Source organism: Erinaceus europaeus, chromosome 2, assembly GCF_950295315.1.
Source record: "Erinaceus europaeus chromosome 2, mEriEur2.1, whole genome shotgun sequence".
In the NCBI taxonomy this organism is placed as follows: domain Eukaryota; kingdom Metazoa; phylum Chordata; class Mammalia; order Eulipotyphla; family Erinaceidae; genus Erinaceus; species Erinaceus europaeus.
The window spans coordinates 183,136,992-183,204,447 of record NC_080163.1 but is presented as its reverse complement, the minus strand read 5'-3'; the positions used below and the strand labels follow the sequence as shown (position 1 = coordinate 183,204,447).

Here is a 67,456-nt window from a genome sequence, read left to right as displayed (position 1 = left end):
TCAGCAACAGAATAAAAGGTTTTTTTTGTTTGTTGTTTTTTTTTAAATTCTGCTCACACTATTATGATAATAAATGACCATTTTTATTTCTTTCCTTTTTTTAATATTTATTTTATTTATTTATTCCCTTTTGTTGCCCTTGTTGTTTTATTGTTGTAGTTATTATTGTTGTTGTCGTTGTTGGATAGGACAGAGAGAAATGGAGAGAGGAGGGGAAGACAGAGAGGAGGAGAGAAAGATAGACACCTGCAGACCTGCTTCACCGCTTGTGAAGCGACTCCCCTGCAGGTGGGGATCCTTATGCTGGTCCTTGTGCTTTGCGCCACCTGCGCTTAACCTGCTGCGCTACAGCCCGACTCCCAGAATAACAGTTTTTAATCTCCCAGAGAGATCAGATAACCAGAAAGAATGGAGGGCGCAAGGCCTGTTGGTGGAGCATCTGGTAGAGCTCACATGTTACCATGCTCAAGGACCCAAGTTCAAGTCCCCAGCTCCCACCTGCAGAGGGGGAGCTTCATGAGTGGTGAAGCAATGCTGCAAGTATCTCTCTTCTATTTTCCCCATCCCTCTCAATTTTTCTTTCTTCCTTTTTTTTTTTTTGCCTCCAGGGTTATTTGCCAGGACTCGGTGCCTGCACCATGAATCCACTGCTCCTAGAGGCCATTTTTTCCCTTTTGTTACCCTGGTTGTTTTTACCATTGTTTTGGTTATTATTATCATTGTTATTGATGTAGTTGTTGGATAGGACAGAGAGAAATGGAGAGAAGAGGGGAAGACAGAGACGGGGAGAAAAAGACAGACACCTGCTGACCTGCTTCACTGCCTGTGAAGCGACTCCCCTGCAGGTAGGGAGCCGGGGACTCGAACCGGGATCCGGGATCCTTACACCGGTCCTTGCACTTTGTGCCACGTGCGCTTAACCCACTGCGCTACCGCCCAACCCCCAATATTTCTCTATTCTATCAAATAAAAAGGAAAGAAAAAAAGAGTGGAGGATGCACAGCCAAATCTGGACATGTCAACACTGAAGAGGAGGATCTGAACAAGGGAGATTTGAGAGAAAACTGAAGAGGACAAAAACAGACAGTTCCTTGGGAACGTTGAAGGCCAAAGAGGGAGTGGTGAGCATGTTGAAAGTTGCTGAAGGGTTGGGCCAAGGACAATTGACAAGTGTCTCCCTCTGTCACTCAAGGGCCACTGGTGACCTCTGGAGTGACTTTAATTAATAGGTAGTGGAAGAGAAGTGCTGGAGACACCCAGTAAGCAAGAAGCCAGGCTTCTCTAGCCCTTCTCTTAGCACTTTACCATAAAGGTGCCCTTTCACAGGCTAATTTTCTCAATTGAGTAAGTCAGGCAATTATCAGCTCTGTAAACAGCTGGCGGGAAGGTGAAGGGCAAAAAAGCCTTGAGATGGGCTGGCAGGGCCAGTGGGACAGCGGGTGAGGCCAAGTGGACCCTATCTTCCTTTTCACATACACACACACACACACACACACACACACACACACTGACCCTTATTTCACACTGTCTCACTGACCCAGAGCTGAATTCCTGTCTTGAAGCTCTGGCATTTGCTGCCTCGAAAACCCTGAGGCTCCATCTGCCCATAATAGAACTACATCTTGTGACCCAAGGGTCCCCTGACTGAGCCCTGCTACTCACCTCCACAAGCCAAAGAGAAAGGACAAGGGAGACCAGGGACCCAGGTTCCCAGCCCAGGTCTGCTGTGGGGACAACAGCACTGCCCACAGTCCCCAGGCTCAGCTGTGAGTCCCCCTACAGTCTGACCTGCTGCTCAACTCCAGATCCATATCCGCCTTTCACTAAAGTCTGTGTTTAGCAGACCCAGGGGGACAGTGAGACCCAGATGCAGGTGCCCTGGTCACACTAGAGGGAAAGGTAGCCCTTCCACAGTCCCTGCCCCTCCATCCTGCTCATGCCTGTAGGTCACTGGCCCCACAGCAACCCCCTAATCCTACCAGTTTCTCACTTCTCTCCCTCCTGCTCCCCCAGGCTCTAAAGCCTGGCACTCCTTTTGGCTTTTCTCCTACCTCTGGGTTTTCAGCTTCTCTGTGGGGTTGCTTTGCCTCTACACATAAAGACTGAATGTTGAGAGTCGGCGGTAGCACAGCAGGTTAAGAGCACATGGTGCAAAGCGCAAGGGCCGGCATAAGGATCCCGGTTCGAGCCCCCGGCTTCCCAACCTGCGGGGGGGGGGGGGGGTCACTTCACAAGCAGTGAAGCAGGTCTGCAGGTATCTATCTTTCTATCCTCTCTGTCTTCCCCTCCTCTCTCCATTTCTCTCTGTCCTACCCAACAACAACAACAGCTATGACAAAAATAACAACTACAACAAGCACAACAAGGGCAACAAAATGGGAAAAATAGCCTCCAGGAGCAGTGGATTCATAGTGCAGGCATCGAGCCCCAGCAATAACCCTGGAGGCAAAAAAAAAAAAAAAAGACTGAATGTCGGTGTGGTCCAGGAGGTGGCGCAATGGATAAAGCACTGGACTCTCAAGCATGGGGTCCTAAGTTCAACCCTTGGCAGCACATTGTACCAGAGTGATGGCTGGTTCTTTCTTTCTCTCTCTTCTCCTCCTTCCACATTAACAAAATAAATATTAAAAAATATATATTTATATATATGTGTGTGTGTATATATATATATATAATGTCAGGGCTCTTAGCCCTTAGCTCCTTCTCTTTGAGACTTTGTTTCCATCCCTATCTATATGACGCCTGTTTCCAGCCACCACAGGTCACAAGGATGGGATTTCCCACCCTCTGGAATTTCCCACCCTCCCTCCACAATCAAAGACTGGAAAGAACAGAGGATACAGTGCCTCTCAAATCTAGATTAGAAGCAATCTGGTTGGCAGGCTGGTGATTTCTGCCAGAGAAAGACAGGAGGAGGTCAGAACTGTGACAGCCTTCGAGCTACTGCCTTCAGTACTTTCTCCAGCTGCCCTGAGAGCCTCTAGAATGGAAAATCCAGGGGACAGAGGAGCCAGAGAAGAGGGAGTTCTGAGTACCAATGGCTCCCAGATTCCAATACCAGTGGCCGGAGTTTGAACTCCATCCAGCTGTCACCAGGATGTCTCCACTCAGGAGACATGTCCCCTCTTCCTCTCACCCTCTCTTCCTGGGCTCCAAATAGACACCTCTCAACTCCCAAATTCCTACACCCCAATCCAGTTCCATTTTATCTTATTTTAATTTTTATCCTTTTTATCTTATTTTGACCAGCTCTGGCTTATGGTGGCACTGGAGACTGAACCCAGATCTTGGAGCCTCAGTCATGAAAAGAATCCCTGGCGTCACCACTGTGTTGTCTCCTCGACTCTTTTTCCTTTTTGCCTACCATTCAGTCCCTGACTTCAGTATCACAACCTTGATCTGTCAGCATCTTCAGGAACCCCAGCCCCGATTCCTTCTCCCTCAAATCCACTCATTCTCTGCATAGCAGTGAGAGCCCTTTCTCAGACCCAAAGGCTACACTGTCCACCCTTTCATCCCTTTTGTGGTCATTCTTCCTATTAGAGCAAGTCCACACATAGCTCATGTGACTTTTAACATAGCTCATGTTAGCCCAGCACGTCCTAACCTGGCAACACAAAATAACACTCACCTTTGCCCCTAAACACAGCTACTTCCACTGCCTGAAAAGGCCCTTACCACTGCCCCCCCATAACTCTCACACAACTTTCAAAGTTTACATTTTAAAGATATTAGTGACCCAGAAGGGGGTACAGCAGATAAAGCATTAGATTCAAGAGCATGAGGTTGGAGTTCAATCCCCAACACTGCATGTGCCAGAGTGATGCTCCCGTTCTCCCTCTCAAGTAAGTAAATGAATTCATCGGATATTTTAAAAATAAATAAATAAATAAATAAATATGTATTTATTTTAAATGTGGGAGAGATCAGAACATCACTTCAGTTATATGTGGTGCCAAGGACTAAACCTCATGCTTATAAATCCTGCACTCTTCCTACTGGGTGAATAATTTCAAAGTTTAACTTGTGGGAGTCGGACGGTAGTGCAGTGCGTTAAGCGCTCCTGGCATGAAGCGCAAGGGCCAGTATAAGGATCCTGGTTCAAGCCCCCGGCTCCCCACCTGCAGGGGAGTCGCTTTACAGGCGGTGAAGCAGGTCTGCAGGTGTCTGTCTTTCTCTCCCCCTCTCTGTCTTTCCCTCCTCTCTCCATTTCTCTCTGTCCTATCCAACAATGATGACATCAATAACAATAACAACTACAACAACAATGAAAACCAAGGGTAACAAAAGGGAAAATAAATCAATAAATGTAAAGAAAATTAAAAGTTTAACTTGTGTGTTACCTCCTCCAGAAAGCCTTCCTCCCTTTCCCAGGGTTTCCTATGTGCTGTGACAAACCCCCCCGACAGCCACAATCACCCTGTGTAGACACTGCTTCAGCACTGTCTCTAGCCTGAGAGAAGGGGCTCCCCTTGTCCTCTGTGCCTCCCCAGTGCCCCATGCAATGCAAATGCCCAGTAAATACCAGCTGAATGAAAAACAGGGACTGAGAGAAGAGAGGTCTCAGTGTAGAAAGATAGGGAGAATGGGGTAGGACAGAACACCTGTGGCTCCCCAGAACATCTCCACAGAAGCCCAGTGTGGGGTTGAGGCTCACCTCACAGTGATAACACTCCACATGGTAGTCTCTGTCCATGGACACCACACGGATGGTTGTCTCACAGCCCTAGAGGAAGATGGGGCGCAGACACAGTGAGTGCTTTGAGGCCCAGGGTGAGTGGGGGTAGGGCATGTGGGGGGGGAGGTGTGTGGCAGGTGCATCCAAAGGGCCACAATAGGCATTAGCCGGTACATCCACAGGGTGCCCTGGGCACTGCCCATCATGCAGTTAGCACATGCACACAAGATGAGGGTCTTGACAGGAAGGACCCTGCCCGGTGCTGCCTCCCCATGTGGCAGAGAGCCAGCCTGAGGGCTGGGGAGATAGCACAATGTTTATGCAGAGACTCTCATGCCTGAGGCTCCCAAGTCTCAGGTTAATCCCCAGCACCACCAGAAACCAAAGCCGAGCAGTGTTTTGGTAAAAATAAAAAGTAACCTGAAAACTGCCATGGGAGGTCTCCCCCCATTCCGCCCCCGTGACCCACATCCTTCTATGTCCTCTCTCTGAACCCCCACTTCACCCACAGAGCAAAGAAACCCAAGGAACACTCCTCAAATCCAGAGCTGAAGACAGCAGGGCCACAATTCCACTGACTCATGCAGGGACAGCTGCACACAGGGGAGAGCATGTGTTCCACCCTCCCATGGGGGCCCAAGACCTGGGGCAAGGCCAGCAGGCACCTAGTCCTCCCCAGAGAGCATGCCTACCTGCGCAGGGAGGATGGGGCGGGCACAGGAGGCACATTTTGGTGCAAAGACCCTGGAGGGATAAAGGAAACAAGTGACCAGTTGAGCAACCAGAGGTCAAGAACACAAGGGCAGACCCACCCACAGTGACCCCAGGACAGGTACTGAGTGGCAGGTCCCCTGCTCCTTGATGCTGGGGGGCAGTGTAGCCTCTGCTATGCTGTCTGGGCCCTGGTCTCTTATCTGACTGCCCAATTCACTTCCATCCCCTTCACCTCCTTCAGGATAACTTCTGGCTCTGCCTTGCACCCGCCCCTCCTGTGCTGCCTGTGAGTGCTCTACCCTCAAGTTGTCCAGTAGTGGTTGGGCAGCCTTGGCTGAGGCACCTGCGGAACCTGACTGTTCACCGGGGACCAGGGAGCCATGCCTGGCACCAAGCCCGTGCAAACCAGCAGAGCTCCAAGGGCTGAGCCTGGACTCATGGTGAAGGTGAATGCAGTAGCTGCCCGTGCAAGTGCCTGGCGGGCAGGAATTCTGCACAGCTCCCAGCCCCTGTGCCAGGCAGAAGAGAGCCCTGGCCTGGCACTACAAGCTGAAGGACAGAAGGCAGGAAGGGCATCCAGGAGAGTCCCTATCACCAGGAGTGGTGAGCCTATGGGAAAAGGAGAGGGGTTTGGTGGTGGCACACCTGACTGAACACACATATTACAATGCACTAGGACCCAGGTTCAAGCCTCTGGTTCCCACCTGGAAGGGGAAAGCTTTGCAAGTGGTGAAGAGGGGCTACAGGTATCTCTCTGTCTCTCTTATTATCTGTCTCCCCCTTTCTCTTGATTCTTGACTGTTTCTATCCAATAAATAAATAAAGATGGGGGGGCTGGGCAGTAGCGCACCAGGTTAAGCGCACAGGGCAAACCGCAAGGACCTGAGTAAGGATCCCGGTTTGAGCCCCTGGCTCCCCACCTCTCTGTCTTCCCCTCTTTTCTCAATTTCTCTCTGTCCTATCCAACAACAGCAATAGCAACAGCAGCAGCAGCAACAACAACAGCAACAACAATGGGGAAAAAATGGCCTCCAGGAGCAACAGATTCGTAGTGCAGGCACCAAGCCCCAGCAACAACCTTGGAAGCAAAAAAAAAAACAACTTAAAAACAGGGGGGGCAGGTGGTGGCATAACTAGTTAAGCACACACATTACAGTGTGCAAGGATCCAGGTTCAAGCCCCTGGTCAACACCTGCAGGGGCAAAGCTTCACAAGTGGTGAAGTAGGGCTGCAGGTGTGTTTCTGTCTCTCTCCCTCTCTACCTCCCTCTCTCCTTTCTGTCTCTATCCAATAATAAGTAAGTAAATAAAACAAAAAAAATTTTTAAAAAGGAAAAGGAGAGAGAAGAAAGAGGTAAGGTGATGGTGATTGGTGGGGAGAGAAAGCAGTGCCTTGCCCCACCCTGAGTGCACCTTGGAGGCAGGAAGTGAGATGGGCAAGATACAGTGGCAGCCACTCACGTGTGGTAGTCCCGGACGCAGTAGATGTTATTCTCCACATCCACGGTGAAGGGCACCCCGTCCAGGCACTCATTGCACACAGAGCAGCGGAAGCATCCGGGGTGGTAGGACTTGCCAAGCGCCTGCAGGATCTGGTGGAGGGGGAGGCCTTGAGGGGTCAGTGCAGGTGGGAGGTACGGCATAGCACAGACCCTCGGCAGGCAGAAGATTCTCGGGCTTGGGACTCCAGGGGCCTGGGGAGGGGCTCACCATCTCCATGATGAGGTGTCCACACACGCTGCATTTGTCGGCCGTCTGCTGGAACCCAGAGTACTGCAAGGGGACATGGGAGGCAGGATGTGAGGTGACAACGGGGTGCACTCTGCCCAGCCAGCACCGACCTCCCGGCTTCAGGTCTCTTATGAATCAGGAGGGAGGGTCCCCGGCCCAGCTCTAATCACAACTTTCACTCACCAAGAAGTCCTCCTGGCAATACACCTTCTCGCCGACATTGTAGAAGGCCTTCCCACGCAGCCGTCTCCCTGCAAAGACAAAGGTCATGAGGTGGGTCCTGGGCCGCGGCTCCTGGAGTGGGGACTGCTTCCATTGCATTCAGAACCCTCTTCCAGCAGGGAAACCGCATGTCATGCACAACTTTCCAATTTCCCCTCTTTTGTTTTGCCACCTGCATTACTGTTGAGGCTCGGTGTCTGCACAATTCCACTCTTCTTGGTGCACTTTATTTTTCTCCATTCTCTATTTTTTTCTTGTTAGAGGCAGAAAGAAACAGAAAAAGAGATGGAAAAAAAGATACTTGTGTCCCTGCTTCATAAAACGTCCCTCTTGCAGGTGGGGGCTAGGGGTTTGAACCCAGGTCCTTACATATGGTAACATGAGCTCTACTGGGTGCACAGCCACCTTTAATTTTCCTTTTACTGGAATATTGTTATATTAGTTTTTTCAAAAACTTAAAGCTTACCCAGGAGAGTGCATGTTATAATGCCCAAGGCATCCCTGGAATCATGCGAGAGCATCATACACAGTATGTGCTGTGGGTTCTGGCCTTTTCTGTCTTTCTTTAAAAAAAGGGGGAGGGTCAGGCGGTTGCACAGTAGGTTAAGTGCACATGGTGCAAAGTGCAAGGACCGGCCTAAGAATCCCAGCTCCCCACCTGCAGGGGAGTCACTTCACAGGCGGTGAAGCAGGTCTGCAGATGTCTATCTTTCTCTCCCCCCTTTTTTTTGCCTCCAGGGTTATCGATGGGGCTCAGTATCTGCACTACGAATCCACTGCTCCTGGAAGGCCATATTTTCCTTTTTGTTGTTGTTGCCCTTGTTGTTATTATTGCTGTTGTTGTTGTTGGACAGAACAGAGGGAAATCGAGAGAGGACAGGAAGACAGAGAGGAGAGAAAGATAGACATCTGCAGACCTGCTTGTGAAGCAAGTTGGGGCTCGAACAGGGATCCTTACACTGATCCTTGCGCTTTGCACCATGAGTGCTTAACCCGCAGCGCTACTGCCGGGCACCCATTAAGTGAAAAAATATAAATAACCTCACATCAAAAAAATGGGCATAACGTGGTCAGGAGGTGGCACAGTGGATAAAGCACTGGACTCTCAAGCATGAGGTCCCAAGTTCAATCCCCGGCAGCACTTAAACCAGAGATGTCTGGTTCTTTCTCTCCTCCCATGTTTCTCATGAATAAATAAATAAAATCTTTTTAAAAATGGGCAAAAGACTTAAATAGACTTTTTTAAGAAAAAAGTCATATATAAATATAAGGCCAAGAGACAGATAAAAAAGATACTCAACCATATTAGTCATCAGGAAAATATAAATTAAAACCAGGCTATGTACTGCATTACAATCCACTAGAATAGCTAAACTAAAAAAAAAAAAAAAAAAAAAAAAAGACTAAAATACCAATTATTGACAAATAATGTGGAATAAGCTTCCTTGTTTTTCTAGCAGGAGTATGAAATGGCACAACCCCTTTGGAAGCAAAAAACAATTTGGCAGCCTCTTATAAAGTTAAAATATACTTTGGCCTTTGACCCTGAAATTCCACTCCTCGGAATTTACCCAGGAGAAATGAGCACGTCTGTCCACAAATGACCTGCGTAAGAATTTTCACAGCACAGGCTGGGAGAGAGCATAATAGTTATGCAACAAGATTTTCATGTGTGAGACTCTGAGGCCACAGGGTTCAATCCCCAGCACCACCATAAGCCAAAGCTAAGCAGTATTCTGGTAAAAAAAAGAAAAAAAAGAATAAATCAAAGAATCAATGAGTCAATGAATGAATACTGAGAGAAAAGAATTTTCCCAGCACAATCTGACTTCTATCAATAGTGAAATAGAGAGCCTAGGAGGTAGCACAGTATCTAGACTGTTGGACCCTCAAACATGAGGCCCTGAGTTCAATCCTCAGAAATGGTATGTATCAAGAGTGATGCTCTGACTCTCCCGCTTTCTAATAAACAAATAAACAAACTATTTTTAAATAAATGAACAGATAAACAGTTGTGATAGTGGCATAGAGATAGCTGCACCATCATGTGAGACCAAGGTTCACACACAGACACCACATTGCAGATGCTCAGTGCAATTTCAGTGCTGTAGGACTCTCCCTCCTTCTGTCTTTTATCTGTATGAAGAAGTGGCCTTGAGCAATGAAGCCCCAGCTCTGCAAAAAATAAATAAAAATAGCATCTGAGGTTGGTAGAAAGCCCACTTACTAGAGTGCATGCCTTGTCATGCATGAGGCCCTAAGTTTAATTCACAGCATGTGGGGAAAGGAACAGTGCTGTGGTGTCTCTCCTCTCCATCTCCTTCTTCTTCTCTCCTCTCTCTCTCTCTCTCTCTCTCTCTCTCCCTATAAGCAAAAACGAATTGGGCAGAGCAGTGGCGAACCAAGTAGAGCACATATATTACCATGTGCAAGGACCTGGGCTGAAGCCTCTGTTCCCCAGCTATAGTGGGGAAGCTTCATAACCATTGAAGCAGTGCTGTAGGTATCTCTCTTTCATTCTTTCTCGTTACTCCCCCCTCCCTTCTTAATTTCTCTCTGTTCTATCAAATAAAAAGGAAAAAATGGTCACCAAGAGTGGTGTATTCATAATGTAGTCACTGAACTTCAGCAGTGACCCTGGTGGTAATAAAAATAAAAAGGGAGTTGGACAGTAGCACAGCGGGTTAAGCGCACCTGGCGCAAAGGATATAAGGTATAAGGATCCCGGTTCGAGCCCCCAGCTCCCCACCTGCAGGGGAAGTCGCTTCACAGGCCGTGAAGCAGGTCTGCAGGTGTCTATCTTTCTCTCCCCCTTTCTGTCTTCCCCTCCTCTCTCCATTTCTCTCTGTCCTATCTAACAACGACAACATCAATAACAACAGCAATAATAACTATAATAATAATAATAAACAAGGGAACAAAAAGGGAAAATAAATAAATATACTTAAAAAATTAAAATTAAAATTAAATAAAAAATAAAAGGGGGAGAGAAGAGCCAAGTCAAGCCATAGTGCACTGGCTTTGCATTGATAAAAGGCCTGAAGTTATCAGGTTCAGGGAATCAAGAAACAGTAGCACCTACTTAAGAGAGCTTGCTTGTGAGTACTCAATGACGATCTCTGGAATCGCAGCAAGAGTGGAAAGATGACTTTTTTTTTTTGCTATTGCAATAAACATAAACAGTTTCCCAAGACTGTTTGACTATATGTGTGTTATATTTTTATAAAATGGGGGGGGGGATCAAGAGTGCTCAGTGTAAATAAACAGAAGCTGCCTGCTTCAGGGAAAAGTCTGAGAGAAAATTAAGGAAATCAAGAATGCAGACTTATCAGGCTGTTTGGATTACAGCGATAGTTCCTTTTTATAAATTACAGCATTTATTATTCATTTTGTCTATAATATTGAAACCAAAATAATCATAGAACCACACAGACACACCTTACAGTGTCCTAGGTACAAGCCACCAGCAAAGAGGATGTCTCACAGTAAAGCAATGAATGCTACAGGTGTCTTTCTTTCTCTCCCCCACTGTTTTGTCTTATTTATGTATTTACTATAGATAGAAACAGAGAGAAATTGAGAGAGATGGGGAAGGTGGGAGGGAGGTAAAGAGGGAGGAAAAGAGATAAAGAGACACCAGGGCCACGTGTTGGCACACCTGGTTAAGCATTCACAGTAAAGTGTGCAATAGTGGGGCGGCGAGTTGAGCGCAATGGCGTTCACACAAGGACCGGCGTTAAGGATCCTAGTTTGAGCCCCCAGCTCCCCACCTGCAGTGCAGTGGCTTCACAAGCAGTGAAGCAGGTCTGCAGGTGTCTTTCTCTTCCCCTCTCTGCCTTCCCCTTCTCTCTCTATTTCTCTCTGTCCTATCCAATAACAACAACAACAATGAGATAAATGGCCACCAGTAGCAATGGATTTGCATTGCTGGCACCGAGCCCCAGCAATAACCCTGGAGGCAAAAAAAAAAAAAAAAAATTGCACAATGACCCATGTTCAAGCCCCTGGTCTTAACTGCAGGATAAAAAGCTTCATGAGTGGGGAAGCAGGGTTGCAGGTCTGTCTGTCTGTCTCTCTCTCTCTCTCTTCCTCTCTATATTCCCCTCCATTCACAATTTCTTGGGGAGGCCAGGCGGTGGTGCACCTGGTTGAGTGCACATGTCACAATTTCTGTCTGTCTTTATCCAATAATAAATAAATATTGGGGGTCGGGGGTAGGTTAAGTGCACATGGCACGAAGAGCAAGGTCCAGCGTAAGGATCCCGGTTTGAGCCCCGGCTCCCTACCTACATGGGGGTTGCTTCACAAGCGTGAAGCAGGTCTACAGGTGTCTATCTTCCTCTCCCCCTCTGTCTTCCCCTCCTCTCTCCATTTCTCTCTGTCCTATCCAATGACATAGCAATAACAACAACAACAACAAACAACAAGGGCAACAAAATGGGAAAAATAGCCTCCAGGAGCAATGGATTCGTAGTGCTGGCAGTGAGCCCCAGCAATAACCCTGGAGGCAAAAAAAAATTAAAATTAATTTTTAAAAATTAAAAATAATAATAATTTTTTTTTTTTTTAAAGAGAGGCCTACAGTACTGCTTTACCACTCCTGAAGTTTCCTCCCTGCAGGAGGGGGCTGGGGACTTGAACCAGGATCCTTGTGTATAGTAACATGCACATTCTACTAGATGTACTACTTCCCAGGCCTTTCTTTCTCTCTCCCTCTCCTCTCAACTTCTCTCTGTCCTATCAAATAAAAAATAAGAGGAGAGGGAGTCGGGCGGTAGCGCAGCAGGTTAAGCGCAGGTGGCGCAAAGCACAAGGACCAGCATAAGGATCCCGGTTTGAGCCCCCGGCTGCCCATCTGCAGAGGAGTTGCTTCACAGGCGGTGAAGCAGGTCTGCAGGTGTCTATCTTTCTCTCCCTCTCTCTGTCTTCCCCTCCTCTCTCCATTTCTCTCTGTCCTATCTAACAACGACAGCATCAATAACAACAATAACTACAACAACAATGAAAAACAACAAGGGCAACAAAAGGGATAATATATATAAATAAATAAGAGGAGAAAAAATAATAAAATAAAACCACTGGTAGTGGTAGATTCATTGTGCAAGGCCCAGTAATTAACAACTCTGGTGGAAAAATAACTAAGTAAATAATATATCATAAGGAGATGAAATATTAGCCTCAAGTCCAGGTATGCAGAAACCCATCACTGGCAGCATATGTGGCCTCGCCCCCCACACACACACACAGGGACACCCTACACAGATGGAGGCTCTTCCTAGAGCAACAAGAAGCTCCTCACTGCCCTTCCACCACCCTCCCTAAGACCTAGCAGACCTGCCCAGGGTTCTAGGCCCAGAAGGGAAGAGTCACACTGTGCATAGCTCCTCCCATGCTGTACCCTGCAGCCGGGAGAGCTCAGTGCCAGAGGCAGAGGGAAGGCCTTACCACAGGAGTCACAGATGAAGCAGTCGGTGTGATAGAGGCTCCCCATTGCCTGGCATGCCTGCTTTGCTCCGTAGATGCCAAGCCCGCACTTGATGCAAATGCCTGTGGGAAGAGAAGAAGGAGAGAGCAATGGTCAGCTCTGGGGATCATGGAGCTAGCTGGACAGGCATCAGCTCCCAGTGCTAATGGCACCCAGCTAAGACTTTCCGGGCTGAAGGCCCATTCTCTCTGCTGCCTGTGAACCACAGGAACCAGGGACCACAAGGCAGTATAGCCACTGACATTCCCCAGCCACACTCTTCTCTGCACCAACAGTTCCCTTCATTGTCCGGTTCAGTCAGCAAACACAGATGGCCTGCCTTGCTCCCCCAGTTTCAGGGCAGTGAGCCTGCAATCTGCAATCAAGTCTCCCCACCTATATGAGACAGTATCCCAGTGGAGGGAGACAAGACTCTTGCACGTAAGTAGTATCTCCGGTTAGTAAGTAGTAGAGAAGCACCTTTCTATCAGTAAGAAAACTTGACCTTGGGAGTCCAGCGGCAGCACAGCGGGGTTAAGCGCACGTGGTGCAAAGCGCAAGGAGCAGCATAAGGATCCCGTTTGAGCCCCCGGTTCCCCACCTGCAGGGGAGTCGCTTCACAAGTGGTGAAGCAGGACTGCAGGTGTCTTTCTCTCCCCATCTCAGTCTTCCCCTGTTCTCTCCATTTCTCTGTCCTATCCAACAACGACGACAATAACTAGCAATAATAACTATAACAATAAAACAACAAGGGCAACAAAAAGGATATTTTAATATTTTTAAATATTAAAAAAAAAAAAAACTTGACCTTATGGGTGGGGGTAGGTAGCATAATGGTTATGCAAAGAGATTCTCATGCCTGAGGCTCCAAAGTCCCAGGTTCACAGGTTCAATCTCCCACACCACCATAAGCCAGAACGGAGCAGTGCTCTGATTAAAAAAAAAAAAAAAAAAAAAAAAAAGAAGAAGGGGGAGTAGTCGGGCAGTGGCGCAGCGGGTTAAGCACACATGGTGCAAAGCGCAAGGACTGGCGAAAGGATCCTGGTTCCAGCACCCCCCCACCTCCCCACCCCCGCTCCCTACATGCAGGTCCCTACTACAGGCAGTGAAGCAGGTCTGCACGTGTCTATCTTTCTCTCCCCCTCTGTCTTCCCCTCCTCTCTCCATCCTATCCAACAATGATGACAACAACAATAATAACTACAACAATAAAACAACAAGGGCAACAAAAGGGAAAGTAATTAAATATAAATTTTTTTTTTAAAAAAAAGGAAGTCGGGTGGTAGTGCAGTGGGTTAAGCGCAGGCCGCGCAAAGCGCAAGGATCAGTGTAAGGATCCCGGTTGGAGCCTCCCGCTCTCCACCTGCAGGGGAGTCGTTTCACAGGCGGTGAAGCAGGTCTGCAGGTGTCTGTCTTTCTCTCCCCCTCTCTGTCTTCCCCTCCTCTCTCCATTTCTCTCTGTCCTATCCAACAACAACAATAATAACTACAACAATGATAAACAACAAGGGCAACAAAAGGGGGGGGAGAAAAGAAAAAGAAAACTTGACCTTGGAGCCAGGTGCTGGCACACCCATTTGAGCACACATGTTAGCATGCACACATTACCGTAAGCAGTTTCAAGGCTCTGGTCCTCACCTACAAGGGGGGAGGCTTCACAAGTGGAAAAGCAGTGCTGCAGGTATGTCTCTGTCTCTCCTCTATTTCTCTCTGTCCTACAGTAAAAAAATTAAAAAGCCACTGGGAGCAAATCTGCAATGCAGGCACCAAGGATAGAAAGAAGGAAGGAAGGGAATTTGACCAGGGGCCAGGTGGTGGAACACCTGGTTGAGTACACACATTACAGTACTCAAGGACCCAGGTTCAAGACCCTGGTCTCCACCTGCAGTGGGAAACCTTCAGGAGTGGAGACGCAGGGATGCAGGGGTCTCTCTGCTTCTCTACCTTTCCCTCTCAATTTCTCTGTCTCCATCCAATAATAAATTTAAAAAAATTTTTTTTAATTTAAAAAGAAAGGAAGGAAGGAAGGAAGGAAGGAAGGAAGGAAGGAAGAAAGAAAGAAAACCTGACCATGCCAATGCTCTGATTAGCTCACAGGACACACAGTGCAGAGAACACAAACCACTTGCTGTGGGGAACAGGCCAGGGACAAGAGGGGAGGCTGTCGCTCTGTGTCAGGTTTAGGTTTTATTTGGGTTTTTTCCCTAAATATGTGCTTGCACACACCCTTAATAAATAGACACTGCAGAATGTGGGACAGGAGTACAGAGCACTTCAGAAACGTGGGAGTAGAAAATATTTTTTATGGGGGCCAGGAGGTAGCACGGCAGATTAAGCACACATGGCACAAAGCGCAAGGACTGGAGTAAGGATCCCAGTTCAAGCCTCCAACTCCCCACCTACAGGGAGGGTCACTTCACAAGCGGTGAAGCAGGTTTACAGGTGTCTATCTTTCTCTCCCCCTCTCTGTCTTCCCCTCCTCTCTCCATTTCTCTCTGTCCTATCCAGCAACAACAACATCTATAACTTCAATAACAACAACCACAACAAGGGCAACAAACTGGGAAAAATGGACTCCAGGGGCAGTGGATTCGTAGTGCAGGCACTGAGCTCCAACAATAACCCTGGAGGCAAAAAAAGAAAGAAAGGGAACATTTTTTGTTAATTTATTATTGGATAGAGACAAGAGAAATTGAGAAGAAAGGGGGTGACAGAGCAGGAGAGAGACAGAGATACCTGCAGCCCTGCTTCACCACTCGTGGGGAGTAGAAAATTTTTTTAAATATTTATTTATTTATTGTGGTCTGGGAGGTGGCGGAGTGATAAAGCTTTGGACTCTCAAGCATGAGGTCTCAAGTTCAATCCCCAGCAGCACATGTGCCAGAATGATGTCTGGTTCTTTCTCTCTCCTCCTGTCTTTCTCATAAATAAATAAAATCTTTTTAAAAATATATTTATTTATTCCCACTTGTTGCCCTTGTTGTTTTTTGTTATAGTTATTATTGTTGTTGTTACTGATGTCGTCGTTGTTGAATAGGACAGAGAGAAATGGAGAGAGGAGGAGGGGATCGAACCGGAATCCTTAGGCTGGTCCTTGTGCTTCGCACCATTGGCTCCCCACCTGCAGGGGAGTCCCTTCACAGGCGGTGAAGCAGGTCTGAGGTGTCTGTCTTTGTCTCCCCCTCTCTGTCTTCCCCTCCTCTCTCCATTTCTCTCTGTCCTATCTAACAATAACGACATCAGTGATAATAACTACAACAACAATAAAAAAAGGGAAAATAAATAAATATTTTAAAAGATTTTTTTAAATGAACTACAATAAATCGTGGTCCAGAAGGTGGCGCAGTGGATAAAGCATTGGAGTCTCAACCATGAGGTCCTGAGTTTGATCCCCAGCAGCATATGTACCAGAGTGATGTCTGATTCTTTCTCTCCGCCTGTCTTTCTCATAAATAAATAAATAAATTCTTAAAATAAAAAAAAGAGAGAGAACTACAATAAATCAATGCCAACAGGACACTGGAGTGAGAAGACACTGGAGTGGAAGGGGTGGGGTAGTGAGTGTGGTGGCACACCAGGTTGAGTGCACATATGACTATGCACAAGGACCCAGGTTCAAGCACCTGGTTCCCACCTGAGTTGTTCTGCAGGCTGTCTCATAAAATAAATATTTTTAAAGGGGGGGGGGGTGCTGGGGAAATAGCATGATGGTTCTGGAAGATTTTGATGACTGAGAATCTTAGGTCTCAGGTTCAATCCCCAGCACCACCATAAGCCAGAGCTTAGCAGCGCTCTGGTAAGGGGAGGGGAGAGAGAGATTGTGTGTCTTTAAAATAAAATAAATTTTAAAACACAATAAGTGAAGCTAAATAAAGAAAAGAAAAAAAAGTTCAAGGGGCCATATGGTGGGGCACCTGGTTGACTGCATGTTACAATGCACAAGGACTCGGGTTTGAGCCCCTGGTCCTCACCTGCAGGGGGAAAGCATTACAAATGGTGAAGCAAGGCTGCAGGTGTCTTTCTTCCTCTCTATCTCCCTCACCCCTCTCAATTTCTCTCTACCTCTACCCAGTAATAACTAATTAAAATTTTAAAAAATTTCAGGCAACCCAGGAGGCAGTGCAGTGGGTGAAGCGTTGGACTCTCAAGCAGTATGTCTATGTACATCCTTGGTCACATGGCCCCGCCTAGGCCAGCCCCCTCTGGGGATGCTGCCTGACCATCTGCATCCTTACAGGGTTCCTTTAGCTACTTGGGCCCTCTGCCTGCAATGTTTGCCATCTGGCCTGTAGCAAATAGCTTCGTTTTTCTTTCAAATCCAGTTCAGTACAGTCCAAAGATGCTAACGGAAAAGAAGCCTCCAGGACCGCCCTGGGTCCCTGGCATGACAGCTATTCCCACCTCCAAAGCCAGAAGTCTTCCTGATTATTAATAAAGGAGGGAACCCCCTCTTCACAGGCCTCCTCTTAGAATCCTCAACACCGAGTCCTAAGAGTTGTCCAAACCTGCAGCCCAGAAGGTTAGAGCCTTACACTTACCAACATGGTTAGATCTCTGGCACTGAATGTACTGGAATGAATGCACTGGTTCTCACTATCATAAATTAATTAATTTTAAAAAAGAGAGGGGCTGGGTGGTGGCATACCCGGTTAAGTTCATATAGTACTAAGCACAAGGACACACACAAAGATCTGGATTTGAGCCCCCAGCTGCCCATCTGCAACTGGGAAGCTTCAGGAGCGGCAAGACAGGTCTACAGGTGTCTCTCTCCCTATCTCCCCTTCCTCTCTCAGTTTCTCTCTGTCCTAGCCAATAAAATGGAAAAAAAAATGGCTGCCAGGAGCAAAGGATTCGCAGTGCTTACACTGAGCACCAGTGATAACCCTGGAGGCAAAAAATAGAAAGGAAGAAAGAATGAATGATTGGTCCTGGAGGTGGTGCAGTGAATAAAGCATCAGACTCTCTCTCTCTTTTTAATTATTTTTAATCTTTATATATAAGGAAAGAGACAGAGACATCTGCAGCCCTGTTTCACCAGTCACAAAGCTTTCCCCCTACAGGTGAGAACCGGGGTCTCAAACCCCAGTCCTTACACTCTGTAACACATGAGCTCAAACAGGAGCACCACCACCTGTCCCCAAGCATTGGACTCTCATGCATGAGGTCCAGAGTCCAATCCCCGGATATCTGATTGTGTCTCTGTCTCTGTCTCTCTCTCTCTCCTATCTTTCTCATTAATAAATAAAATTCTGTGGTCCAGGAGGTGGCGCAATGGATAAAGCATTAGACTTTCAAGCATGAAGTCCTGAGTTCAATCCCTGGCAGCACATGTACTAGAGTGATGTCTGGTTCTCTCCCTCACCCCATCTTTCTCATTAATAAATAAACAAAATTTTTTAAAATAAATAAAATATTTAAAAATAAAAGAGAGGGAGTCAGGTGGTAGTGCAGCGGGTTAAGTGCACATGGTGCAAAGCGCAAGGACGAGCTAAGGATCCCAGTTCGAACCCCCAGCTCCCCACCTGCAGTGAGAGGTCGATTCACAGGCAGTGAAGCAGGTCTGCAGGTGTCTATCTTTCTCTCCCCCTCTCTGTCTTCCCCTCCTCTCTCCATTTCTCTCTGTCCTATCCAACAATGACGACATCAATAACAACAATAATAACTACAACAATAAAACAAGGGCAAAAAAAGGGAATAAATAAATATATTTTTAAAAATTAAATAAATAAATGAATGAGAGAGATGGCAGCCACAGAGATGGCACAGTGGATACAGCACTGTACTTTCAAACATGAGAGCCAAGTTCAATCCCTGGCACCACATGTACCAGAATAATACTCTAGTTCTTGTGCACATTCCCCTCTCCCCTTTCATTAATAGCAAAAATGTTAAAAAAAGAGAGAGCGAGCTGACCAAACCACTAATGATACTGGGGCTGGGATCACACTGGAAAGGGAGCTTGCCAGAGACAGGTGGGCTTCCCAACCACCTGAAGGCACAATTCCTTTTAGAAAACTATCCAACAGGGCTGGGTGGTGAAGCACCTGGTGAGTACACACATTACCATATGTAAGGACCCAGATTAAAGACCCCAGTTCGCACCTGCAGGGAGAAACTTCACAAGTGGAGAAACAGTGCTGCAGGTGTCTCTTTTTCCCCTTCCATCTCAGTTTCTCTGTCTCTAACCAATAAATGAATAAGTAAATATATGTGTAAAAGAGTGGAGGGGGGGAGATGAAAATGAAAAGCACCCCACATGCACAGCCAAGAGCCAGGGCAGCCCAGTATGACCTACATGGTGTCCCCACTAGTCACTATCATCATGAAGCCTCTAGTCTCCAGATGGAAAGATCTCTCAGTTGGATGGTGCGCTGCTTTGCCTTGTGTGCAACCCAGGTTCGGGTCTGACTCCCACTACACTGAAAAAAGTTTTGCAGCTATGGTTTCTTTCACTCGCTCCCTCTATCTTCTATGTGAAAAAAAAGTCCAAGAAATGCCCCCCCCCAAAAAAAAAAAAAACCACCTAAACCCTCTTGTCTGGAAGCCTGATGGTACCTGGGGTGCTCCTGTCCACCGCCTATATCTGCACCCAGGGACCACTAACCATCGAGAGGGGGATTTCCCCATCAATTTCTGCAGTCCGACGGCATCAGACCTGATGAGCAGAGGTCAGAGACCCAAAGGACAGACAGGATCATCAGAAAAGGATTTCTTCTGCCCAGAAAATGTGGCCCCCTCCCCGCTCAAGTGAACTGCACTGCATCAGCTCTGTGCCAGAACTTTCCTGGGCCAGGAGAACTAGCCTCAAAGCCTAGGTGCTGAACAAACTCCCGGGTGGAGCCGGGGGAGCACACACTAGCGAGAAGATAGTCGAGCGCACCCCGACCCCCCCCAAGACCCCCGCCGAGCTCACCCCGAACCCCCGAAGCTGCCCTACAAAGCGCACCTCGAGCTCCCTCCCCCGAGACTCCCGGCCGAGTGCACCCCGACTCCCCGGAGGCCCCTGGCAGAGTGCACTCCGACCCCCACCCCGGTGCCGCCCAGCCGAGCGCATCCGACTCACCGGAGCCCCCTGACAGAATGCACCCCGACCCCCCGCCTCGGTGCCGCCTAGCCGAGTGCACCCCGACCTCCCGAAGCTCCCCGGCCGAGCGCACCCTGACCCTCCGCGCGCCCCACCGCGGCCAAGCGCACACGGACCCCCGGGCGCCCCCCGCCCGGGCTCACCAAAGTAGTCCCGCGCCGAGCGCGCCTCCAGCGCCCGCTCCAGCTCGCGGGTCAGCGCCTCCAGCCGCCGCTCCGCCGCGCTCGGGCCGCCCTCGCGGGCCGGGGGCAAAGGCAGCGCGGGCAGCGAGAAGGGGGCGGGCGCGCCGGGCTCGGGGGAGCGCGCGGGCAGCTGCAGCAGGTCGGCGTAGGCGCCGGCAGAGCCGCGGGAGCCCAGGCTGGACACGCTGGAGCGGGCGCTGCCCACCGATGGCGGCCCGGGGCCGGGGCGCGGGTCCGAGCGGCCGGAGCGCGGGCTGCCGTGGCGCTGGTCGTAGCCCAGGCTGATGCCGCTGGAGCGGGCGCTGCCGCCGCCTCCGTCCGAGCCCGCCAGGCTGGCCCGCGGGCTGCCCGCAGGCGGCGCGCTGAGCTCAGGGGCGGCCGTGCGCCTCGGGCCTCGGTCCCCGCGAGTCGGAGCGTCAGGCCCGGGCTCGGGGCCGCCGCCGCCGCCGCCGCCCTTGCCTCTGCGGCCCAGCACCAGCGCCGCCTCGTCCCCAGGCCCGGGCCGCGGGCCCCGCCGACCCCGGCCCGCAGAGTCGCCGCCCGCCTCTGGCTCCGGCTCCGGCTCCCGCAGGGCCAGCCTGGCCAGGAGCAGCGCCGCCTCGTCCGCGGCCGCCCGGGAGCGCTGCATGGCCCGGCCCGCCGGCCACGGCGCGTCACCTCCGCCTCCGCTTCCCGCCGCCGCTCCGGCCGCGCCGCCGCATCGTCCGCCCGGAGCCCGGAGCCCGCCCCGGGACCCCTGGGCGCGGGGCGGGGCGGGGCCGGCAGCCGGTCGGGGTCGCTCCGCCGGACACGCGCGGTGCAGGGGCAGCGGCGCTGAGCTCGGGGCGCGCGCGGCGGAGGAATGTGCACCGCCCCCCCTTCCCCGGGGCCCCCCCACCGGCCCGGCCGCGCCCCCTCCTCCCGGCGCGGGGGGCGGAGGGACTCCTTTGTGGGGGTAGGAAAGCGAGGAAGGAGACGGCGCTGCGGCTCAGGAATGCGGCGGGAGTGGCACGAGGCTCCCGCGCGCTGGGGCGCCCAGGCCGGGCCGCGGGGTGTCGGGCACCCAGCAGCGGGCAGGGCCGGGCCGGCGGGACCCCGGGTTTCCGTGGGCTGAGCTGTGGCGGCTCCCGGATCAGCCTAGATCGCCGAGCGGCTGACACACTCCCTTGCACACACACCCCCACCCCAACCCCAACCATCCTCCTCCCCTGCGCCGCGGGCTCCTGCTGCCTGGAAAAGTCGGGGCGCCTTGGGCAGCTGCGGCCCCCCGCCCGGCACCGCAGGACAGCGCGCGGGCTGCAGGAGCCCCACTTGCCTGGAGGGCGCCCTGCGCTGGGAGAGCTGCGCGGAGGAGCTTGGGCCTCCATTGGCCATGGGTCCTCACGCCGCCAAGCACCCCCTCTCAGCAGGCCAGGCCGGAAGCAGGCCTCAGGCTGAGCTAGTGGGGGCCTGGGGGGCTGAGCTGTGACCCCCACAGGCCATCAAGAGTTGGGAGGACACCTTCCCCCAGCACCCGCCCTCAGGGTGTTGAACAAGATGCCAGGCAGCTACTCCTTGAAGGCGCAGGTCCTGTGACAGGGTGGGCCCGCAGGGAGCCCATAATGGTAAAGGGTGTGGGAGGGAACAAGGGCTTTGTCCCCAAAACACTAGCCACAAAGCTGTCACACATCTCAGATAGCTGTAGGGACAAAAAATAAAAGCACCAAGTCCTTGTTAGCCAGAACTGAGTGGAGGGAGGACAGCAGCCCAGCGTGGAAATGTCCACAGAGTCTCCAGAAGCAAGAAGTCTGGGGGGGGGGGGACGAGCCGCCAGGGGGACCAGGAAGGCTCACCACCCACCACCCACCACCCACCCTGTTACTTTGAGGAATTCCCTGCGGCCCCTTCTTAGGCAGTAAGCAGTGTCCCACTCAGAGTCTCATACGTACAGTGGTAGGAATGGGCACAGGGTGAGAGCAAGAGTTTGGAGGGGAGCAAATAGCCATTTCTTGTAAAAGTGATCTTCCTCTCTGAGAATGGAAGAACAAAGTGGCCAGAGAATGGCTCAGTGGATAGAGCAGAGGACTTGCATGTGCGAATTGGGGTTCTACCCTCTATGTTGGAGCAGTGCTCTGACATCTTTTTCTCTCTCTCCTCTCTCTCTCCCTCTCTTTCATCTTCTTCCTCTCTGATTACTTTTTTTTTTTTTTTCATTTTCAGAAGAAAAGAAAGTGAGCCAGCAAAACAACTCCCCTGGGAAAGCCAGGTGATGGCACACCTGGTTGAGCCCATGTTACCATGCACAAGGACCAGGTTCCAGCCCCAGATCCCCACCTGCAGGGGGAGAGCTTCAGAGTGTTGTGAAGCAGTGCTTCAGGTGTCACTCTGTCTCCCTGCCTCTCCCTCTCCTCTCAATTACTCTCTGTACCTAATAATAAATTAATTTTAAAAAGAAATTATTGAAAAATAAATGAAGGTTTACTTGAAAATATATTTTATTTATTATTTATTGGATAGAGGCAGAACCTGAAAGGGCTACAAAGAAGTAGCAAGGGAGAAGGAGAGAGACATCTGTAGCACTGCTTCACTGCTCATGAAGCTTTTCTTCTGAAGGTGGGAACTTGGGGGCTTGAACCTGGGAAATTGTGCATGATAACATGTGTACACAACTATGTGCACCACCACCTAGCCTCTAACCTCTCCTCTTTAAAAAAAATTAATTTACTTATGATAAAGGAGAGATAACCAGATTACCACTGGCATATGCAATGCTGAGGATTAACCTTCTAGCTTAAGATCCAATGTTTTATCCACTGCTACTTCCCCCTGGTCACTCCTTTTTCCATTCTGATTCTCTCTCACTCTCTTTCACCAAGTGCTTATTGCTTATTGTTTTTGTTTGTTTACCGAACACTGCTCAGCTCTGGCTTGTGGTAGTGCTGGGGACTGAACCTGGGACTTATAAGCCTCAGGCATGATAGTCTCTCTGCATAACCGTTATGCTATCTACCCCCTCCATATGCTTTTTAAAATTTTATTTATTTTAATGTGAGAGATATAGAAAAAGGGGGAGAGAGACCAGAGCACAGCACTGTTTAGTTTTGTCTTATGGTGATGCTGGGGATTGAACCTGAGACCTCAGAGCTTCAAGCTTGAGAGTCTTTTGCAAAACCATTATTCTATTCCCCAATCCTATTTATCTATCTTAATGAAAAGGGAAGACCAGAGTACTGTTCAGTTCTGGCTTCTGGTGTTGCACAGGACTGGGCCCAGGAGTGGCGAACTTCAGGCATTAAAGTCTAGTACACTACCACTATACTACTTCCCTGCACCACCACAACCTCCTCTCTTCCCCCAGAAATTCCTTAAGTAAGCTTTTGGCTGGGATTTATTTTGAATTAGATGCAGTGGGGGAAAAACACAAGTTTCCCGTATATTCAGAATGCAAATAATGTACTCCCGGCATGAAAACGTCTATGAAAATACTTCTCTAAATATATCCTCCCAAAAAATGGCCAAATAGCCTGAATGACAGCAACACTACATTTTTTTATAAGATTTTATTTATTTATGAGAAAGAAGGAGAGAGAAAGAACCAGACATCACTCTGGCACATGTGCTGCTGGGGATCAAACTTGGGACCTCATGCTTTAGAGTCCAAAGCTTTACCACTGCGCACCTCCCGGATCACAACACTACATTAAAAAAATATATTTATTTACTTATTTACTCCCTTTTGTTGCACTTGTTGTAGTTATTATTGTTGTTGTTGTTGATGTCGTCTTTGTTGAATAGGACAGAGAGAAATGGAGAGAGGGGAAGACAGAGAGGGGGAGAGAAAGAGAGACACCTGCAGACCTGCTTCACTACCTGTGAAATGACTCCTCTGCAGGTGGGGAGGCAGGAGCTCGAACCGGGATACTTAAGCAGGTCCTTGTGGTTTATGCCATGTGCGCTTAACCAACTGCACTACCGCCTGACTCCCTCACAGTTTTTCTCTTTTTTTTTTTTTTTTTTTAAAAAAGGTGAGCCAGGGGCTCGAACTGGGATCTGTGAATCGATCCTTGCACTTTGCACCATGCGCACTTAACCCACTGCACTACTATCTGGCCCCTCTTTCTCCCTTTCTGAAGTCCTCCCTCCCCTTTCTATTTCTCTCTGTTAGATCAAATTAGAAAAAGAGAAAGCCCCCCACACCTATGGACCTCTAACCTTTGACAAAGGTGGCCAGAATATTAAATGGGGAAAGCAGAGTCTCTTTAACAAATGGTGTTGGAAAAAATGGGTTGAAACATGCAGAAGAATGAAACTGAACCACTATATTTCACCAAATACAAAAGTAAATTCCAAGTGGATCAAGGGCAACAAAAGTGAATAGACACCTGTGAAGCGACTCTCCTGCAGAGAAAAATTGAGATGGAAGAGGGAGATAAGGAGAAAGACTGAGAGGCAGTTGCAACATTTCTCTAATGTGTGTGAAACTTCTCCCCTGCAGGTGGGGACTGGAGGCTTGAATGTGGATCCTTGAGCATTGTATCTTGTGCATTCAACCTACTCAATCGACTGTACCACTTCCTGGCCCCTATCTTCTATTATTTTATTTTTAATATTTTATTTATTCACTTTTGTTGCCCTTGTTTTATTGTTGTCGTCATTGTTGTAAAGGACAGAGAAATGGAAAGAGGAGGGGAAGACAAAGATGGGGAGCGAAAGCCTGTGAAGTAACACCCTGCAGGTGGGAAGCCAGGGGCTCGAACGCCCATCCTTGTGCTTTGTGCCACCTGCGCTTAACCAACTGCACTACCGCCCGACTCCCCAATCTGATTCTCTTCTTAGCTACTGAAGGCTCAAATGAGAGAATTCTTCCTAAATCTGGGAAATAATATGTAAAGCTGATTTCATCAGTGTTGGCTTCAGAAATAACTATAACATTTTCCACTCCAGCTTTTATTTGTAATAATCATTATTGCCTAATTTCAATCATAGTATATACTCAGTACAAAACCTGAAAGTCACAAAAGGAAAACCACAGATCATATTCAAATAGATCTATCTCCATCCCCTAGCCCCTACCCCCAGCTCCAAATTATTTCATGAGAAAAGCAGCAGCCAAAATAGTGCTGTGGCATATGCCAGGGAATGGAGTCTGCAAGTCCTGTGCTCTAACTGCTGAGCAACTTCCATGAAAACAAACCCAGTTAGGTTTTGGGATTTTTTTTGTGTGTGTGTGGTGCTAGTAATGAAAATCAGTCTCATAAATGTACAATACCTTCCAGTGGCCTCTTGTCCCTCCCCCCACCCCTGCTTTTTTCTTCATTATGTTAGAAGGCACTACAGTACTATTTAGGGCAAGTTTGCTGACACACTTGTGATTTTAACAAAGGAAGCATAAATGGACAGAAACGGCTTGGAAAGGAGAGTTGTTGCAAAGATGAAAGAGCAAGTCTGTGAAAACACAAGACACCTCTACAGATCAAACTGGTACTTATTGTCATTATTTTTCCATTCAAAGGGGGAAAGAACACACATTAACAATTATTAACAATTATTAGTATTAACAATTGTCTCTGAAAGGCAGGGTATGGTCCTTAGAGGAAATTCAAATTTCTGGGGAACTGTATAGAATTCAGAAATCAAGGGAGTTGGGCAGTGGTGCAATGGGTTAAGCAGACATGGCAGAAAGCATCAGGATCCCTGTTCAAGCTCCTGGCTCCCCACCTACAGGGGGGGGTCGCTTCACAGGCTTCAGTGAAGCAAGTCTGCAGGTGTCTTTCTCTCCCTGTCTTCCCCATCTCTCTTGATTTCTCTCTGTCCTATCCAACAGCAACAGTAATAACGATGACCACAAATAAGGGCAACAAAAGGGAAAAAAATTAAAAAAAAAAAAAAAGGAAAAAAAAGGATGGCCATCAGGAGCGATTTGAAGTGCAGGCACTTAACCCCAGCGATAACCCTGGAGGAAAAATAAATAAAAAGAGTTCAGAAATCAAGAATGACCATCAGTAACCAACTAGTTAGACAAAATCCATTTTTAAGAAATGTTATTGGTTATTTCACTTTAAAAAAGTTTTTGGAATTCTTTTATTGGATAGATAAAGCCAGAAATTGAGAGGAAGGGGGACACCTGCAGCCCTGTTTTACCAATTACAAAGCTTTCCCCCTACAGGTGGGGACAGGGGGCTCGAACCCAGGTCCTTGGTTATTTCACTTCTACCTGATACATTTTTTTTGTTGTTTTTTACCAGAGCACTGATCAGCTCTGGCTTATGGTGGTGTAGGGAAATGAACCTGAGACTTTGGAGCCTCAGGCATGACAGTCACTTTGCAAAACCATTGTTATCTACCGCCACCTGTTAGATATTTCTATTGTTTTTTTTTTTCCCCAGCTGGAAGAAAATTAAACACCAAAAACTCTAAAAGCAAAGTGAAACTCTCACTGGTTCATGGAGCTGGGAGTAGGAACCCCACTTGTGGGATCCAAAGATTGGCAATCAATCAGTCCATTCTAAAAGTATCGAAAAGTAATACTGAAGGGGGCCAGGCAAAAGTGCACTGGGTTAAATGCACATGGCATAAAATGTAAGGACTGGCGGTTGCTTAATGATCCGTTTGAGCCCCCGGCTACCCACCTGCAGGGGGGTCACCTCAGATGTGGTGAAGCAGGCCTGCAGGTATCCATCTTTCTTTTTATTTTAAATATTTCAAAAAAATATTTATTCCCTTTTGCTGCCCTTATATTGTTATTGATGTCATTGCTGATGTCGTTGTAGTTGGAGAGGACAGAGAGAAATGGAGAGAGCAGAGGGGGAGAAAGACACCTGCAGACCTGCTCCACCACCTGTGAAGTGACTCCCCTGCAGGTGGGAAGGGGGGGGAGGGCTCAAACTGGGATTCTTATGTCAGTCCTTGCGCTTTGTGCCACGTGCGCTTAACCCACTGCACTATCGCCCACTCCCAGGTGTCGTCCATCTTTCTCCCCCTCCTTCCTTGATTTCTCTCTGTCCTATTCAACAACCACAGCAATGGCAATGATAACAAGGGCAACAAAATGGGGGAAATGACCTCTAGGAACTGTGGATTTGTAGTGCAGGAACCCTAGTGATAACTCTGGAGGCAAAAAAGTAAAAAAAGTTAATACTGAGAGCTGAGTCTTGATATTTTTTCTGAAGATTCTGATTACATGCTGTTTTTATTTTTACTTATTTTATTTTTTAAAAATATTTATTTTATTGATTTATTCCCTTTTGTTGCCCTTGTTGTTTTATTGTTGTATTTATTATTGTTGTTGTCGTCGTTGTTGGATAGGACAGAGAGAAATGGAGAGAGGAGGGGAAGACAGAGAGGAGGAAAGATAGACACCTGCAGACCTGCTTCACCGCCTGTGAAGCGACCCCTGCAGGTGGGGAGCCGGGGTTCGAACCAGGATCCTTACGCCGGTCCTTGTGCTTTGCACCACCTGCGCTTAACCCACTGCGCTACAGCCCGACTCCCTATTTTTACTTATCTTTTAAAATTTATTAATGAGAAATATAGGAGACAAAGAACCAGACATCACTCCGGTACATGTGCTGCAAGGTATGAACTCAAAACCTTATGCTTGGGAGTCCAATGCTTTATCTACTGTGCCACTTCCTGGACCACTTACATGCTGTTTTTAAAAACAGAGTTATTACAGATAAGCTTTCACACCATACAGGAAAAGCCAGAGAAACACTATGGCACAGGGAGGAACAGGGATTCAATCAGGGATTCGCTCATAAAAATTAACTTTTGGGGAGTTGTGCGGTAGCGCAGCAGGTTAAGCGCAGGTGGCACAAAGCACAAGGACCGAAGTAAGGATCCTAGTTCAAGCCCCCAACTCCCCACCTGCAGGGAAGACGCTTCACAAGCGGTGAAGCAGGTCTGCAGGTGTCTATCTTTCTCTCCCCGTCTTCCCCTCCTCTCTCCATTTCTCTCTGTCCTATCCAACAACGAAGACAACAATAACTACAACAATAAAAAACAAGGGCAACAAAGGGAATAAATAAATAAATATTTAAATAAATAAAAAATAAACTTTTAGGGCTGTGGAGACAGCATAATGAGTAAGCAAAGACTTTCATGCCTGAGGCACCAATGGTCCCAGGTTCAATCCCCAGTACCAACATAAGCCAGAGCTGAGCAGTGCACTTGGTAAAATAAACTTTAGTGGAAGAAAGAAAAACATAAACAAGGGAGTCGGGCAGTAGCGCAGCGGGTTAAGCGCACATGGCACAAAGCACAAGGACCAGAGTAAGGATCCTGGTTCGAGCCCCTGGCTCCCCACCTGCAGGGGAGTCACTTCTAGGCTGTGAAGCCAGTATGCAGGTGTCTATCTTTCCCGTCTTCCCCTCTTCCCTCCATTTCTCTCTTTCCTATCCAACAACAACATCAGTAACAACAATAAGGGCAACAAAAGGGAAAACAAATAAATAAATATAAAAAAAGAAAAACAGAAACAAAACTCTTGGGTAAGGTAGCTCACCTGTTTTGTCATGTGCATGACCCAGATTCAAGCCCAGTCCTCACTGCACCGAACAAAGCTTCAGTGCTATTGTATCGTCTCCTCTCTATCTAAAAGTCAGCTTGAGTGAAGTCTGGGCACAACAAAAACATTTCTTTTTCTAGAAAAAATTACCCAAGAAAATAGCCTGGCTGCTAACAAACATACAGGATTTCATCCCTGGCACACAGAACACTGACAACGGAGCAAAATTTTGGTGTCTCCTTTAATACCTTACCTTTCCTTCTCTTAAAAATACACAATGAAAATTGGGCTGGAAAAGAGAGAGGTATGGTGCATGCACAAAGCCCTGGGTTTGTTCCCCAGCAGTATATTAAGAAAATTAATAAAGAATTATAGGAGATGAAATAATACAATGCATCATCAGTTTGGAATTTAGTTCAACTATGGTTCAAAACACCTAAGGCAATAGTTCAATGAGCTTTTTGTTTTTTCAATTTTTATTTATTTATTCCCTCTTGCTGTTTTATTGTTGTAGTTGTTGTTATTGATGTCATCGTTGTTGGACAGGACAGAGAGAAATGGAGAAAGATGGGGAAGACAGAAAGGGGGAGAGAAAAAGAGACACCTATAGATCCCTCCACTGCCTGTGAAGCGACTCCCCTGCAGGTGGGTAATGAGCGTTTTGTAACCTGAAAACTCAAGACACATCTCTGTATGGGGAAGAGTACACTAAGGGTGAAGATCTTCCCAAGTCCAAGTTAAAGACAAGTGTGCTGCACTGGCCAATGTTGATATGGCCACACCTACATTCAAGTTGGACCTTGAATGACACTCACAACAAACTGATGAACAGGGGGATGGTCCAGGAAAGAGTGCACAGCAGAGGATCTGGGGTCTCAAACCCAAGGCTCCAAGTTCCTGGGTCTGGAAGGCAAAACTACATACATATTCTCAGCAAAAGGTCAATTGTTGATAAATCAAATTAAAAAAAGCAACACTGCAACTCAAAGCTTAATTTTTATTTTTTCAAAGTGTCCTTCGAGAGCCAACAGTGGAGACTCTGACCTTCACAACCATTGTGTTCAATACTTTTATGGAAAGAATTCCCTATCTCTGCAACAGATACAAAACATAAACCCACTAAGGCAGCAGAAACACAAACAGTGCAGACACATATAACAAAGTATGCAGATACCATTTATTTGGTCCATAAGTACAGAATAAGTGTTTTTGAGTTTTACAAAACATCAAATATAAATAACCTGAAACTGTAACAATACACAAAAACTGGCTTCTTACAGATATACCAGGCAGTACAAGCTGAAAACTTGAGTAAATTAACAATGTTTTACATTAATATACATAGTGCCAGTTAACATTTAAAAACAAGTTTCAATGCATAGCACTTGATACTTACTTGAGTTTGTTTTCAGTCAGTTAAAAGTATGAAAATGGTTAGATCTAGGCTAAAAATAATTCTTCTTCTAACCAAAAATAAAGGCATAATATTTATAACCAGGTATCAACTTTACTAAGCCACGATATTTTAAAACTATTAAATGATACCTAAAGGTATTTACATAAGAAAGATAACATGCATTGTGTTCTTTCATCTTATGACTGGTACTTTGTTCAAAGGTTTTTTAAAAACTGTATTACTACTTCCAAACATACCAACTATTCCTAATAGTTCTAACAAAACGAATGCTTTCAAAGAGAGCAGAGAATCATTTCAAATCACTGGCATCAATTTTTTCCCTTTGCAACAAAGGACATAACAAAGAACCTGGTTCTGCCCAGATGGCCGAATGCGGTAAGGGGGTTGGTTGTATTTCGAGGCCTTTCTCTTCAATCTAATGCTATGACATCATCAAGCTCTTCTGTTTGTTCTGTGCGTGACCTCTTTGCACTGGCATTCTCTTTCTCATCTAATTTTCTCTTGCGATTTCTTTCACTGCTGATGTCAGCATTATTTGAAGGACCTTCTTCATCTGAATCAACTATGAGCACATCATCTTGCTCTTGTGCTTATTTCAGGAAAGAAGGGGGGAGGAAGGTATGGTTAATAATGAGGAAGTTATGAGTGGCTCAGTACTCAAGTCACAGTAACTAGTAAATAGTACTATTTTTTATATAAGTGAACTTTCCTTTTTCTTTTTACCAGAGTGCTACTTAGTTCTGGCCTACGGTGGTGCCAGGGATTGGAACCTGGAACCTCTGGTGCCTCCAGCATGAAAGCCTGTTGTATAAAATCATTTTATTACTTTCCCTAGCTCAAAAGCTTTCTGTTTTTTAACCAGAGCACTGCTCTTGGCTTATGGTCGTGAGGGGGGATTGAACCTGGCACTTTGTGGAGCCTCAACTACGAGAGTATCTTTGCATAACCATTATGCTATCTACCCTGCCCCCCTTTATTGTCTTTATTTATTGGAGACATAAAAAAAAAAGAGAGACACCTGCAGCACTGATTCACCACTTGTGAAGCTTTACCCCGGCAGGTGGGTCCCAGGGGTCTTTGTGCATTGTAACAGGTGTACCACAACCAGCCCCCAAAGCTAACTTTTCTGATATACTCTTATGGTCTGGATAAAGTGTTGGCTATGCTTGAGCACAGGGTTGGACTTAAACGAATGAGATCCCAAGTTTTATTCCCTGGCATCATATGTGCCAGAGTGCTGTTTCCCTCTCAGATCAATAGATAAATCTTTAACAAAAACCAAAAAAAAAAAAAAAACCCACAGGAAACCTTCACAACCTATTTCTGCACTACTTGAGTATTTTATACATGTACCTATTTCCCTTCTAATCAAAACATTGCAATGAGCACCATGTAAAAAGAAAGAAATGCTTATTTCTAACAGAAAAGGGGAATGTGCTTATCCTAGTATTGGTTAATAGTGGTGATAAAAAAAAATCACGGTAATAAACAACAACATATATAGATATATAGCACTTACAATGTGCCAGGAACTGTTCTGAGCATTTTGCATATAACAACTCATTTAATCATCACAACAACCCTATAAAGAAGATAACATCATTATCCATTTTCCAGAAAAGGAAACTGAGATAAAAAGACCGACTTGCCCAAAAGTCACACAGTTCAGAGGCTAAGACCAGGGTTCAAACCAGTACACAAAAGGCCTCAACAGTGCAAGCTTTATGCTAAAGGTGGATTTGTGTCCCCATCTCTGCCAGGACAAAGGAAGTGTGTCTATCTCATCTGACACACTCCTTTAGCCTCTGAAGCCCACAGGTGAAGTGAGGCTAGTAGATGTGTGTATATGTGTGTGTGTGTGTGTGTGTGTGTATAGCCTCCAGGGTTATTGCTGGGGTTCAGTGACTGCACCACAAATCCACTGCTCCTGGAGGCTATTTTTTTTCCTTTCGTTGCCCTGGCTATTTAATCATTGTTGTGGTTATTATCGCTGTTGTATTGCTGTCGTTGTTGGATAGGACAGAGAGAAATCATGAGAGGGGAAGACAGGGGGAGAAAAAATTAGACACCTGCAGACCTGCTTCACCACTTGTGAAGAGACTCCCTTGTAGGTGGGGAGCCAGTGGCTTGAACTGGGATCCTTATGTCAGTCCTTGTGCGTTTAAACCCACTGTGCTACTGCCTGACCCCCATAAATGTATATTTTCAATTACGCTTTCTAAAAAAACTATTATAGTCCCCCTACCACCTCAAATGAGGATAATGAGCCGTTTTATTTTTTGGGGGGGGGGGACTACTCATGGCTTTGTAGTGCTTAGAGCATTGGTCTCTCAAGTATGAGGTTGAGATCAACCCCCAGTACTGAATGTACTGGTGAACCTCTGCTTCTTTCTCCCTTCGTGTGTAGGTCAGTCAGTCAGTCAATCAGTAAATAAAGTAGCCCAGGATATAGTTCAGTGGGTAAAGTCCAGAACTTTCAAGTATCAGAGTCCAATCCCTAGCATGGGCTGAAAGAGATGCTCTGGCTCTCATGTAAACAAATAAATCCATCTACCTACTGCTATATTCTTAGAGTTATTAAAGCCCTCACTCCTCTAAATATCTCTGAGATCATCAGAACTGAAACAACAAATATTACACAAATAAAGAAGAGGCAAGGAAATGGGAACAGAAAATTAAATAAAGGGGGTCGGGCAGTAGTGCAGTGGGTTAAGCACATGTGGCACAAAGCGCAAGGACCAGCAAAAGGATCGGTTGGGGCTCCCGGCTCTCCAACTGTAGGGGGCGTCACTTCACGGCGGTGAAGCAGGTCTGCAGGTGTCTATCTTTCTCTCCCCCTCTCTCCATTTCTCTCTGTCCTATCTAACAACAATACCAACAACAATAAAAACAATAATGACAACAAGGGTAACAAAGGGGGAAAAATGGCCTCCAGGAGCAGTGGATTCGTACTGCAGGCACCAAGCCCCAGCAACAACCCTGGAGGCAAAAAAAAAAAAGTAAACAAAAACTCAAGTTAGGGGAGTCGGATGGTGGCACAGTGGGTTAAGCGCACATGGCGCGAAGCTCAAGGACTGGAGTAAGGATCCCAGTTCGAGCCCCTGGTTCCCCACCTGTAGGGGAGTCGCTTCATAAGCGGTGATGCAGTTCTGCAGGTATCTGTCTTTCTCTCCCGTCTTCCCCATCTCTCTCCATTTTTCTCTGTCCTATCCAACAACAACGACAGCAATAACAGCAACAATGACGATAACACGGGCAACAAAAGGGGAAAAATAAAGTTTCTAAAAAAAAATTTAAAAAAACAAACTCAAGTTAGGTATGGTTAGTGTCTTGGTTAAAAAGAGATGGGGTGTGGTCCGAGAGGTGGCACAGTGGTAAAAGCTCTGGACTCTCAAGCATGAGGTCCCTAGTTCGATCCCCGGCAGCACATGTGCCAGACGATGTCTGGTTCTTTCTCTCTCCTCCTATCTTTCTCATAAATAAATAAAATCTTAAAAAAAAAAAAAAGTGATGGGGTGCACAGGGAGGAGGTGAGTTGACAGCAAGAAGAGAAAAACACCAAACACTAGTCCCGAAAATCTATGACAGAAATTTCTGATGCCCTCTACCAAAGTTCTCTTGGTTCTGAGAAAACTGAAATATTAAAAAACTAGTATTTACCAAGTACCTGTTCAGTGAATGTTGAAAAGCCACACTCATTTATTATCCCTAGTAGGCATACAAAGTACAAAACTACTACAAAACTCAGACTAGAAACTCAGATGTTTCCAACTGAAAAGCCTACAAACAACAAAAGTAACTTTATTTTTATTATTGTTAGAGACAGAGAAAAATGGAGAGGGGATGGGGAGACAGAGACAGAGAGACACCACTTGTGAAGCTTTACCCCTGCAGGTGGTGTCTGGGGGCTTAAACCTGGGTCCTCATGCACTGCTACATGAATGCTTAATCAGGTGCGCCAGCACCTGGCCCCCAAAAGTAACCGTCTACAAGAATTTCACTTAATCTTAAATCTCTCCATGATGCATACAAAGTTTCATTAAGAAGAACCAAGGTAGACCTCTCGAAGTTCTATGCCTGAATTATTTTGTGCTCAACATTTAACAGTCATCAGCCTATGTCCCTTCGGTCTTCTTTGGTGGATAATTAGTGTGACCTGCTGGCCGGGAAGACTCACCTGTGGACGTGGAAGGTTGAGCGCCGTCATCACTGCCATTGGTTATACTCTTGGCAGCATCCTCAGCTTGCTTGGGTCCCACTTTTTCTGGAGCATCACCAACAACTTCAAATTCAACATCCTTTCCTAGGTCTTCACTGCAGGAGAACCATACATTGTGAAACTGGGCCACCACTAATATTTGTAAAAGCAAAGGAATACCAGACAAACCCAACTCCTCAAGAGTTCATGGTGCAGACTAACCATACCAAAATTTGTGGGTGGTGATTTTCAGAGATGAAGTAGAAAAAAAAAAAGACTGCTCACAACAGAGTTCTGTGCTAGTTTAGCACTGTACCTTCAAACCAAGAGAAGGAAGGGTCACCCCTCTCGACCCTCCAGCTAACTGTTACTGCTAAGGTATAAAACAAAACTATGTTCAGAACTCTTATGGTCCACTTTAACTCCTAGGCAATGTATGCTCAGCCACTGAGTAAAAACGATGCTGGCTGCACATTCTATCCAGATCACAGCAATGTAGTGTTTCAGGGTGAGGTTTATAGGTTTCCACCTCTACCCCCTTTATAGCTTTTAGAACACAGCCCCCAAACTATGTGAGGATTTAATCCCTGAAAACAAGAGACTTGTATGTTACAAGGGGGTTGACCCCAGAGATAAAATATGTGATTCACCCCCTCTGTTAAGCTTCCTCTTTTAGGCATCATTTCCACTTTATTATACATATCCTTTCATAATATCTTCATTCAAAACAGAACTCAAGACACAACACTGACACCCAACTGGTGTCTAATTCAAGTTAGAGATCACTCCACTCCCTAGACATATGCGGTATGGTAATGGGGATGAGCCTAGGGCATCAAGCATGTGAGAAACCCTTTGGTTTCTCAATTTGACAGATTGTGCAGTTGCAGATGAGCAGAAGGATTTAATAGTATGGAAACATTTTTTCCTCCATGTTAATTTAAGCCTGTATATTCAAATTAAAACTACAAATAACCGGGAGTCGGGCTGTAGCGCAGCGGGTTAAGCGCAGGTGGCGCAAAGCACAAGGACCGGCATAAGGATCCCGGTTCAAACCCCGGCTCCCCGCCTGCAGGGGAGTCGCGTCACAGGCGGTGAAGCAGGTCTGCAGGTGTCTATCTTTCTCTCCTCCTCTCTGTCTTCCCCATCTCTCTCCATTTCTCTCTGTCCTATCCAACAACGACAACAACAATAATAACTACAACAATAGAACAACAAGGGCAACAAAAGGGAATAAATAAAATAAATATTTAAAAAAAAAAAACCTTTAAAAAAAAAAAAAACTACAAATAATCTGCAACTACATTTTCACTTCCTTACACTTAAAATTAATACCTACCTATGAAGGATGTTGATCAATAAAGTGTAGTCCTGAAGGAAGTCATCTGCTTGAAGCCGGCTCCCATTTCTAATCCCAAATTCTGACAACTTCTTGTGATTATTAGCTAGAAAATTTTAAAGGTACTTAGATCCTTTACAATAACTATTGCATGAGACATTCACATTAGTTTTAAAAAACAGCTGAGCTGCTGAAGCACTAACCACTATATCAGAATATGACTATTTTGAGAGCTTGTTTGGAGGCTCTAGCAGGGGAGCGCAGCTACTTGTACATGGAGTGGTGAGGGAGGAAGGGGACACCCGCCTAGCCAGACAGATCAGCTGAATCAACCCCAGTGATGAATGTGATGACAGATGTCGCAGCTAGATCACCCTCATATCCCAGAATATGACTATTTTGAAACAGTGCTTTCTAAAAAGACTGTAAAATTACAGCACGGTTATTAAGACTGGCCTGAAACTGGTATTCCTAAGTTAAGGAGATATCAGGAAAAAACAAACCTTCTAGCCCACTTCTGTCTTCCTGAATTATGAGAAAATACCCATCTCTGTTATTCAAATCACTGTTTGTACTTTGGTACAAGAAACCTAGAAAATGAATTCACTAAAATATGAGGCACTTAGGAACTCAGCTCCATATACTCCAACTTCCGTATCAACTTCATCAGGAAGGAACCAACTCAGTCTGGAGGACTAACTCTCATTCAAACCAGACTAAGCTGCATTCATACAGGAGTCAGAGACAACGAGTGGAATTGAGAATATTCAACTTGCAAGAGAGATAGCATTAATGGTTATACACAAGACAGGCTTGAAGGTGAGTTTCCAGAGTTGAGCAGTACTCTGTTGTCCCTTTCTCTGTATATCATAAAAATAAGCTAAAATATTTTTTAAAATTCAATCTGGGGAGTCAGGCGGTAGCTCAGAGGGTTAAGGGCATGTGGCGCAAAGCATAAGGACCGGAGTAAGGATCCTGGTTCGAGACCCCAGCTCCCCACTTGCAGGGAAGTCACTTCACAAGTGGTGAAGCAGGTCTGCACGTGTCTTATCTTTCTCTCCCATTCTCTATCTTCCCCTCCTCTCCATTTCTCTCTGTCCTATCAAACAACAACAATAATAATTACAAGGGCAACAAAAGGGAATATTTATATATATAAAAAATTCAATTTGTAAAGTGGTTAGCCATAGTAATCAACAAACTACTTTTAAAATTTTACAATTTATTTTTAAAAATATTTATTTATGAGAAAGATAGGAGGAGAAAGAACCAGATATCACTCTGGCATGTGTGCTACCGGGGATCGAACTCGGGACCTCATGCTTGAGAGTCCAAAGCCCTATCACTGCGCCATCTCCTAGACCAATTAATTAAAAAAAAAAAAATTTTATTTATTTTCCCTTTTGTTGCCCTTGTTTTTATTTTATTTTTATTGCCCAACCCCTACCTCATGCTTTTTAAGTTCAGCGCTTTATCATCGTGCCATCTACAGGGCTACTAACAATGTTTAATAGAGCACCTAATCATATTATGGATACTCTCTTCTTAGAGAGAATTAAATCCCCTAGTAATAATCCCTGCTCTTCTCCCAAGATGTAAAGTACTTCAAGTCAGGGAAAATGATCTTAAACAGTTTTTTATATGTGTATGTATATATATATATATTCCCTTTAGTTGCTCTTGTTTTTTTATTGTCGCTATAGTTATTATTGCTGCTGCTGTTGATGTCATCATTGTTGGGTAGGACAGAGAGAAATGGAGAGAGGAGGGGAAGACAGAGAAGGGGGGAGAAAGAGAGACACCTGCAGACCTGCTTCACCACCTGTGAAGCGACTCCCCTGAGGTGGGGAGCCCGGGGCTCAAACTGGGATCCTTAACACCCGGTCCTTGCGCTTCACGCCACGTGCGCTACCGGGGACTCCTGATCTTAAACATTCTTATGAATACTTATAATAATTAAGCCTACATGACACATGTATTTGAATAAGTATCACCCTACCTTAGGAGTGATATGTTGTGAAAAGGGGCTACATTTAAGCCACTGGTGTTGATTAGTTTCCATCGTTAAGGCATTTGAAAGAGTAGGCTAGAACTAGGGATTAAACTCAGGGCAGAGCATATAGGTCAACAAAACTTGTGTGTTTTGTGTGTGTAGACAATTGACTAGAATGGAACTTAAATACTGATGTAGACTCTTAAAATAGAATACCACCCAGCCAAAACATGGCCTCCAATTACACATGATCTAATATCCCAAATGATTTCCCAGCACCCAACTGCAGTCAAGAAGAATCCTAGCAGTTTTTTTTTTTTTTAATCCTAGCAGTTTTAAAGGTTTCACATTTGAATACCTATCAAGACCTGGGAAAGTCTACTGAATAAATGGCCACCAAACAAATGAATCAGTTAATATGGAGGGAAAACAGCAGACCCAGGTTTTAGAAGTAATGACACACTGGCAACATTAGCGATACAGGTAACACAAAGGATGGTTCTGCTTCAGTTTTTGAAAATGAGTCTAGGAAGTCAAAACTGGGGTAGTCCAGGAGGTGGCACAGTGGATAGAGCACTGGACTCTCAAGCATGAGGTCCTGAGTTCAATCCCCAACAGCACTTGTACCAGAGTAATGTCTGCTTGTCTCTTTCTCTACCTATCCTCTCATTAATAAAATATTTTTTAAAATGTCAATTTGGGTGATGATTTTTGAGCAATACTTCCTGCTCTATAGGAGCCAGCTTCTCGATTTTACACAAAAACATCTGACAGACTTACATAGCTCCCTTCCCTTGTGATCTCTGATCTAACAGTCTCTCTCTCTCTCTCTCTCTCTCTCTCTCTTTTTTGCCTCCAGTGTTATTGCTGGGGTTTAGTGTAGACACTGTGAGTCCAGTTCCCAGTTGTCATTTTTTCCATTTTATAGGATAGACAGAGATAAATTTGAGAGGGGATGAGAAGACAGAGAAGGAGAAAGACACCTGCAGACCTGTTCTACCACCTGGTAAGTGACCCCACCCCAACCCCCACAGGTAGGGAACCGGGATCTCTGCACTTCATACTATGTGCACTTAACCTCATGTGCCACCACCTGGGCCCCTCTAACAGTCTTACTATTAGTCCCCAGGATCTATGATACAGGCTAGATGGTATCTTGGGAGTGGAAAGACAAGATCACTGTAAATAGTCAGCCACTATACATGGGTTTCTTACCAAGAAATTCTCCCCCAAATACACGGAGTTCCCAAATCTGGAAAAGTGGTGACTCTACCAAGCCATAACACCTACCAAGGCTGTCACAACTGTCAGCTGTGATGCTGAGTTAACATACAGTGCATATTCCCACCTGCACAATGACAGTGAATAAATGCTATGTATAATACCTTCTGTCTCCCCCTCTTCTGAAGATATCAGTATTGTTCCTTTCCCATCTTCAATTTGGACATCTGGTGCTACCATGGCAAACTTTTCTTTCACTATCTACAAGAAAAAATAAGAGTAAAAATATTAACAGACCAAGAGCATACAGAAATTCATGCCTAGATTACATAATGACAAGCAGGAAGCAATGGAAAACTGAAGGACCTAACACATTCACCCCCATGTTTGACCACTGCTAACTCTCCACATGGTAAACTGAGCTCCTTGAAAGGCTCTCTCTCTTTTTTTTTTTAACCAGAGAACTGTTCAGCTCTGGCTTATTGTGGTGCAGGGGACTGAAGAAAGGCTCTTTAGATGTAATATTTCATTTTATTTTATTTTGCTTTCAGGGTCACTGCTGGGGATAAGTGCCTGAACTACGAATCCACTGCTCCTGGAGGCAATTTCTCCCCTTTTTTGTTGCCCCCCCTATTTTTGCCTCCAAGGTTATTGCTGGGGCTCAGTGCCTGCACCATGAATCCACTGTTCCTGGAGGCCATTTTCTCCCCTTTTTGTTGCCCTTGTTGTAGCCTTGTTGTGGTTATTATTGTTGATACCGTTGTTGTTGGATAGGACAGAGAGAAATGGAGAGAGGAGGGGAAAACATAGAGGGGGAGAGAAAGACAGACACCTGCAGACCTGCTTCACCACTTGTGAAGCGACTCCCCTGCAGGTGGGGAGCCAGGGGCTCAAACCAGGATCCTTACACAGGTCCTTGCGCTTTTGCGCCATGTGCGCTTACCTGCTATGCTACTGCCCAACCCGTTGTCCTTGGTTTTTTTTTTATCGTTGTTGTGGTTATTATTGTTGTAATTGATGTCGTCGTTGTTGAATAGGACAGAGAGAAATGGAGAGAGGAGGGAAAGACAGAGAGGGGGAGAGAAAGATAGACACCTACAAACCCACTTCACCACCTGTGAAGTGACTTCCTGCAGGTGTGGAGGCAGGGGCTCGAACCGGGATCCTTAGGGGCTCGAACCGGGATCCTTAGATAGGTCCTTGCGCTTTGCGCCACGTACGCCTAACCTGCTGCGCTACCGCCCCACCCCCAACATTTTATTTTTAATTTTTATTGGCACCAGGGTTATTGCTGGGAATTGGCACTACAAATAATACTGGTCCAGGCAACCTTTTTTCCTTTCTATTTTACTTTGATAATGCAGAGAGAAATTGAGAGAGGAGGGGGTAATAGAGAGGAAGAGAGAAAGATACCTGCAGACCTGTTTTACTGCTTATGAACCATTTCTCCTTCAGGCAGGGAGCAGGGACTCAAAGCCAGGTGCCTGAGCATGATAATATGTGCATTTACCCAGGTGTGCCACTACCTGGTCGCCATGTGTGATTTTATCTCATTTCAAACCTGGGTAAAGTTTTCAGATGAAAACTTTTTCAGTAACATGATTCATAGATAGTAAGTCTCCTCCCAAGTCCCATCTCTCTCTAAAGTCTTAGATAGGCAGGGAGTCAGGCTGTAGTGCAGCGGGTTAAGCGCAGGTGGCGCAAAGCACAAGGACCGGCATAAGGATCCCGGTTCGAACCCCGGCTCCCCACCTGCAGGGGAGTCACTTCACAGGCGGTGAAGCAGGTCTGCAGGTGTCTGTCTTTCTCTCCTCCTCTCTGTCTTCCCCTCCTCTCTCCATTTCTCTCTGTCCTATCCAACAATGACGACAACAACAATAATAATAACTACAACAATAAAACAACAAGGGCAACAAAAGGGAATTAATAAAATAAAATAAATAAAGTCTTAGATAGGCAAGGATTTGTTTTAATATTTATTTATTTATTAATGAGAAAGATAGAAGAAAGAACCAGACATCACTCCAGTACATGTGCTGCCAGGGATTGAACCCATGCTTTATCCACTATGCCACCTCTGGGACCACGGCAAGGATTTTTAAAAATCCTACTTGCTACTAAAAAATAAGATCCAAGGGGGATCCAAGTGTTAACCGGTTAAGCGCACATGATGCCAAGTGCAGGAACAGGCGTAAGGATCCTGGTTCAAGTCCCCGGCTCCCCACGTGCAGGGGGATTGCTTCACAAGCGGTGAAGCAGGTTTGTGTTTCTGTCATCCCCCCCACACACACACACACACACACCGTCTTCCCATCCTCTCTAGATTTCTCTCTGCTCTATCCAACAACAACAGCTATAACAACAAGGGAAACAAAATGGGAAAAATGGCCTCCAGAAGCAGCGGATTCGTAGTGTAGGCACTGAGCCCCAGTGATAGCCCTGGAGGCAAAATAAATAAATAAATAAAAAATAAAAGGAGTCGAGCAGTAGTGCAGTAGGTTAAGCACATGTGTTGTAAAGCCCAAAAACTGGCTTATAAGAATCTCAGTTCAAGCCCCACCTCCCCACCTGCACGGAGTTGCTTCACAGGCGGTGAAGCAGGTCTGCAGGTCTCTCTCTCTCTCTCCCCCTCTGTCTTCCCCTCCTCTCTCCATTTCTCTCTGTCCTATCTAACAGCAACGACATCAATAACAACAATAACTACACAGCAATAAAAAACAAGGGCAACAAAAGGGAAAATAAAAACTAACATGTATTTCTAAAAAAAAAAAAAATGAGTAAACAAAATAAAATAGTAAGATTCAATTACTCTACCAACAGCAGAATTATTTCAGCTCAGGGATCAGTTGGTAACAATGAGCATTACTTCCTAAGGTAGCCTCCTACCTGCTGGTCAGAATCTGATATCCTGCTGCTCCGGGATAAGTGTAAATGCAAATTAACCTGCTCTTTGTAACCAGTTTTGGGGAAAAGGTTATCCATTCTGAAGCAGATCTTAGGACCACAAAGGTTTATTTTCCCTATGCCAGGAATATGTAAACATGTAACATGAACATATTCAGGAGCATATGAAACTATCTTAAAACTGGGAAGGAAGTATACCTGTTGGGGTCATTTAAAAAATCTAGCCACGTGATCCGGGAGGTGGCGCAATGGATAAAGCACTGAACTCTCAAGCATGAGGTCCCGAGCTCAACCCCTGGCAGCACATGTACCAGTGTGATGTCTGACTCTTTCTCTCTTCCTGTCATTCTCATTAATAAATATATGTTTTTTGCCTTCAGGGTTATTGCTGGGGCTTCAGTGCCTGCACCATGAATCCACTGCTCCTGGAGGCTATTTTTTCCCCTTTTGTTGCCCTTGTTGTTTTGTCATTGCTGTTAGATAGGACAGAGAGAAATGGAGAGAGGAGGGGAAGACAGAGGGGTAGAGAAAGGTAAGATACTTGCAGACCTGCTTCACTGCCTGTGAAGCTACCCCCTGCAGGTGGGGAGCCGGGGGCTCGAACCGGGGACCTTGTGCTTTGTGCCATGTGCGCTTAACCAGCTGTGCTACTGCCCGACCCCCAATAATATATATATATATTTTAATATAGCCAAGAGAGGAGGTAACTCAGGCCATATGATTAGACCACAATCCAAAGTCCTATTTCTTTCACTCCAAAACTCCATGAGTAAATCCAGGTTATACAACTGCCCTATCTCAGAAACTAACTTAACATACCAGACTCAGAACCACTACAAGCCACTCACAGATACCTCCTGTCTGCTGAAAAACAACACAGAATTTGCATGCGCTATATGAGAACCAAAGAGCCTTCTGATTATTTCCTTTGTAGCCCCTATGGCTCTGATTTCTACTAATGAATAAGCCTATTTCTTTCTGAGGCGTGAGGCACATACTCTGGGACCACAGAGAACCAGTATGAACCCAGAAAGTGGAAGAACAAGTATCTCAGAGTGATTACCAGGCTTCTAGTTCATCACAGTAACACTGTGAAAGGCAAAAGGAACTTGTATTTTATATGCAAGAGGAAAAGTAACCTTGACGAGGAAAACCAGCCCTTGTACTTACTTACCTTGTCTTGTAAAGTAAGAACTGTCACTTTGTGGACATTGAGCCGCACAGTCACCTCTGGCTTGCTGGCACATACATAACAATTAGGGTTGGGTGGATCCAATGCACAAGGCACAAGGAGTTTCTTTCTTGGGTTCGGTTGTTTATTCAAAAAAATCTTTGGGATAAAGCACAAGCAGAAATGATAAATCCAAACTGGATTTTACTGTAGTCAATAAAGGTTGACAAATATTCCCATAAATTACTCCTGACAAAAAGGTAAGTCAAATCATGACTGTAAGAACCTGATTTTCATTCTTTAAAAATTTTTTTATTATCTTTATTTATTGGATACAGTCAGAAATTGAGAGGGAATGGGGAGACAAAGAGGGTGAGAGACAAGAGAGACACCTGCAGCACTGATTCACCACTTGTGAAGCTTTCCCCCTATAGGTGGGGACAAGGGGCTTGAATCTGGGTCCTTGCACAATCGTAAAATGTGTGCTCAACCAGATACACCACCACCCGGTCCCTCTCTCTCTCTTTCTTTCTTTTTTTTTTTAAGGATTTTATTTATTAATGAGAAAGATAGAGAAAGAACCAAGCATAATTCTGGTACATCTGCTGCCTGGGATTGAACTCAGTACCTCACGCTTGAGAATCCAATGCCACTTCCTGGACCATGGGCCTGATTTTCTAATTTTCTGTTAAAAAAACTCCTTGTGGGAGTCGGGTGGTAGCACAGCAGTTAAGCACAGGTGGCGCAAAGCACAAGGACCAGCATAGGGATCCCGGTTCGAGCCCCTGGCTCCCCACCTGTAGGGGAGTCGCTTCACAGGTGGTGAAGCAGGTCTGCAGGTGTCTATCTTTCTCTCCCCGTCTTCCCCTCCTCTCTCCAGTTCTCTCTGTCCTATCCAACAATGACGACATCAGTAACAACAATAATAACTGCAACAATAAAACAACAAGGGCAACAAAAAGGGAAAATGAATAATATTTTTTAAAAAAACTCCTAATAGCGAAAAGGTGATAGTATAACTGTTATGCAAATATCTTCATCAAGCCTGAGGCTCTGAGGTCCCAAATTCAATCCCCAAAACCACCATATACTCCCTTGATATTTCTCTTTTTTCTTCTAATTTTTACTAGATAGGACAGAGAAATTGAGAGAGGGCAGGGAGATAGAGAAGAGAGAAAGACAAGACACCTGCAGACCTGCTTCACTGCTGGTGAAGCAATCGCCCTGTGGGTGGGAAGCCGGGGCTCAAACCCAAGTCCTTTTGCTTGGTAATATGTGCTTAACTAGGTGCTCCTCCAAGCAGCCCCCTCAATATTTCTCTTTAAAATAAAATAAATAGGCAGAGCTGATCTCGAGTACTACATATGACTGGGTAGTATTTTGTTCCCTTATTAAATACATTTAAAAAGAAAAGTCTTAAGGCCCTGTTCTCTCATACAAATAGCAAACTGCAATAGAATTCATGTTTTTTTTTTTTTAATATTTATTTATTTTTCTTCCTTTCCTTTTTTGCCTCCAGGGTTATCACTAGGGCTCGGTATCCACTGCTCCCAGAGGCTATTTTTCCCCTTTTGTTGTTGTTATCATTGTTGTCATTATTAGTGTTGTTGCTATTTGTCATTGTTGGATAGGACAAGAAGAAATCGAGAGGAGGGGAGATGGATGGGGAGAGAAAGACACACCTGCAGACCTACTTTCACAGCTTGTAAGGTGACCCCCCCCCCCCCTACAGGTGGGGAGCTGGGGGCTTGAACGGGATCCTTACGCTGGTCGTTGGGATTCATGCCATGTGCACTTAATCTGTTGCACTGCCGCCCAGCCAACTTATCTTTATTTTTTAAATTGTCTTTATTAATTGAATAGAGACGCCCAAAAATCGGAGGGTAGGAGGAAAATAGAGGAGAAAGGACAGCTGAAGCACTGCTTTACCATTCGCAAATCTTTCCCCCTGCAGGTGGGGACCAGGGGCTGGAATCTGTGTCCTTGCACATTGTAATATGCATACTCAACCAGGCCCATCACCACCTGGCACCATAGCAGAATTTGTTACAAATAAATGCCAGGAGAACAATGAAAGTTGACAAATTCTCATCTTCTGACTATTAATTCTAAGGGAACCCCATGGTTTCTACTTCCTGGTAGTTAAGTCTAAAAGAGTCCTCTCTTTAGTCACCCCTACATTTGTTAGCAGCAGGGTTATAAGCAAGGTACAACAGATTTATTTAATCTTGGGTTTTTACTGGTATGGTAACAATGCCTACAAGAAATTGCTATGATGGAAGCAATTATGAACACCAGTGATATGCAGGCTTACACCATTTATAAATCCAGATGTAGAAATGTCATGAGCCCAAAAGGATAGAGCTCTGTAGGTAACGAAAGGAAAGAGACGTTATTGGAAACAGCAGACACTGTGTAATAAATTCAACATTCAGTATGATTTCTGAACTCAAAGGAACACTGTGGCCACAGGACAAATTCAGGCTGCTATAAAAAGGCAGAAGAAGAAAGTTCTTAGAAATTTAAAAATACAACCGTCAAAACAAAATTCTAAATAGAAAACTGAACAAGATGATAGGTTGGCAGTATGATTCTACATTCCTTCACCCAGAAGTTTCATGAAAATAAAAAGATATTTTAAGAGCACATTGGTCGTGGCACTGAAAATAAGAGTAGCCTCACAGACTGAAAATGTTTTAGAAATTCCAGAAAGTAAATTGGTCCTTTTAACATTATAGCAAAAAGGAGAGCTTAAGCAACAATAAAAATATTGGCTACAGAGTTGGGCGGTAGCACAGCGGGTTAAGCGCAGGTGGCGCGAAGCGCAAGGACCTGTGTAAGGATCCCGGTTCCGGCCCCAGCTCCCCACCTGCCCCGGAGTCGCTTCACAGGTGATGAAGCAGGTCTGCAGGTGTCTCTCTTTCTCTCCCCCTTTCTGTCTCCCCCTCCTCTTTCCATTTCTTTCTGTCCTATCCAACGACGACATCAATAACAATAACAACTATACAAAAATAAAACAACAAGGGCAAAAAGAGGGAATAAGTAAATAAAAATTTTTTTAAAAAATTGGCTAAACTATATTTAGGGAAATGTTGAATAAGCTGTTAAGAAATCAAAGCATCTGCAGACACAAACTCAATAAAAAAGAAAGTAGGAAGAAAAAAAATCTGAAAAAAATATTTTTTAATACTTTTATTTATGTATTATTGGGTAGAAGTAGAAAATGGGGCCGGGTGGTGGTGCACCTGGTTGAGCACATGTTACAATGCACAAGGACACTGGTTTGAGCCCCCGTCCCCACCTGCGGGGGGGAAAACTTTGCGAGTGGTGAAGCAGTGTCTCCTTTCTCCGCCCCCCCCCCCCTTTTTTTGACCAGAGCACTCACTGATCAACTCTGGCTTATGGTAGTGCTGGGAATTGAACCTGGGACCTAGGATCCTCAGGCACCAGTCTCTTTGCACAGCGGGTTAAGTGGACATGGTGCTAAGCACAAGGAACAGCCTAAGGATCCTGGTTCTAGCCCCTGGCTCCCCACCTACAGAGGGGTTGCTTTACAGGTGGTGAAGCACGTCTGCAGGTTTCTTTCTATCCCCCTCCTCTCTCCATTTCTCTGTCCTATCCAACAACAACATCAACAACAATGACTACAACAATAAAAAAAAAAAAGGAACAAAAATTAAAAAAAAAATTTTTTTTTAAATCCTGTTCATTATCAATGAGGACACTCTTGTAATAGGAGACATTTACACATATTTACATATATTACAGGCCCAGAAGTGGAGGACAGTAAAGAGAACATAACTATTTTCTCTACAGAAATAGCAAAAAATAATGAGCTTGTTGCCTCATGGAAGGGGAAGTAGCTTCCTTTATAATGCAATGTAATAAAGCTCATGCAGATCTGCTGTTTGAAGACATTCTTTTCCTTTTAAAAAATATTTTATTTGGGGGAGTCGGGTGGTAGCGCAGCGGGTTAAGTGCACATGGTGCAAAGCGCAAGTACTGGCTTAAGGATTCTGGTTCGAGCCCCCGGCTCCCCACCTGCGGGGGAGTCGCTTCACAAGCAGTGAAGCAGGTCTACAGGTGTCTGCTCCCCCACCCTGGTCTTCCCCTCCTCTGTCCATTTCTCTCTGTCCTATCCAACAACATCAATAACAATTAACTACAACAATAAAATAATAAAGGCAACCAAAGGGAATAAGTAATTATTTAAAAATATATTATATTTTTATTTTATTCCCTTTTGTTGCCATGGTTTTATTGTTATTGATGTCATTGTTGTTGGATACAGAGATACAGAGAGAAACACCAGAGCACTGCTCAGCTCTGGTATATGGTGGTGTGGGGGAATGAACCTGGGACTCAAGAGCCTCAAGCATGAGAGTCTGTTTGCATATCCATTATGCTATCTCCCCTGCCTGACATTTATTTATTTATTTTTAGTATTTATTTTATTTATTTATTCCCTTTTTGTTGCCCTTGTTTTATTGTTGTGGTTATTATTGTTGTTGTCATTGTTGGATAGGACAGAGAGAAATGGAAAGAGGAGGGAAAGACAGACACGTGCAGACCTGCTTCACCACCTGTGAAGCGACTCCCCTGCAGGTGGGGAGCCGGGGTTCGAACCGGGATCCTTATGCCGGTCCTTGTGCTTTGCGCCACCTGCGCTTAACCCGCTGCGCTACAGCCCGACTCCCAATTTATTTATATATTTTTAAATATTTATTTTCTTTTGTTTTCCTTGTTTAATTGTTGTAGTTATTATTATTCTTGTTATTGATGTCATTGGTGTTAGATAGGACAGAGAGAAATGAAGAGAGGAGGGGAAGACAGAGGGGTAGAGAAAGACACCTGCAGACCTGCTTCACTGCTTGTGAAGCAAACACCCCCCTGCAGGTGGGGGGCCGGGGTCTCGAACTGGGATCCTTACACTGGTCTTTGTGCTTTGTACCACCTGCGCTTAACCCACTGCACTACCACCCAGCTCCCCAACTACCACCCAGCCCCCCCTCAACATTTATTTATTTAAAACACACACACTCTCCCTTCTTTTCTAACAGAAACAAGCAGATTATCAATAAAGTTTTCAGACATTAATATTAATGTCAAACAATATAAACAGGTCTACAATTTTAAAGTATTCTTTTTTTTAACTTTATTAATTTTTTTTTTGAGAGAGATGCAGAGAGAGACACACACACATAGAAACACCAGAGCACTGCTCAGCTCTGGCTTATGGTGGTGTGGGGGATAGAACCTGGGACTTAGGAGCCTCAGGCATGAGATTCTGTTTGCATAACCATTATGCTGTCACTCCCACCCTACAATTTTTAAAGACAAAAAAATTCAGAGGAAGTGAGGAAATAGCTTATCCAGCAGAGCACAAACTAGTGTCTGTTTTCCTTTTAGATGAACTGATTTCTAGGAAGCTTACATAAATATGCAGTCATAAGGTTAAGTGGAACAATTATGCTTCCATTGCTTTACGCTGAACTCACTACTTAATTTTTTTGTTTTGTTTAGCATGCTTTTAAAAAGTAATGAGAGAGGGTAAGAGACAGACCTCTGGCACATATGCCATGGGAAGAACTCAGGATCCCACACTCAAGAGTCCAACACTTTACCCACTGTGCCAACTCCAGGGTTGCTTAACATGCTTTTATTTTTGTTTGTTAAAATATTTTTTAACTTTATTTAATTTGATATGAAAGAGAGAAAATGAGAGAGGAAGAGAATAAAGCGGGAGAGAAAAAAAGAGAGAGAGACATACCTGCAGCAGTGCTTCTGAAGCTATCCTTCTGCAGGTGGGGCTCTGGGGGCTTGAACCCGGATGGATCTTTGTGCATACTAACATCTGACTTAACCAGTTATGCCACTGGCCAGCCCTTTTAACATGCTTTTTATAAACCACCCTTAAAAAGAGATAGGATAAAAGAAATACAAGTAGAAATACTCACTGTTCTACATTGATCTATTTTTCCGGATAAAATCTTCAATCCCTCCAATACTATCAGCCCAGCAATCACTGCATTAGTAGTAGCAATAGCAGGAATAATGTTACCTGCCATTGCTGGGAAAAGAAAAGGACAAATGTTTAGCTATTAAAAAAAAATTAAGAACTTTAAATAATGTGACTTCAGTTACAAAAAGAAACTTACATTTTATATCAAATCTGCTCTTCATGTTCATACTGAAAATATGCATCCTGAGATTTGCAGCAGAGGTGACAAAATCCATTGCAGATGGGTCATCCTGCCAACAATACAATTTACTAGTCTGACTAGTGCTAGATAGCCAACTAGAACAAGAGAGAAGTCTGAGGGTAAAGTCAGTAGGTGGGGCCCTACTAACAAGGAGACTGAATGGTCTGGCTTTCCTGATGCAGGAATTTAGTCTGACAGCAATGCTCAGACACACCAGGCTTCTAAGGGACTCACTCAGCTACAGGCTAGTAAAGACCAGAACACCAATTCTATCCACTGACTATTGGAACCCTTTTTTGGTTCTGTGTTTGGATCAGCACAGAACCAAAGCAAGAAGACAGCCACTTCATCAATACTTCAGTAAAATCTGAACAATTACTGTTGGTTTTCCTTTCACAAATCTCATCATACACACTGGTCTCTTTATTTGTTGCTTCCTTTCAGATCCAAGACAAAAAAAGTCTCTCTTTTGTAATTTACAGTCTCCCCAAGGCTGAAATGTAGTTTAAAAATTTTTTATATTTATTTTCCCTTTTGTTGCCCTTGTTCTTTATTGTTGCTGTAGTTATTGTTGTTATTGTTGTTGGATAGGACAGAGAGAATTGGAGAGAGGAGGGGTAGACAGAAAGGGGGAAGAGACACCTGCAGACCTGCTTCACCTCCTGCAGGCGGGGAGCCAGGGGCTCTAACTGGTATCGTTACGTCAGCGCTTGGGGCCATATGCACTTAAACCGCTGCACTACCGCCTGACTCCCTGAAATGTAGTTCCTTTAATTAACTGCATCTCTGAAAAGTTTCTGGCTTTGAAATATGAAAGATACCTCACTACTCTAGCTATAATTCTGAAGCACTAACAAAAACAGCACTGTTAAAACTGTGGATTCTACATATACTTATGGGCTGGTTGTGTAACCTTACATCAGTCAACCTCCTGATACCCTAATTCCTTAATCTGTTAAACACAGACAATTGTAAATAAAAACATGTCATAAGGCAGTGGCGAGAAGTTACCGTACTTAAAACACTTGACAATTAAATAAAAGTAAATCCACCCATTAAAGCTTCCAAATATACCAGCAATGGCAAATTATTAATATATATTGCTTTATTCTTAATAAGAGCTCACTGGGTTTCATACAAACATGAATAATGATCTCATTTTGTAATGAGGTCTTCCAGACCTCTGAAACAGTTGTAACCATTTCGATAAAAAGGCAATTCGGTTACTTTCATGAATTGTCTATAAAACAATATGCATTTCTAGTAACAAGTCTATGATTGATTACACTAGTTTATGTAAGTCAGTGAACTCTATGCCAATAAGTAGCATTTCACTACTCAACAGTCAAATTATAACCATATGGCTTTACATTGCTTGAATCCACACATAGAAAACTGATAAAAGTATAAATAAGAGATGAAAACACAAAATTAAAATTTTGTCCTCAAAACAAACCTTGTCCCATATGAGCTCAGCTCCATCTCCCTTTTCTGCTAAATTAACTCTCAAAGTCTCAATGCTCTTTGAAAACAGACGTGCATAGCTCTTTACATCTAGGACCTGTTGGTCTTTCAGACCCAAATGGGGTTCATTTTGTTGATCTAATGCATTGGTTTCCTCTCCTAAAGGAAAAACAAAATCCGAGTTTACCATTAAACATTATTAAACAATTGCACTAATTTGGGTATTCAAAAAAAAAAAAAAGAGAGAGAGAGATAACTTCCGTACTGCTTTGCCATTCATGAAACTCCTCCCCCAGGCCCAAGCAGGGGGTGAACAAGGACCTGAATCTGGGTCTACCAGATACACCAGCACTCTGTTCCCCCCTGACAATTTTTTCTTTTTTGTTTTATCTTGTTTCCACTATTCAGCTTTAGTTTTTAGTGGTGTGGGGAATTGAACCTGGGACTTTTACAGCCTCAGGTATGAGAGTCTCATTACATGACAATTTTTTTTTTTTTTAAAGATTTGTCTAATACTTTATTCACTGTGCCACCTCCCAGACCACAACCCATGTTGATACTAGTTCATGAAAAATATGACAATTAAATGCTGATTAATAAGGATTAGGTAAATAATTGCCTGAAAAAAGTAAGCTAGAGCATGATTTCATTTATGTAAAGTGTATACAAGATGTGCAGAGTTGCCTGCTAAAAATGTAGCTACTTTTTTTTTTTTTTTTAAACCAGAGCATTGCTCAGCTCTGGCTTATGGTGGTGCGGGGGATTGAACCTGGGACTTTTGAGCCTCAGGGACAAGAGTCTCTTTGCATAACTATTATGCTATATACCCTCCACAAAATGTGGCTACTTCTCTAGATCATAAGATTGCCATGCTTCATACATTTCTGAACTGACGAATTTCTTATCAGGAATATACTCCATTACTAAGAACAAACAAGGCTATGTAAAGACATAGCTGAGGGAACTCCCGATATAGTTCTCCCCAAGAATAAAGTGTATTCTTTACCTTGACTTTGTACTTCAGCCCAGTCCAATGGAACTGGAGGTTTTCTTTTCCGCCATAGTTTGTCCATTGTCAAAAGGTATCTTATATCATCTTTAAAAAGCTTTAAAGAAAAGTAAGTTTCGTTAGTTCTACAGTTCCTATGCGGATAAAGTAGAACAAATTTTACTGTTGAAACTTATCAATTTAGTGGTGGGGGAGGGAGAAGCTAATAGAACAGACTTGCATGTCTGAACTAATGCCCCGGCCTCTCCTCATTAAAATAAGTATTTATTTATTTATTTATTTTCCCCTTTTGTTGCCCTTGTTTTTTTATTGCTGTTGTAATTATTGTTGTTATTGATGTTGTCATCATTGTTAGATAGGACAGAGAGAAGTGAAGAGAGGAGGGGAAGACAGAGAGGGGAAAGACACCTGCATGCCTGCTTCACCTCCCGCAAAGCGACCCCCCTATAGGTGGGGAGCTGGGGGCTGGAACCTGGCTCCTTATACGAGGTCCTTGCAATTTGTGCCATGTGCACTTAACCCGCTCCACTACTGTCCAACTCCCCTAAGTACTTATTTTTAAATTAATGAAGACAGAATCAGAGCATCACTCTAGTATATGTGCTGCCAGAGATTAAACCCGGACCTCATGCTCAAGAGTACAATGTTTTTATTCACTGTAACACATCCAGGACCACAACCTTGGACAAGTGAAACAACAAAGCAAACAAACAAAACACCCACATGATATTTACTAGGAGATCAGTAATTCTCCAGAGGGGGAAGTAAGTTAAATCTTGTACACAGAATCCCATCATTCATTGTTAAATGGGAATCTGGGGAATGTTATGCATGTACAAACTATTGTATTTAATGTTGAATGTAAAACATTAATTCCCCAATAAAGAAAGAAATTAAAAAAAAAAAAGAATCCCATCATTTGAAAGAGTTAAAAAAGCAGAGCTGTTCTGACAAAACAATAAAGGAACTCTGAAGTAAGCTCACTAAGCTGCTCTCCCAAATCACCAAATTTCCTCTAAAGCCCCACAGATCAGTCTGTTACATAATAATAATATGGGACTATCACAACAGCGCGCGTGCGCACACACACCCGCATTTTAAAAGCAAAAACATTATCACTGGTAAAGAGATTATTGCATGGATTAAATTATATGGCCTGGTGGAATTCCAGATAGTTTAACAATCATTGCTTTTTCTTCACACAGTAAGAAACACCAGAAGTCCCTTAGAGTTGTGTACTGACCTCTCTTCATACTCTCCACTTTCCATTAGGCTGTCAGAAAAGTCATGACACACTTTTTTATGCAAAAATGCTTCCAAACTTTTTTTTTGAAAAGTCAACATACAGACCTACAAACCCCAAACACATCTCTAGTCTGGGCACTAGCATGTCAGAATAGAGCAGTGCTTTGGTTTCTCTCTTAGCCATCTAGTGAGTCAATCATTCTTTTGCTGGTGCAGCATCATGTCTCAATACTGACGGCTGCTGAATGATCAGGTTGGAGGTCACTGAAGATTGGAGTGGCTGTGGCAATTTTTTCAAATAAGACAACAATGAAGCTTTCCCATTCAATGATTCTTCCTTTCATGAAAAACCAACTGTATCAAATTATTAAGTCAACAGTGGGTATAAATAGAAGCTGAATTCAAGGAGTCGTGTCACAAGTGGTGAAGCGGGTCTGTAGGTGTCTTTCTCTCCCCCTCTGTCTTACCCTCCTCTCTCCATTTCTCTGTCCTATCTAACAACGACATCAATGACAATAATAATAACAACAATAACTCCAACAATAAAACAAGGGAAACAAAAGGGAATAAATATTTTTTTCAAAAAAAGCTGAATTCAATTTTATATACTAAAACAAACAGAACAATGTGTAGGTATTACAAAGTAGTAAACCTAACCTTGGTGAAAAGTTTAACTGGGTCATATCCAGTTGATTTTGCCCATTCCTTGGTAGAGATGCGTTTAATATCCCCATCTTCATTAGATGCTCTGGCTCTGGCTTCAGCTTCCATTGGTTCCCCTACAAAATACACACATTACAACCATGACAAATGTAAGCTCTCATCCACCTTTGAGGGAAAAATATCACATGGAAGCCATGGCATGAGATGCCTTCTGAGATCATGGACAAAAGAAAATACTGGGCTAGTAGACATCTTTTATCTTAGTTTCTGAAAGTCACATATAGTATAGTTCAAGACACAGATCTGTAATCGAACCTGGGACACTTCCCAGTTCTACTAGATCTATAAAACTTCTCACATTTTAAACTATGTTTGAAGATTAAATATGTATCATCTATCACACAGCACTTATTCCTCATAAGTGTGCATGTTTTCTTGCTCTCTCTCCACAAAGGTGGTGGCACAATGCCTATTCACTGCTTCTGGTGGTTCTTTCCTCCCCTCCCTTCTGTTTTTAGGACAGTCAGAAATTAATAGGGGGGGGGGGAGAGAGAGAGAGAGAGAGAGAGAGAGAGAGAGAGAGACACCTGCAGCCCTACTTCACTGCTCCTGAAGCCTTTCCCGCTGCAGGCAGGAACCAGGGGCTTGAACTCAGGTCCTTGCAAATGGTAATAATGTGTGTGCTCAACCAGGTGCACCCTCTTCTTACTTAGTCTCTCAATATAGGATTAACAGAACGAAGTTAGAGCTTATTAGTATGAATATATATCCAATGGTTTACTCACAGGAAGCCTCGGGGTCAGCTCTGTCAGGAGATACTTCTTGATCTGCATCTTCTTCCCCAAACAACTGACTACAATTCAAGATTAGCAAAGAATTATGTACAATAATATTCTGAACAAATGTGTGCTTTCTGTATTTTCCACATTTGAATTCCTCATTTTCCTAATTTAGAATACCCCAAATCATTAATAGAGATAAAGAATAACCAATAAAATTATATTCCACAAACCTGAAAGTATAAAAGCAATCTTACATCCTAATTACAAGTAGGACATATTTTAGGAGACCCATCGTCATTCCTATCAACTAGGCTCTGAAAATTCCTGTTAAAACTCATGATCAAAAAACAGGTGAACAGTTCTTATATTCTTTTTTTTTTATTAGATAGGACAGAGAGAAATTGAAAGGGAAACAGAAGATAGAGGGACAGATAAAGATAGACACCTGCAGACCTGCTTCCCCACTTGTGAATCATCCCCCTGCAGGTAGGGAGTGGGGGGGGGGGGCTTGAACCCTGGTCCTTATGCATGGTAATGTGTGTACTTAACCGGGTATACCACTAACTGGCCCCCCTCCTTCTCTCTCTCTTTAACGGGTTTTTTTTTTTAATCTTTATTTATTTATTGGATAGAGATAGCCAGAAATTAAGAGGGAAGGGGTGATAGAGAGGAAGAGAGACACCTGCAACACTGATTCATCACTTACAAAGCTTTCTTCCTGGGAGTCAGTTCTTATATTCTAACTTTAGAATATCTGTGAATATACCTGCAACTAGCTCATCAAAAACAAACAATAATAATAATAAAACTAGCTCATCAAAAACAAACAATAATAATAATAAACCAACATCATAAACTCTATGGTTCAGGCACTATTTTAGGCACAGAAAACTCAAGTGAATAAGTTTCATAAATAATTCATGATATGTAACATGTTACTGAATATTTAATATAATAGCACTGATCATATTGACTCAAGATATTCACATTAAAAAATTCTCATCAGTAGTACTAAAGACATTACCAGACACACATATACTCTTACTTGAACAAGTATTTTGCCCAAACGATGCAATGAATAGGTTCTGAAGGTGTGTTACGAATGGTACAGCCAGGAAAAGTTCTCTGGGTTGGTTTGGGATGGCACTCATAGCATTCTGTCACACCCTATCAAGTCAGGATATAAGAAAAATATTTATTCCCATGATAGTGATTTTTCAGCATGGCATGGTAATACATTTTACTCATTCACTTATATTTTATACTGTATATACTTTCCTGGTCATTTTCAAAACATCAGTGACCTCAAAATCCCTATTTTACACGTAAGTATCACATAAAAGTTAACTGAATGAACTTAGTTAATTAAAGCTAAGCCTGGACTCCTCTAACACCTGGTCTAGTAATATTACTCATACTAAGCAAATCAAATAAGCATTACTGTATCTGAATACTAAACACAAAAAGCTTATATTAAACAGAAAAACCTCTGGAAAAACAAGTTCCTAACCAATTATCTTTCTAAGTTGTGAAACTCAGCTAACTGAAAACAGAATTATAGAAATATAGTATACAAAAAAAATCAATGTCTTTCTAATAATAGACAAGGAATCAAAACATGAAAGACCTCCACTAATTTAAGCAGACTCTACTAACACCTTCCAGTTTCAAAACCTGAAAAAAAAATTTAAATGTACATTTAATTCCTTAAAAGATATGAACAACAGTAACAATAATAAGGGCAACAAAAGGGAAAAAATAGCCCCCAGGAGCAGTGGATTAGCAGTGCAGGCACTGAGCCACAGCGATGACCCTGGAGGGGAAAAAAAAAAAAAAAAAAGGTGGGGGGGGACAGCACAATGGCCAAGTAAACAGACTAATGCCTGGGGCTCCAAGGTCTCTTGTTCATTTTCCCACACCACCATATGTCAGAGCTGATCAGTACTCAGGTAAGAAAAAAAACGACAATTTTGTTTTTTTCTCTCTTTTTTTTGCTGTGTCTTGGCGCTTGAGGATAGAACCAGCGGATTGGAAGCGGCCGGCACTGAAGACATGATGCCGAGGGGCCAGGAGCCCTAGCCCTCTGCCTCCATCAAATGACAGTTTTGGATGGGGGAGATAGCATAATGATTATGCAAAGAGACTCTCATGCCTGAGGCTTCAAAGTCCGAAGTTCAATCCCCTACACCATCATAAACCAGAGCTGAGCTGTGCTCTGGTAACAAAAGAACAACAATGAAAATTTATTCATTAAGAAGGAGAGAAAGAGAGAAAGAGAGAAAGAGAGAAAGAGAAAGAGAGAGAGAGAGAGGAAGAACCTGACATCACTGCAGTACATACACAGCTGCCAGGGATTGAACTCGGGACCTCATACTTGAGAGTTCAATACTAAATTTACTGTGCCACCTCCTAGACCACCAACTTTGAGATTTTATAAAAGCTGGGTTGTGAATATAGAAATATTGGCTTTGTATTTATTTTTTTAATTTATTTATTTTCCCTTTTGTTGCCCTTGTCTTTTTATTGTTGTTATAGTTACTATTGTTGTTACTGATGTCATCGTTGTTAGATAGGACAGAGAGAAATGGACAGAAGAGGGGAAAACAGAGAAGGGGAGAGAAAGATAAGACACCTGCTGACCTGCTTCACCACCTGTGAAGCGATGACCCTGCAGGTGGGGAGCAAGGGGAAAACTGGGATCCTTACACTGGTCCTTGCGCTTTGTGCCACGTGTGCTTAACCCGCTGTGCTACCGGCCAACTCCCTTTGCATTTCTTTAGTCTTAATGAAGTGCTTGAAATATTTCACAAACATACCATTTTTAATGTACTCTTCAGATTATAAATTTCACATTTTAAATTGAAGTATATCTGACAAGTAACAACATATGAGTCAGCACAACATTTGTAAATATAACCCAGACTTCTTCAGGGAAGAAGTTTCAAGTTCACCATAAATCAACCGCAGGATGTGTAGTGGGAAAGCAGCAAAGAAACTTATTAAGGGGGGCTGGGCAGTTGAGCGCCTGGCTGAGTACACATAATTACCATGTGCAAGGACTCAGGTTCAAAGCCCACATGCATACAACAACAACAATAACAATAAAACAAGGGCAAAACAAAAGGGAAAAAGATTTTTTTAAATATTAAAAAAAAGTCCACCTGCAGGGGGTAAGCTTCACAAGCAGTATAACAAATGGTACTATAGGTGTCTTTCTCTCTCTCTCTCTCTCTCTCTCCTCTTTCAATTTCTCTCTGCACTATCAAGCAAAGCGCAAGGACCTGCATAAGGATCCTGGTTCGAGTCCCTGGCTCCCCACCTGTATGAGAGTAGCTTCACAGGTGGTGAAGTAGGTCTGCAGGTGTCTATCTTTCTCTCCCCCTCTCTATCTCCCCCCCTCCGTTTCTCTCTGTCCTATCCAACAACGACATCAATAACAACATCAATAATAACTACAACAAGAATGAAAATCAACAAGGGCAACAAACGGGAAACAAAAAGTGGGAGTCGGGCAGTAGCGTAGCAATTTAAGCACATGTGGCTGAAAGAGCAAGGACCGGCTTAAGGATCCCGGTTTGAGCCCGAGTCCCCATTTACAGGTAAGTCGCTTCACAGGCGGTAAAGCAGACGTCTACCTTTCTCTCCCCGTTTCCCCCTCCTCTCTCCATTTCTCTCTGTCCTATCCAACAACGACGACATCTATAACAACAACTACAACAACAATAAAAAACAAGGACAACAAAAGGGGAAATAAATATAAAGAATTTTTTTTTTTAAGTTTTTAATCTTTGTTTAAAGTTTTCATTTATGTTGGATAGAGACAGAGAAAAACTGGGAGGGGGAGCCTGGATGGTGGTACACTGGGTTAAACCCACATAATACAAATCTCAAAGACCCACACAAGGATTCTGGTTCGAGCCCCCCCACCCCCGGCTCCCCACCTGTAGGGAGTCGCTTCACAAGCTGTGAAGGTGTCTATCTTATCCTCCCCCCCTTGTCTTCCACTCCTCTCTCAATTTCTCTGTCCCATCCAACAACAATAATGGAAAGAGTAGTGCATTTGTGGTGCAGGCAGAGAGCTCCAGCAGTAGTCCTGAAGGCAAAAAATAAATAAATTTACCTTTTTGATAGTAGTTACTTGCCCAAGATAACCAGCAGTTCCACTCTCAATAAGAGGGACATCAGCTGCCAGACACATCCTATTCACATGGTTTCGGGCAGCTGAAAAAAAGATAGCAGTTAGAAGGAATTCATAATTTAAACAGAAACCAGGAAACACTGAATTAGGATGACATTTGCACTGTTTACTTCTATTTTATTGGTAATTTCCTTATAGTTATGGCCACAGTACAACTATTAGCAAAAATTCAAACATGAAATTTTTATCACAAATATATTCCAGGAAAACCACCCTTGTATTTAACTATAAATCCAAAGCCATCTTCCTCTTCTATTGCTGTACCTGTCAACCTTGGATAAAACATTGCTTCAATTTGTTCCCAGTTATTTTTTTCCTTCCTTATTTTAGAGAGAGAAAGAGAAATCAGGGTAGGGGCTCAGCTCTGGCTTAAGGTGCTACTGGGTATTGAACCTGGGATTTCAGAGCCTCAAGATTCAAAGGATTTTGCATGAACATTAAGCTGTCACCTGCGTGTGTACAGACACATGAGCACATACCACCTCCCACCCCCTTTTCCTTCTACCAGAAAGCTTCACCTCTGGCTCATGGTGGTACTAGATAGAGATTGAGCCAGGGACCTCAGAGCCCCAGACATTAAAGTCTATTTCACGGCATTATCATGCTCTCTCCCCTACACACCCATTCCTTTACTTACTTTCACTGTAACATCAGTAACAAACAAAAGTGAATGAGTGAAGACTGTTAAATATCATTTGGAAATATTACGGTTGTTTAAAGATGGGGGAAAATATGAACCCAGTTAAAAGAATAGTTTTAACCCTTTTTCATGGTTTTCCTTTTCATACGTCTGGACCTGATCAGTTATAATCTCCCATACTCCAGATTAATATAATAACGACTTATATTTGAGTATGTAAACAGCTTGCACTGTGAAGTTTAAATGATCTAAAAACTGCACCACGTATTAGCATCCAGTGCAATCTTTGTAATATTAACTTATAAGAAAGCAGAAGAGAGGGGCCAGGTGGTGGTACACCTGGTTAAGCACACACATCACAGTGTGCAAGGATGCAGGTTCCAGCCCCTGATCCTCACCTGCAGGAGGAAAGCTTCACAAGTAGTGAAGCAGTCTTTTTTTTAAGCTATTTCTTTTATTTATTTATTTTCTCTTTTGTTGCCCTTGTTTTTTATTGTTGTTATAGTTAGTATTGTTGTTATTGATGTCATAATGGAGAAAGGAGGGGAAGACAGAGAGGGGGAGAGAAAGATAAGACACCTGTAGATCTGCTTCACTGCCTGTGAAGCGACTCCACTGCAGGTGGGTGGGGAGCCGGGGCTTAAAGAGGGATCTGTAAGCTGGTCCTTGCACTTTGCGCTTAACCCACCGCGCTACCACCTGACTCCCAAAGCAGTCTTGCTGTCTCTATCTCCCCATCTCTCTCAATTTCTCTGTCTCTATCCAATAATAAATAGAGAAAGCAGAAAAGAAAATCAAAACATCACTTTACTTATGTTTAAATATTCTTGTTAATGGAGAAAGGAAGTACTTATAAATTTTATATAGTCTCACCTCTATTATCCAAAGCATTCATAACCAATATAAACTGTCGAAAAAATTCCACATTATAGTCAGGGCTACAGAACAAAACAAAAAAAACAAAACTGGTCACCAAAACTTGTCTTACATATGATTTCCACAGTACAATACAAGGCCATAATAAAAAAGCATGTTAAAGTCATAAGAATACACAATTAACTGATTTTCAGGTCCTCTACCATATAGAAAGATTTTACTTTTGGGAGTCGGGCGTAGCTCAGCGGGTTAAACGCAGGTGACGCAAAGCACAAAGATCGGCATAAGGATCCCGGTTCGAGCCCCCGGCTCCCCACCTGCAGGGGAGTTGCTTCACAGGTGGTGAAGCAGGTCTGCAGGTGTCTATCTTTCTCTCCCCCTCTGTCTTCCCCTCCTCTCTCCATTTCTCTCTGTCCTATCCAACAACAATGACAGCAATAACAACAATAACGATAAACAACAAGGGCAACAAAAGGGAAAATAAATAAATGTAAAAAGATTAAAAAAAAAGAAAGATTTTACTTTTAAAAGATATTTATTTATTCCTTTTTGTTGCCCTTGTTTTGTTGTTGTAGTTATTGTTGTTGTTATTGATATCGTCATTGTTAGATAGGACAGAGAACTGGAGAGAGGAGGGAAAGACAGAGGGGGAGAGAAAGGTAGACACCTGCAGACCTGCTTCACCGCTTGTGAAACGATTGCCCTGCAGGTGGGGAGCCAGGGGCTCCAACCGGGATCCTTACTCAGGTCCTTGCGCTATGCACCATGTGTGCTTAACCCGCTGCGCTACTGCCTGACTCCCAGAAAGATTTTACTTTTTTTCCAAACCCCACAAGCAGATCTTAAGCAAAATATTGCCCCCTAATTCCTGACTGACTACACAACTTCTCTGGACAGCTATGTCAGGCACATGAGCGGGATCTCTAAATGACAGAAAGATGGCATGGCATTACTAATCCCACTAGGCTTCTGTGGGCAGCAAGTGCCTGGGAACATATAAAGAACACATTCCCAGGACCTGCCCAGCCGCTGGCTTCACCTCACATGGTCAGGATCAGGCAGAGTTCAGTCCCCCAGGGTCCCTGCTTTTAGAAGCACTGGGAAAGTAACACAAAGTCAGAGGGTTGTGGGGCTACAGGCAAGCTTGAGAGCAAACATTCAAAATATTTTAAAAAGTAGCTGGAAGTACAAATTCCCTAAGAAAGTTAAGTTATATTCTAATTCCAAACCTTAAATGAGAACTCATTACTTTTAATATCATTTACTACTTTAGTATCTCTTACTAACTAGACAATAAGTATAGAACATATCCTGGGCTCACAGTCTCTTTGCCAATATTCTGAGAATTTTATCTTTACCTAGAGCAGATTTATGTACTGTCTAAAACTACTGCCCTACCACACACCCCAGTGCTAAACTACAAGTCATAAACCTAACAAGCTAATTTGAGAGATTTTAAAATTTAAACTGAAATCAATCAGAATGCAAATACTTAATGAGTCTGAGTCATCAAATAATGTTTTCATAGAGCAGTGTTTTATTTAAAATAGTATGTATTTATGAAAAGTACTGAAATTGCTCACCATGTATTCACAGCATTCAAATTACACACAACGTATGTATATCAACTTGGAAAGAATGCCACTTAGTGGGCACAAATCATAGTTTATTATCCTAAAGAAAATCAATTTTTAAAAATAATAATTTATTTACTCCCTTTTTGTTGCCCTTGTTTTATTGTTGTAGTTATTATTTTTGTCTGTCTTCATTGTTGGATAGGACAGAGAGAAATGAAGGGAGTAGAGGAAGACAGAGGGGGAGAGAAAGATAGACACCTGCAGACCTGCTTCACCGCTTGTGAAGCATCTCCCCTGGAGGTGGGGAACCAGGGGCTCAAACTGGGATCTTTACACTGGTCCTTGCACTTTTCGCCACGTGTGCTTAACCCACTGCACTACTGCCCGACTCCCAGAAAATCCTTTCTTTAAAAGCAGAACAACTTAGACATATATATTCAGCTAACAGAAATAACTGTATATTTGAAAAATTCAGCACAAACAAAATCTTGTAACATAATTAGAGCATACTTCATGATGCTGTCATGGTAGGCTGTAATGTTAGCTTTCGGGTAAAACTGCAGTACGCTTTCTTTGGCAACCTGGAAAAAAAAAAAAAAGCAATGCCACATTACAATATTTCTGCCTGAATTTAAAATCATTACATTTACAACAGATAATACCGTTGTTTCACCAACTTAGGTTTTATATTAAAAACTAAAGCTAAGAGGGCCATTGGCCGGTGGTGGTGCACCTGGTTTAGTGCTCACATTACAGTGCAGAAGGATCCATGTTCAAGCCCTCAGTCCCCACCTGCAGGGGGAAAGCTTCATGAGTGAAGCAGGGCTGCAGGTATCTCTCTGACTCTCTCCCTCTCTCTATCCCCCCTCCCTTCTCAATTTCTCTGTCTCTATCCAATAATAAAAAATTTTAAAAAACCCTAAGAAATACAAAATGTGACAGAATTATGATTAAGCTATGCACATAAATTTATGGAATAACTTGTACAATGAATGATAAGCTTCAGTAAAAATATGCAGTGTGGGCAGGGGTAGATACCATAATGGTTATACAAAGAGACTGTCATGCCTGAGGCTCTGAGGTCCCAGGTTCAATCCCCTGTACCACCATAAGCCAGAGCTGAGTAGTGTTCTGGTAATGAGATAAAATAATTAAAATAGTAAGTAAATAAATAAAATGAAATGTGCAGCTTGAGGAATGCTGCAGTGGGTAAAGCATTGGCTTCTGAAGCATGAGATCTCAAGTTTGATCCCTGGCATTGCATTAGCCAAAGTGATGCTATGGCCCTCCCCTTGCACTAATGCCTCCAGCCCTCACCTTCGGGAAGGGGGTAGCCTCACAAGTAGTGAAGCCCTGCTGCTGGTCTCTTTCTCCCTATCTCCCTCTCCCCTCTCAATTTCACTGTCCAGTCAAATAATAATAAAGAAAAAAATTGGTCACAGGGAGCAGTGGCTCTGATGTGCAGGCACCAAGTCCCAGCAGTAACCCTAGTGGCACTAGATGAATAAAATGCAGTAGAAGTGCTACCATTCATTTAATAAACATTTCCTGAATGGGGGTAGAGAGCACAATTGTTATGCAAAGCGACTCTGTCAGCCTGAGGCTCCAAGTTCTCAGGTGTAATACCTCACACCACCATAAACCAGAGGCGAGCAGTTCTCTGGATAAAAATTAATAAATAAATAAAAAGTAACTCAGATTTCCGGCAGTATGTGTGGAGCCCTTGGTGAGCAGTGGATAAAACAGTGGGCTCTCAAGCGTTACATATGCCACAGTGATTGATGCTTTAGCTTTCTTCTCAATACATCTTTTTTTAAAAGTGCTATCAAATTGCCATCTAGATAAACATTAACTAAAAACTATGGTAAGTGAAAACAGTTACAGGAGGAAGATCTGATTTAGCCTAAGAAGCTTAAGAAAGCACCTCTTGTAAATGAAACCAAAATCTGAAATATATGACAAGACTAAGAGTTTTCCAAAAGGGTTGAAAGAAAAGCAAAGGGAAAAGAAACTATCCGGAATATAGATAGAACATTCATGATCAGGTGTGTAGGTGTGTGTGTTTCCCTGTGTGTAAGATGCCATAATATTCACGCAGAGGCTCTCATGGCTAAGGTTGCAAAGTCCCAGGTTCTACCACAAAGCAGATCCGAGCAGTACTCTGGTCAAAGGAAGAAAAGAAACTGAAGGTCAGTGTGTCTAGAACCTCATGGGCGGCTGTCCTCTAGTTTTTCATTCTTCACAACTCTTCAGCTAAAATGTGGTTCCACCTCTGTTCTCCCTCCTACTGAAAATGGAATTATTCTGATACCATAAACAGAAGACCCATCAAAGAGTATAAACATCAATGAATTAATAAGTAGAAATGGTATGAGAAATATTTACCTGGGCCTTTGATCTGCCAACATGCTTCTTTTGAAACAAAAACTGCCTGTTGAGGTTGCTGACATCAATAGTATCAAGATCAATCTACAAGTGCATAAACCCCAGGTAAGTAACAATTTTTCTGGTATATACAAGCAATATCACTTAGATCAACATCCATAGCCAGGATTTTTTTATATCTGTTTCATTAGTAGCAAAAATGCTTTTCAAGCCAATCCTACATTAAAAGATTGATACAATATTTAATTTAATGCATATAAAATTTAATTCCAGAGGTATTCTTCTTAAAAGTGTTAACTGGAGTTACTTCTAAGGGGTAAGCTTCAGGAATGGTGAAGCGGTGCTGCAAGTGTCTCTCCCTCTCTATTTCCCTTCCACAATTTGTCTCTATCCAAAATAAATTTTAAAATACTAAAAGTAATAAATAAAAAACCATCAATTTAATGGTATCTTGTTTTTCTTTTTTTTTAATATTTTATTTTTATTTATTTATTCCCTTTTGTTGCACTTGTAGTTTTATTGTTGTAGTTATTGTTGTTGTCGTCGTTGTTGGATAGGACAGAGAGAAATGGAGAGAGGAGGGGAAGACAGAGAGGAAGAGAGAAAGATAGACACCTGCAGACCTGCTTCACCGCCTGTGAAGCGACTCCCCTGCAGGTGGGGAGCTGGGGTTCAAACCGGGATCCTTATGCCAGTCCTTGTGCTTTGCGCCACCTGCGCTTAACCCGCTGTGCTACAGCCCGACTCCCTTGTTTTTCTTAAATAACACCTGGCAAACAGGCAGGATTAATTTTTACTACTTTAATTCAATTGTTTTCTTCACTCAGTTTCATTGACTTGAGGGCTATGAAAGGAAGTCTCTGCATAAAATGTCATGCTTCAACCTGGTAGCAAACAGTAATAATCAAGACATTTCATGTTTTGTCTTATCTAATTGCTGCTTAAAAGTAAATATAAATGTGGGGGGGGGGAGCTAGGAAAAGGCCCTGAGGTTCAAGCCCCCGGCCCCCACCTGTAAGGGGGAGGCTTCACAGGTGAAGCAGTGCTGCAGGTGTCTTTCTCTTGATTCCACCTCCTCAGTTTGTCTCGCTCCAAAAAATGGTTAAAATAAAAATATCAACAACAAAAAAAGTTTTTTCAAGTGAATATAAAGTCTGAACATATTGATAAAGGTCATTTTCTTTCTTTTTTTGGCCTCCAGGGTTATTGCTGGGGCTCAGTGCCTACACCATGAATCCACTGCTCCTGGAGGCTATTATTTCCCCTTTCATTGTCCTTGCTGTTGTATCCTTGTTGTGGTTATCATTGTTATTGTTGATGTCATTCGTTGTTGCATAGGACAGAGAGAAATGGAGAGAGGGGAAAACGGGGAGAGAAAGGTAGACAGACACCTGCAGACCTGCTTCACTGCCTGTGAAGCGACTCCCCTGAGGTGGGGAGCCGGGGGCTCGAACCGGGATCCTTAGCTGGTCCTTGCGCTTAGTGCCACCGCCCGACCCCCGATAAAGGTCATTTTCATTCCATTTCAATCACGTTATGTGAAGAATAAGCAACTGTTCTAATTGTGAGACTCTGAGCCCAAACGGGCTAGGATTTGCAAGAACTGTTAAACTGTTAAGATACCCCCAACACTACTTGATACTTTCTCAGTTGACCACAGAAATTAAAGCCAAGAAGATCAGCATTTCTGCAGTTCCCAAATTCACTGTCCAGTCGGTGTCCACCCAAATGATCTTTTCTACGAACAAGTTATCAGCGGCCTTCAGCCACAGCACACGCCCATCTCCGGGCAGAGCCTGCAGCCGCCACAGGGGAAAGCAGCCAGTTCTTCCCCTCCTGTCACTCATTCCAGCAGCTCAGCCCTCCACTGCGACTGCCTGCTTCACCACAACCTTCCCTAAGAGACACGGGCAAGTCTCAGGTCGAGGTTTACCGTCTCTAAGCATACAATAACCGGACCTAAAAGGACACTTCGGCCTTCCTACGCGGCACACTACTGCGGAGTTTTAATAACTCGTGGCCGACGTCTCTCCTGAACGCAGCAGCAAAGGGCCGCGTGAGGCATCTGAGGCGGCGGCGGCTACTCCCGGGCCCCGGCCTGACACTCCTCGCGTGCAGGAGGAAAAGGGGTCGAGCACAGCGCTGGGGGCGTGGAGGTGAAGATGCGCGTGAAGGCGGGTGGGGAGCTCGCCACCGCCCTCGGCTCCGGACTGCCGCGAGAGAGGAGGGAGGGACGCGAGCAGCACGCGGCGGGAGTGCGGAGACCCCGCGCCGCGCCGCCGGGACAGACGCCGGCCGGGGAGACGGAGGCGGGGGGGAGGGGGCACCGCGGGGCGCCCGGAAGACCCGAGCCCGCGGCCTGCGGAACCATCGAGCGGGTCCAACCAGGACACGGCCTCCGCCGCCGCTCGGCCTCGGTGCTGACGGCCGGCGACCTCGCAACTGCGCGACCGGCCTCGGGCCCCGCGCCCCCAGCCCGGCACCACCCCGCCATTCAGCCCGCGCGCGCGCCTGGCCCTCACCAGGTCGATGTGGGAGAAGCCGGTGAGCACGAGGTTCTTGAGGAGCTCGCAGCCGATGCCGCCCGCGCCCACCACCAGCACCCGCCCCCCGGCCACGGCCTCGGCCAGCTCCTGGGGCAGCCCCCGCGAAAGAGCCATGGCGGGACAACCACGAGCGCGGCGGAGGCGGGAGAACTCGGCTGCTGCCGGAAGCGGGTGGGGGAAGGGAGGACCGACTTCCGGTACTGCGCACTGCGCACTGCGCGCGTGCCCCGACCCGGTTGAGCCGTGGGCTCCCAATGCTGGCGCTGGGGATTTCTCAGTGATCCTCAGACCAGCTGCCTGCCAATTATAATTTCGGTTCCTCCAGAAAGGGAATCTCAGGGCGCCTCACCTCAGTGCGTACATTACCTTGCTCAAGGACCTGGATTCGAACCCCAGATCCCCATCTGCAGGAGGAAGCTTCAGAAGCGGTGAATCAGTGTTGCAGGTGTTTTTTAAAAAATATTTTTATTTATTTGATACAGAGAGGAATTGAGAGGGGAAGGGATATACAGAGGAAGAAATATGCAGACCTGCAGCCCTGCTTCACCACTCGTGAAGCTTTTTTTTTTTTTTTTTTCCCCCAGAGCACTTAGCTCTGGTTTGTGGTGGTGCAGGGGATTGAACCTGGGACTTTGGAGCCTCAGGCATGAAAGTCTCTTTGCATAGCTATTATGATATCTTCCCCTCCCTCTCAGTTTCTCTGTCCCTATACAATAAATAAAATACAAGAAGGGCCAGGCGGTGGCACACCTGATTAAGTGTTCACATTACAGTGCACAAGGACGCAGGTTCAAGCCCCTAGTTCCCACCTGCAGAGAGAAAGCTTCATGAGTGGGGAAGCAGAGTGGCAGATGTCTCTCTGTCTCTCACTGTCTCTATCTCCTTCCCTCTCAATTTCTGTCTCTATCCAATAATAAAAATGTTTAAATAAAAAATACTAGGGAAGAAGAAAGACCAGGAATTACCTAATCAGCAGTAGTTAGGTACTCTTTCTAAGACCCCTGCCAATCTTTTCTTGACTGTCGCTTGCTTATCTGTTCCTGCTTCCGTCTGTAACCTTTCGTGTTTTCTCTCTTTTTAAATTATC

The 67,456-nt window shown here is 44.5% G+C and overlaps 2 protein-coding genes and 1 non-coding gene across 3 annotated transcripts in view; all 3 read right to left on the bottom strand.

Moving 5' to 3' along the window:
• WTIP (WT1 interacting protein) overlaps window positions 1-20,850 on the bottom strand; it is a 22,509-nt gene extending 1,659 nt beyond the window's left edge. The window contains exons 1-7 of the mRNA XM_060185692.1: window positions 20,036-20,850; window positions 12,790-12,891; window positions 7,306-7,373; window positions 7,102-7,164; window positions 6,853-6,983; window positions 5,371-5,422; window positions 4,658-4,726 (exon numbers count right to left, since the gene is read on the bottom strand). Of these exons, the coding sequence (XP_060041675.1) occupies window positions 4,658-4,726; window positions 5,371-5,422; window positions 6,853-6,983; window positions 7,102-7,164; window positions 7,306-7,373; window positions 12,790-12,891; window positions 20,036-20,702 (1,152 nt within the window). The 5' untranslated portion in view covers window positions 20,703-20,850. The remainder of the gene's footprint in view (window positions 1-4,657; window positions 4,727-5,370; window positions 5,423-6,852; window positions 6,984-7,101; window positions 7,165-7,305; window positions 7,374-12,789; window positions 12,892-20,035) is intronic.
• An 8,843-nt stretch (window positions 20,851-29,693) lies between these two features.
• On the bottom strand, window positions 29,694-66,544 carry UBA2 (ubiquitin like modifier activating enzyme 2). Its single transcript, XM_007539484.2, has 17 exons — window positions 66,346-66,544; window positions 63,824-63,907; window positions 61,949-62,019; window positions 59,859-59,923; window positions 58,268-58,368; window positions 55,193-55,314; window positions 54,151-54,218; window positions 53,360-53,481; window positions 51,455-51,554; window positions 50,441-50,607; window positions 48,940-49,033; window positions 48,739-48,851; window positions 42,785-42,940; window positions 38,871-38,967; window positions 35,493-35,598; window positions 34,133-34,269; window positions 29,694-30,544 (listed from the first exon to the last, which is right to left on the bottom strand). Exons 1-17 carry the CDS (start codon window positions 66,481-66,483, stop codon window positions 30,366-30,368), a joined length of 1,920 nt encoding a protein of 639 aa, XP_007539546.1. The 5' UTR covers window positions 66,484-66,544; the 3' UTR covers window positions 29,694-30,365.
• LOC132537359 (small nucleolar RNA SNORA57) lies at window positions 56,142-56,266 on the bottom strand. The gene has a single exon (XR_009548802.1). It is a non-coding gene; the product is annotated as a small nucleolar RNA SNORA57 (small nucleolar RNA).
• Window positions 66,545-67,456: the final 912 nt, after the last annotated feature.

Bases quoted from the DNA above. Each gene is read 5' to 3' on its own strand.
- UBA2 (XM_007539484.2), bottom strand. From the start codon at position 66,483: ATGGCTCTTTCGCGGGGGCTGCCCCAGGAGCTGGCCGAGGCCGTGGCC. The intron at 59,924-61,948 runs GTATGCTCTAAT...TTTGTTCTGTAG, and splicing joins TACCATGACAGCATCATGAA to CCCTGACTATAATGTGGAAT. The intron at 54,219-55,192 runs GTAAGAGTATAT...CTTGAATTGTAG, and splicing joins TGGGCAAAATACTTGTTCAA to TCAGTTGTTTGGGGAAGAAG.